The following is a 69,192-nucleotide window of genomic DNA, read 5'->3' on the forward strand; positions in this document are numbered from 1 at the left end:
GCCTCCCGTGGCTTGAACAGTCAAGGGCAGCCGGGCCGTGACCGGGGCCCGAGGCCCCGCGGTCTGAGTGCAGCTGGCAGGGTCGGGGCGGGCCGCTCGGCGGGCTGCGTAGGGCCCGCGCTCCGCTTTCTCTGGAGTGTTTATGGAAGGCTTTGTGTTATGATAAAGTCGAGGGGACTCAGCCTGCATGTGACCTACAAGGAAGCCAACGCATCCACTTCCTTGGGCCCCAGCGCGCGGAGACGGCAGCCTGCACCGGCCCCTCCCCCACAGCCCCCCCTGAAATCCGAGCAGTCATCCCATCACCAACTTAGGGCTCCCGGTGGCAGAGGACAGTGTCCATGTCGCTCCCAGGGAATTCGGGGTCTTTAAAGAAACAACGTGGCTCGGGCAGCGGCCGCGCGTGAGAAAGCTGATACCGGGGGCCACTGTGGTAACCGGCGGGTTCTGGCTCGTTCCCACCGCAGACTACAAGCGATGTGCCCGGCTCCTCACCCGGCTGGCCGTGAGCCCCGTGTGCATGGACGGATAAGGTAAGCGAAGCGCCGCGCGCCCACCCCCCGGCGGGGACGCGAACACGCTCGGGGGGGCTTCAGCGACACGCATTGCTGGGCTAGGGCAGCCCGGCTCCAAGCGAGGCTGACGTGACACACACACGTCCCCAGGCGCCGCCGCGGGGGGCGGGACGGTGCAGGGCGGAGTCCGCACCCCGGGCCGCCGCGGGGACGTGGGCGAGCGCCCGGATGCACGCGCGCCATCGCCCCGCCTACTGGGCCCGCCTCCGCCGACGCTTGGGCAGGAGCCCAGGGCGGACACAGCCGGGCAGGTTTCATGGACGCATCTGGCAAATTCCTGAGCAGGATCCTATCCTTGTGCCAATGAGCCTGTGAAGAATTGGAGCAGCGACCCTCGTTGCGTTTCAATGGAAGTAACTCTTACGTAGCCTGTGAGGAGGAAATGATAAATGCACGTTAAGAATTTATGAACCAAACTTCTCACTGGGCCCTTGAGGGCTGATGTGTGACACGCAGCAGCAGCGACCAGGCCGCGGGCAGGCCAGCCTTCATTTTCCTGACACACGCGCTGCCATCTCTCCGTGTTACACGTACTGTGTCCTGGGAGCGGGCTCGGTGCCCACAGGAAGACATGCTCTGGCCCTCGATGGCCACCCCAGGGCGCCCCCAGCTCTCCAGGGCCCTCGTGGTGAGGGGCCTGCCGTGCTTGTCCAGCAGCTCCACTCGCTTGTCTCAGGGAGTGAGGACCCTCCTGGGGGCCTGCGCGCCGCGTGGAGGTCAGGACAGGCCGCAGAGTGGGCGCGGGGCGGTGGTTCTGAGGTCTACCCGCCCGCTGAGAAGCCCGGGCACAGACAAGGACCCGGTTCCGTGGAGGCTTCCAGAAGCACAGTCTGGTCGTGTCGACAGGAAGCCCGGTCTTCACGGCCTAGGGGGCAACCAGCGGGCTCTGCCCCAGGGCCGGCCTCTCTCTGGAGGCACAGAAGGTCCTTTCTCAAGCGCCAGACGTTCCTTGTGCATCTCCTGGGGGGCATGCCTGGGGGACGAGGGCGTGAGTTTTTAAGCCTTTGTACAGCACCGCTGTCTCCAGGTCCTCGGAAAACAGCTTCCGCTCTCCTCACGGGAGGGGCGGTGTGCCCTGTGCAGCCCGGGCCTGGGGCCGCCACCCCCTTGGCCTGGTGCACCGCGGCCGGGGAGAGCAGCGGCCCGCGCCCCCGAGGGCCCGCCCCACCCACGCGCGGGTAGATGCCGCAGGAGGCACTGCTGTGGCGTCAGGCCGGCCGGCGGGACTTTGCCAAGCGCAGCACACGCTCTGTGGAAGCCGCAGGACACGGCACCCACGCCTGCCGAGTGGACGTGGCCTTGGGACCAGCACTGGCGGCCCCGAGCCGGCCGTCGCTCCCTGGGGCGCCGGCCAGGGTCGAGCCGCACGCAGCGGTCCCGGCGGAGGGTCTGCCCTGGGGCCGCCAGGCCCGTCCCACATGCCATGGCCCTAACTGTTGGCTTTGGCCGAGGAACCGGTCCAGTTTAAAAGTTACATCTGCTAACTGCGACTTCACATGTTTAAAAGGTTCATGTCTGCTAACTGGAGAAGTTCCCAGCTGCAGTGGCAAACTCTCCCTGGCCAGTCACGCGGCCCCGGGGGCTGCAGCAGGGCAGCGGCCAGGTCGGGGTGGTCCCCACGCCCCTGGAGCGCAGCCGGGTGCGGCCCCGCCTGTCTCAGTCGCTTCCCACGTTTGGGGACACGCGCGGGTTCCATGTCCAGAGGGACTGTGTCCCGTGGCTCCCACACAAGCTCTGAACCGCTGGCAGGGCAGCCGGTGACAGACCATGTGCTTCCTTCCAGCCGTGAGCGACCCACAGGGGAACCTGCGAAGTGCCTTGGAGACCGACAGGGACGCAGAACCCGCGCCTTCGTGAACACGTCCCGGGAGCAGAGATTTATTTTTGCAGCCTTCGTGACTCCTGGCGTTTTCTGGGCCGTTGGCACGGCCTGCGGACAAGCGCTCAGCCGGGCCGCAGGCGGGACAGCCACCCTCCGTCTCAGAAACCAGCCCGTGCGGGGCCGGTGCGACGCCCTGGCCTGGCCGCGCGGGCTCCCGACTGGGCGGAGTCCCAGGACTTTTCTTTAGAAATATAAGCAGATTTGAAACTCTATTTTCATATCACATATGGTATGATTTGATATTTTTATTACTTTTACAATTAGGTTCCCAGAGTATTAGTTGGAACTGCATGAAAAAATTTTTAAAGATACACTTCAGCTGTGTTTTAGAGACAGTGGGGTGTCAGTTGCGAACGCATCGAGGCTGATCTCACCTGTCCCTCGTCATAAATGTGAACTCGTATCAGTATACTGTGCAATGTGTAAATACTGTAACTAAAGCAAGTAATAAAGTGTTTGTTATAACAACCTTAAAGTGACTGCGACCTCCTAACGAGCCCGCCACCGGGGGCTGACGGCTCGCGGGTCTAGGCGGACGCGGGACGGGCAGGACGACCGAGGACGCAAAAGGCTTAAACGAACGCGACGCGAAGCCGGGCCTCCTCACGACCGACGACGACATCGTTCGTTCTTAACGGAACGGTCACTAAATAGCGATGACGTAGCTTCCTGAGACCGACGCAGGAGCGAACCTGTCCACTGTTTGCGTCTGTATGTCCTTCCCGTGTGACTTTTAACCATGGGAACCACGGGGACTCACGGGAACCTCCCGACCTCTCAGCAGCCCCCCGTTTTAGAGGTGGGTCTGCTGTGCGCGGGCCTGACTGTGTCCAAGACGAGAGAGGCCGGCCAAGTGCCTCTGTCCCTGACCCCCGGGCTGGGCACGGCCACGGTGGCAAAGCGGAGGCTGGGACCGAGGGCCCGCACCCAACTGTGTGTGTAAGCACTAAAATGTACGCATGTGGACCCATAAACATAAAGGAGCCGAGGAGAAGAACACATTTGTTTGCTTTGGGCCCATTAAGCAACTCCTTGAAGATTGGGGTGGGGCAAGGTGTGAAGGGCTCTTACTGAGCCCTGTGTTCCGACTGGTCAGTTGCTGAACTTCCTCTCTCCAGTCTACTTTTAAGGGATGTCATCAAACCCTCAGTCTCTTTACCCATCAAGCTTCCTGGGTGCCCCCCAAGGCGCTTCCCCGTGTGGCTGCGGAGGGGGCGCTGCCTCTGGGCCCCTGGAGCCTGCTCAACCCCCGGGCGCACGGGGGTTCAGGGCCCTCACTGCCCTGCGGACAGACGGCCCGGACGCCGATAGGGAGCCCCCTCCGTGCCCCCCCGGCCCGGGGCGGTGGGCCCACACGCGGGACGGAGACCACCCGTGACTCTGTGGCGGAGACAGCAGCTTCGACGGGGTGAAGGCGAAGGAAACCGTCACCCACAGGACTGACACGCGGGCCAGCCCCAGCAGACCGCACGCCACTCAGGGAGCTGGGCAGGAACGCTGTCCACTGGGGGGGCTTCGAACCCCCCCCTTAAATAGACGTAAGCGGAACTTCCACCATTTTCCTTCCCGGCACCGGAGATAAACGTGCACGTGGCCCGCCACCCTCTGAAAGGCAGAAAACCAAGGTGCCCTGTTCTACTTCTTCACTCGTCAATAAAAAAGCAGGCAGACAGCAGACGGACATCTTAGTTGTTTTCTTATAATTTCCCCAGTTTATTTTGAAAATTCTTTTTCTGAGACATAACTGCATGAGTTTTAGATTAGTTATCTGAAAGCACACAGACATTACCTGCATTTGCCTATAAATTAAACACTGATTAAATAATACTTCTATCAATATTTATCATTCGATCATAAAAACTTCCCCCAACTTTGTAATTATCTGGGTCATATACGCATCCGAGAGCAGACACGTCCCTCCCACCAGCCTGCGCTCAGGCAGCACGCGCCCCCCGGACCTCACGGTGGCACACGCGGGGCCAACAGGCTGCCTGCCGCATGCGGGCGGCCGGCCGGACACGAGGCAGCTGCGCGGGGCTCCACAGATCTCCCCGCCCTCCATGCGCCCGGCTGCGCGCCCGGGCACGGACAGTGGGCACGGGCGCTCCTGCGTCCGCACACTCCGGGAGCAGGCAAGTGTCACCAGGAGGGTGGCCCGCGCGCGCCCCTCGCCCCCAGGCCCCGGCAATCCCGTCTCTGGCCGGCCCACGGCCGTGGCTGTGACGGGACCGAGGCAGCAGGTTCCGCTGGACCAAGAACACCTCGCGTGCCCCAAAGCTGTCTGAGTCAAAATGTTTATTTATGCTTTTGCCAAACACACCGCTGATTTCCATCTACAATGGCTGGTTTGGGGGACACACAGCAGGCGGACGGAGTGCGGCGCGCGGCGGCTAGCAGGCCCGCTCCAGGAAGGCCTGGCAGCACCGCAGGCACTGCTGGTACACGGTCTCAAAGTCGGACTCGTTCCCCTGAGAGGAGGGAGGAGAAAGAACAGCCTGCGAAACGGAAGTGCCCGCGAGCCCCTCCAGGCGTCGCCCCCCGGCCGGCCTCCCACGGGGCGGTCCCCGCTGTGTCCCGCTCGGGGACGCGAGGCGGTACTTACGTAGTAGGGGTCCTCGATGATGAGCTGTTTCTGAGGGTCATAGCTCCCGAGCAGTTCGATTTTGGCTTTGCTGTTTTTAACTTGATTACTCTTCCTGGTCAAATCTCTGTAAAATTGGAACATGAACTGAGCTTTGGGGTCCCTGGCTGGCGGTGACACGGGTCTCTGCCAGGGTTTTGTGAAACGTCCCCATGCGGACGCGGCAGACCCGTCTGGCCTCAGGCAGCGGTTTGTCAGTCGTGACAGCCGCACGTGCCACCGACTGTTTCACACAAAATAGGCACCTGGAAGTCAGAAGAGTCACGTGTTCTCCACGACCCACACGCTGAGACAACCAACCACACCCCCTGTTTCGGAGCGCAAACAGAGACGGCGGACGGGAGCACAAGAGGCCGCGCGAGCCCCGTTCCGAGGGCTCCGGCCCCTGAGGGGTTGGGTCCCCGTGTCCCCACCGGGGCCTCAGCCTGCACCCCAGCTGGGGACAGCCCTCTCTCAACACCTTCCTGCCCACTGTCACGCTGCCACCGGAGGAAGGCCGGGCTCCGCTCGGCTCCTTCTTAACACATCCCAGCTGAGCACGGGGCAGGCCTGGGGCTGCTGGGGAGGGGGTGAGGCGGGGTGCACTGCAGCCCACAGGACGCGCCCCCAAGCGACCGGGGCTCCAGCAGGAGAGCCAGGCCGCAGCCGCGGGGCCGAGCGGGACGGCACAGAGCAGGCGGGGCCCGCGCGCGCCTGGGCACCCGGGGCCGCCACCACCATAGCGCGGCCGCCACTTCTGGCGGACGCCCTCGCCCCCGGCTGGTCTTGGTTTTTCATTTCACTTGATTACGGCAACGAACGATCCAAACGGAGTAGACAGTTTTCTGTCAGTACTAGTTTTGGGCGGGGGGGGGGGGGGGGGGCCATAGGAAAAGGAGACATAAGATGAAGAACAAGAAACCACCACCCAGTCCGAGTCGCTCCAGCTGCAGCGCAGGCGCCGCCTGCAGGAAGCCGCCCCCCGGCCCCGAGGCTCTTCAGCTCCCGGTGCCCTCGCCAAGCGCGGGGCTGGACAGGTGCGCCCGGGAGACAATGAATTCTAGGTCTCTCCCCGCGTTCCTTGCTGTTCTAAGCGCACCGGTTCTGTGCGCTGCGGCCCTCGCTATCTACCGAAACGGTGAGATCACAAAGAAGCCCCTGGCACCGCCGCCTGCTTGGCCGGCCGCTGGGCGGAGCGCCGAGCAGAAGCTCCCTCCGCGCGGGCGGTTACCTCAGGTTGCTCTCGTCCATGCACAGCATGTAGTCGAACGTGGCGAAGTCTTCTTTGGTCACCTGGAATCAAGCAAGAAGTCAAAAACCAGCATTGACATTCATACCAATCAAGCCAAGAGAATATACAGCAGTTAAAAGAGGAAAAAGGAAGAAAGGCTATTTTAGAACCTGTTGCTCAAAAATTAAATTCAGGGTACTTTAAAATGAAAAGAGAGTTAACCTATTTCCTAAAATTGCATTGCAAAGGAATTTTTATAAAATCCCTGGAGTAAACATAGAATAGTATAATATGTAGACTCAAGTTTATACTTTATCTTCCATTTCTTAGGAACAATGTAAAATTCAGTAAACATGCTAAAATGTCACACACAAGTGAAAATGAAAACACAATGACCCAAAACCTACGGGACACAGAGAAAGCAACCCTACGAGGAAAAGTCACAGCATTACAGGCCTCCCTCAGGGATGAGAAAAATCCCAAACGCCACTCTGACCCCGCTGCCGAGGGAGCGAGAAAGAACAAAGCCCAGCGTGAGTGGAAGGAAGGAAAGACTAAAAACCAGGGCAGAATCAAGCGAAATAGAGCAAAGATCAATAAAACTAAGAGGCAGCTCTTTGAAAAGAAAAACAAAATTGATAAACCTTTAGCCAAACTGATCAAGAATAAGAGAGAGGACCCAAATATATACAGTCAGAAACGAAAGAGAAGTAACAACTGTATGGAAACCACCTGGAAGACCTGGTCGAGATGGATACATCCCTGGAAACACACCACCTTCCAGAACTGAGTCAGGAAAAAGCAGAAAATCCGGACAGACGGACGACTAGCAACCGGACCGAAGCAGCAGAGACACCCAACACACAGGCCCTGGACCCGATGGCCTCCCAGGCGGGTTTTACCAAACGTTCTGAGAAGAACGTTCATCCTTCTGAACCTGTTCCTCGAATAATTCAAGAGAAGGGAAAGCCATCAACTCATTTAACAAGGTCAGCATCACCCTAATTCCAAAACTAGACAGAAAGATTACAAAAAAGAAAATTACAGGCCAATATCTCTTGGCCTGTATGTTTGCCATGAACATCCATGCAAAAATCCTCAACAAAATATTAGCAAACCAAATCTGGCAATAATTAGTAAGAGCACACACCACAATCAAGCAGGATTCATTCCTGGGACACAAGGCTGGTACCGTATCTGCAAATCAGTCAACGAGGGTCCCCACATAAACACAACAAAGGACAAAAATCACACACCAATGGACGCAGACAAGCCATCTGCCGCTCCCAGCGCCCACGCACGGCAAGAGCCCTCAGGAAAGTGGGGCAACACACAGGACAAACCCACAGCCAACACCGCGCTCCGAGGGCAACAGCGGCCGGCGTTCGCCGTCACGATCCAGAGCGAGGCAGGGAGGCCCGCTCTCGCCTCCCTTACCCGACACCGCACGGCAGGCACGGCCTCGGCCGCCCGGCCCGAGACGGCAGAAAAGGCGCCCCGAGTGGGAAGGGAGTAAAGCTGTCATTATTTGCAGGTTCCATGATACCGTACATAGAGAACCTCAACGACTCCGCCGAAAAAACAACTAGAACTGATCACTGAATTCAAGAAAGTAGCAGGATACAAAATTAATGCTCAGGAATTGGTTGTACTTTTACATATCAATAACAAACTACCAGAAAGACAAATTGAGGGAACAACCCCATTTAAAATGCATACATGATGTGTGTGTGTGTGTGTGTGTGTGTGTGAGAGAGAGAGAGAGAGAGAGAGAGAGAGAGAATGAGAATAAACTTAACCAAGGGGTGAAAGGCCTGTGCTTGGAAAACACAGGCACTGCTGAAAGCGGCTGAAGACACAGCTACATGAAAACGTACACCGTGTTCATGGACTAGGAGAACTAACATTGTTAAAAATCCATCTACAGATTCAATCCCTATCAAAATACCACTGGCATTTTTCACAGAACTGGACAAATAATCCTAATTCTAAAATCAATATGGAACACACAAGATTCCAAAGAGCCACGGCAATCCTGAGGAAGCACAGCGCTGAAGGAATCTCGCTACCCGACATCAAACTAGACGTGAGCCCGCAGTAACCAAAACAGACTGGTCCTGGCGTAAGAAAGACACACCAATCAACAGCACAGAACAGAGAGCCCAGAAACGCACCCTCGCCTGCGGGGCCAGTCAGTGTCTGACGAGCAAGCACGGGAAGACCCTCCGTAAATGGCGCCGGGACATCAGGAGCCAGACACACGCAAAACGGCGGGAACAGGCCACCTTCTCGTTCCATCCACAAGAACGCGCTCAGACGGACCGAAGACGTAAACGTCAGGCAGGCGAAATCACGAAAGTCCTACAAGCAGCGGAGGCTGGAGCTCCTGGGTATCGTCTCAGCAGCGTTTTTTTGGGTTTGTCTCCCAGGGCGAAGACAACAACATACAAAGTAAACGGACGGGACAACCTCCAAGAGAAGCTTTCGCGCCACAAGGGAAACCACCAACTGAACGGGAAGATGCCGGCACCGGACACATCCAGTAAGGTCGATATCCAAGGCACAGAAGGAACACACAGCCCAACATCGAAGCAACACACAGTCCCGCAAAACCCCGCGTGAGGCGCGCGGCCTCCCTGGACACAACCCCGTGTGCTGCGGGGCGTGTGTCCGATGGTGCCGCACGCCAAACATCTCAGCCGCCGCGCCCCCAGCTGGACCCTGGAACAGGGACCGCGGCGCAGCTGTGAGGCGACGCGACCTGGCCGGGACGCAAGGGACCCCACACGGCAGGGCTGGGAAGGAGCGGCAGGGGTGCGGTGGGGCGGGCGGCCCCCCCCACGGCGGCCCCTGGAGGGGAGCTGTGTGCCGGCCACGCCGCCGAAGGTCCCACGCCCACACCGCCTGTCTGTGCACACGTCAGAGACGTTTACTGAGCAGGGGAAGGAATGTGGAATAAAGTAAACATCTCCCCAGAACGACCCGGATGTGAGATTTTCACTCACTGGAGAGCACCGACTGCGCTCATCACAAAGAACACAGCACCCTGAGTGCATGCTAGTTACTAAACCCAAGTGGGAAGCACTGGGAAAAGGAACATTTTGAGAAACAGAGTGCAACAGTTACCACACGCAGTGTGGCAACGATCAAACAGAAAACCTGCAGATGTCGGCAAGGTTCTGAAATTAAAGATCTGATGTGCTATTGCTTTATAAAACATACTGTACTAGTACTTTGAAGCTTAAAAAAAATTGAGAAATTATTCTTAAAAGCAACAGGAAAAGAAAAAGACATAAAACCAGATTACATGGAAATACTACTTCTGAAACTGGTAATGACCAGTGTTCTTAAAAAAAAAAGTTTCTAGCTTTGATGTTTCATGGCATGTGTATTTAAAATACGTTCTTTGTATCCATTTCTAGTACATAATAATATATGAAAAACCATCGCGCTTGGTGAAAAACAGAAAATAAGAAAACATGACTTCTCAGAATTCTAAAGAACTCAAAATACTGATACATCTACATTCTTTAAAAAATAGAGGGAGAACTGGCAAGGTGCCAGAAGCCTGCCCAGATGAGAAAGGACAACCGACACAATGTTCAGTCTTCTGTCCGAGGGAGACTGGGCTGAAAAGGGTCTGGCCTCCAGCAGGCGGCTGACGTAGCAAGTTGTCAATAGGCAGAGTTGAGAACAGTCAGAAACTAGAAGTTCCCAGACCTCAGGAAAGTTATCGCAGCGAAAAATAATGTCCCACTGATTTCTGAGACATCGTTAATGTATCAGAAGTGCTTCTAAGATAGTTTTGTTTTGTGAATTTTCTGGTTCACACTCTGATGTTTTTATGAAAATAAAGTGATGATCAAATCCCAGCTCCACAATTTGAAGATGGTAACTTCCAAGAAGTCATGTAATTTCTCTCCAGAACTCAGTTTCTTGATCTGCAAAATGGGTTTACCAGCCACTCCCTTCCCTAGCGGCATGAAGTGAAAATGACGGTGCTGGCTGGCAAAGCGATTGGAAAGCTTTTCAAGATCGAGTGTAACAAAGAACAAAGTTCTGATTCAAGCACTAACGCCAAACCACGTCTCCATCCACACGGACCGTCGAGTAACAGGCCCGACGACTGGTTTTCAGAAGCCCCCTCAGGCCTGTCTGATGCCAACCCACAGCCCTGCAAGGCCACGGAGCCTGGACGCTCCCTTAAGCTGGTACAAAAGGAAGTTAGAGTTTAGCCAGATTTTTAAAAAATGCAACAAAGTTGCATAAAAGAATCCCAGTCCCTGCAGAACAGGGCACGAGGCCTTCTAATCAGGGCCCGGCCCGCTGCCTTCAGGAAGGGTCCCCGCAGCTACCGCAGGCCACAGAGCCCGCTCTCCCCGCGGGGCCCCGGGCCACGCTGCTCGGACACGTGCCCCCCGGCCCCTGCCCCCCGGCCTGTCCTTGGAGAGTCGGGCCCTGCAGCCCAGGACGGCGCCCGCCAACCCCAGGTGGCGATCTGAACTGGTTAAAACTGGAACCAAGGCCCTGCGGTGCGCTGGCTTTCCCTCAGGGGGGCGGCAGCCACGGCGCGCCCTCCTGGTCTCCACGGCCCTGCTGGCCGAGCTCCCGCGGGAACGGCCGCGCTCCTGACGCCCGGCGGCAGCCCTCGGGTGCCGCGGTCTGGCCGCCACGGGGGCTCAGGCGCCTCCACACCGGGCAGCTGCGAGGAGGGGCCTGCGGCTCAGGGGGCCCCGCCCCCCGACTCCGGCGTGACACGCCGCGCGAGCACAGGGGTCAGGAGGGCGATGCCGAGACGCCGCAGCCCGCGGGACCGGAGGCGAGGCCGAAGGGGCAGCCGCGGCGCTCAGGCCCGCCGCGCGCCCACGCGCCCACGGCGCGGCCCCCTCGCGAAGGGGCACTGCGCCGCGGAAGTGACGCGAGGGGTGTTCTACCTGTCTGGCCCTGTGGGCCGTCGCAATGCCGTGATTCCTTAAGCAGCTCACAGCTCTGGGGTCTGGCGACCGGCCCACGTTCCAGCCAGAAACAGCACCACTGTCAATCACCCACTGCAACACAGAACACACGTGAGCGCCTCGCGGTCACGCACGGTACCTGGCGGGCAATGTGACTCATGGGGACACCATGCTTCTTCATGCAGCTCTGCCCCCGGTAGTCGGGAGGGTTTCCTATCTCGTATGTGGAGGTCGCCGCACTGTCTATCCTCCACTGCAGGAGAGAAAGAAACAGGGTTTTCGCCACTTCCTGACACGAAGGTATCCGGACGGGGTTCTGCGACAGCGAAAGGCACTCACCTTATCTGAGGCGTTTTGCTCGCTGACGAGTTTCCTGAAAACCGCCTCTGCGATGGGCGACCGGCAGATGTTGCCTGGAAGGAAGAGCACAGCACGGGGTGGGCACCAGGGGTGCGGGGCACAGGGCCCGCGCCGCCCCCCCCCCCGCCCGCCGGTGCCATGCGCCTGAGGACGCCCCCCCCCCCGCCCCGGAAGCGGCCGCCCAGCCCGCGGGAGGGCCTGCGCGGGGCGGCTGGCCGAGGCCACGGCCCACGCTCTGACTCAAGCGATAAAGACAATGGTGACCACGTCACGGGTGTTCAGGCTGCTATCGGTGACCCCAACGTAGGCCCCGAAATCAATGACCTGGGTTGGAGCCAGACCATTTTTTTTTTAAACCTCACCTGAGGACGTTTTTTTCATTGCTTTGAGAGAGGAAGGGAAAGAACCATCAGCGTGAGAGCAGCCCCGGCTGGTTGTCTCCCACACGTGCCTGGACCTGGGGAGTGTCCGCGGCCTGACCAGGGATGGAACCCACAGCCCTTCCATTACAGGATGACACTGCAACCGACTGAGCCACACCGGCCAGGGCTGCAACCAGCCAATGTTTTTATTATTTTGTAAAGAGATTTTACTTATTTATGTTTAGAGAAAGGGGAAGCGGGGAAGACCGAGAGGGAGAGAAACATCAGTGTGTGGTTGCCTCTTGAGCACCCCCTACTGGGGACCTGGCCTGCAACCCAGGCATGTGCTTCAGACTGGGACTCAAACCGGCCACCCTTTGGTTCACAAGCCGGCACTCAATCCACTGAGCCGCACCAGCCAGGGCCCGTAACCAACCAATTTTAAAATGAAATACAATAACATTAAAAACAACGTATTTTCAAGTATACTGCATGTGATGAAGACTACTACTATTTCATAAAAAGCACACCAACGTATTTAGGCCGAAGAGTAGTCAGCACAAACTCTTCCCGCACAGTCTGCCTGAAGTCCTGGCTCAGATGCTGTGGCCCAGGAGACGGCCTCCATCCCCGGCGCGGCCTCCAGACCACCACGCAGGGACCCCCAGGGCCGCCCTCACCTCAGAGCAGCTGGCTACAAGTTCGTGTGTCCCACAGGCCCAGCAGACTCACAGCATCGGGAGAATGCTGTACTTATGACTGCAGTTTTATCGTAACAAAACAACACAACGCAGAGCCAGCCAGGGCAAGAGAGTAGACAACAGAGCCTGGAAGAGCCCCCAACAGAGGGTGCTCTGCTGCCTGGGGACATGCCACCCTCCTGCACAAGCAATGACACTCAGAGCTCAGGATGCTCCCAGGGGCCCTGAGGCTGGGGGAGGGGCTTGGTCTCCCTAAGTGGGCCTGACTGGCTAGATGAGGAGCCTGGGCCGGACTCCGCCCGTGGCGCCCCAGGGCTGGGTGGCACCGGCCCTCGCAGGCCGGGCCCTCCCAGGAGAACAAGACACTCCTCCTGGAGCGCAGACAACAGCCAGACCTTTCGTCAGCTGGGGCCGAACTCCTCACTACACTGGAGAAAGAGGGACAAAAGACAGAAAATCTCTCAATTATCTCTACAGTGTGCTCAGCAATGTACTTAAGGGAGATAGGGAGTTAGCTATAACAAAGACAGGAAAATAAATGCCGACAAATAGGAGCACATAACAATATTCTAAAAAGCACAAACAACATAACAAAACCATTGGTTATCAGGAAACAAGGGAGGAGGAGGAGGGTGGATCTTCAGAGGATGAAGTAGACCTTCACAAGCGCAGGCTCAGAAAGGGCCCGAGTCAGGGCGGCCAGGAGGGAGCCCATGAGGCTGCCCAGGGCACAGAGGGGACACCTGCGAGCTGACGGCCTGGGGCGCGGGGACCGGGAACTGCCGCCCGGGCGAGAGCTCCTCCCGGAGCCATGGTGGGAGAGACCCAAGGACTGAGGGAGCAACAAGATTACTCCATGGACACGCCACGCACACCCAGTACTTCTGAGCCGAGCGCCGCACCAGGGCACGAAGAGAGACAGCTGTTTAAGACACAAGCCCTTCGCAGAGTCAGGAAACACCCGCGGGGCAGGGAGCTTCAGACGAGCTCGGGACCGAAGGGGGAGGCTGAGTTCCTACAGCGCTGACCCAAGAGGGCACCCAGACCAGGTCAGAACGCGGTGACAGAGGCGAAGAGATGGAAGAGACGCTGTTCGAACAGGCGGCACCAGATGACAGCCTTTCCTGACGTTACAGTCTTCTGGTTCACTATAAACACGCAGAATTAGCCTCTTCTACAGTGTTGTGAAGCATAGCTAACTGCTCCCCGACTTTGCCACGATTGTGTTCCATTTCTACATGAAAACAGGAATTAACCTCAAGTGCCCTCTAGAAGCTAGTTTGTGCTGTGAACTTTTTCCTTTTCACATCTTAATTTTTTATTAATTTTTAAAACAGGTGTCATGATCCCCACTCTTTTAATGATCAAAAGGCTCCCTGTGGATGTGTCATTATTTTACTTATCATCATAGACCCTGGGAGTACTTTTAACAGCAATCACTTTTCGAAATTAAGATAACAGCTATTATTTTGGCACTCTAGAATAATAGATGCTTAATATCTCAGCATCTAAAAATATAATAAAAAGACTCATGCCTTTACAAATATTTATGGTTAACTGTAAAACAACTGCTAAGTTTTCCCCCAAAACAAAAACATGGATGATTTACTGCCTAAAGTTAAGACAAATTAATCCACATTTTCTACAGATGGTTATATTTACAGCAAGAAGGTATGTGTATAGGTGCAGGTGGAAAAAAAAAATGAGGGCCAGAAAGATTAGAAGGCCCATTGCCTAAAAGATCAGCAGATAAAGGCTGCGGTAAGATTATCTCACAAAAACATAAACACTTACAATCTTGGGAAAATAAAGAGCACAGGTCAGTGAAAAACATTCAACACCGTATCCCCTAGTCTGAAAAAGGTCCACACAAACGCTCTGAAGCATCACAGGGCTCCCTCTGTCCTGCAGGCACCAGGGGCCGGCATCCCAGCCCCTCGCCACCGAGCACCCTCACCCCCAATCCGCTGGGGCCCCGCCCGGCTCGGCTAATCTCCACGCAGCAGCCGTGGGAATCTGCGGCCTCAGCCAACCTGTCCTCCTTCGACCCTGAGACAAGGGTCCAAGAACGTGGCCCGCGGATCACCACCTCTGCGTACAGCCCACAGAGCTAATGCTAGGTTTCACATTTTTGAATAAACAAGGAAAGAAAAACCCCCCTCAAAAACAGAATATTATTTTGCGACATGAAAAAGTTATATAGCATTCAAATTCCGGTGTCCATAAATAAAGATCTGCCGTGACAGCCAAGCTTAACCTTTCTGTGCTAGGGCCTGCAAAGCACAAAATGCTTATTCCCTGGCCTTTTACGGGAAGTTCGCAGACCTCTGGCCCCGAGCGCCCGCGGGGACCTGGAATGAACGCCCCTCCCCCCGCGCACTGAGAGCGGGACCTCCGGGAGCACTGAGAAAAGTCGCCCCAGCTATCTTCCAGCGCTCAGGTCCTGGCGAAGGCTGCTTACGCAGAGACCTGGAGAATTCGGCCTCCCGGTTTGGCTTTTACAACCCCAATATCCAAAACCCTCGCGGCCCATCTGCCTTTAGCTCAGATTCACACAAGCGCCGGGGCACCTGAACGCGCCGGCAAAGCTGTCACGGGGTTGAGGACACAGGAGACCTCTCGGCAGCTTCAGGTCCCCAACGCAGGGCTGGAGAGATTCCCGCAGCTGCGCTGGAAAGGCCCCCAGCCCGTAGCGCTGCGCGCGGAGGGGGCCGCCGCGCCCAGCGGACCGCGTCAGGGCGCGGCGTAGGGTGGGATCCCGAGCATCCCAGCCCACCCTCGGGGCCGCGTTCCCACTGAGCGGCGCAGCCCGGGACGCACGGGGCCCACCCCAACCCCCTGGGAAATCAGTGCGGGGCTAGATCAGCGCGACTCACCCAAACACACGAACAGCACAGACTTCGACACCGGCTCGGCCATCTTCCCACGGAAACACGGAGGCGCCCACTGACCGCGTCGGAGCGTCTCTGGCGCAGCACATGCGCACTCTGAGCGGCCCGCCCCGCGCGCCTGAGCAGTCCGACTTTAGGGCCGGCCCGGGGCAGTAGGCGGGCCTCGCGCCTGCGCAGTCAGGCACAAGCGGCGCGCGGGAGGCGGGGCCGAGAGTCGCGTGGAGAGTGGGGGCGGGGCCTGGGGAAGGGGCGGGGCGGGGCGGGGCGAGGGCGGAGCCGGTAGCCCCTGCGGTTAGCGAGGCGGGAGGGACTCGGGGACCCGGCGGCGTAGGCGGGGTCGTGAGTCACCTGGGAGGCGGGCGCGAGTGGGAGAAGCCCTGGCGTGGGGCGGGCTTAGGTCCGGGCTCTGCGGAGCGATCACCTGAGGGCGGGGGAGGGCGCCTCCGCGAGTCCGGAGCAAAAGGTGGGAGCGAAAGGGCTCCAGAGCCTTACCGGGGGGGCGGGGTCCTGAGGGGGTCGGGCGGACGGCCCCCCTCACCTGGGCCTTGAGGTCGGAACCTGAGGCCGGCGGTCAGGGTCGAGCGGAGTCTGCCGCACGCGGCCGCGGGCTCCTCCCTGACCTGAGACCCCGCTCCGCCCGGGGGCCGCGGTCGGAACCTCAGCGCACAGCCGTCCGCTCGGCGACGGGAACTGTTAGCCAGGACAGTGTCGATTCCGAAAAGGCGGGATGCGCTAGACCCACCTCGGGACGCAGTCGAGCACAGGATTCCGCAACTGCCACTGCGGGTCGAGCTACTGCCGCCCGCTGCTACCTGCTCAGGTGCGCGCCTGGGGGCGGCTCCTGCGCCGGGGGCGGAGCCGGGTGGAGCGCCCTTCCTCTTCCTGGCAGCGCGTCCGCGGCTCGAGCGAGGGGCGCCGGCGCGGGCCGGGCTGGGGGCACAAGTGAGTACGGGCGTCGCGCTGGGCCGTCGCGACCTCCTCCTTCCCCTTCGAAAGGGTTTTGCCGGAAGGGCCAGTGGTGGGGGAGACGACCTTTCCCGGGCGTTCCGCCCTGCGCATCGGTTGACGCCGTTCGACCGCGAACTGTCACAAGTTCGGGGTGACATCGCCCCGGGGCCCGGCACAGAGCACCTTGGATTCGGGCCTAATCCCAGGTGTTCCAATTCACAGAAGAGTTCTTCCTAAACTTTTCATTTTAATGATTGCTATTTGTTATTTCTAAGTATCTAATATGTGAAAAGCCACAGGTCAGTGTCTTTTTCTTTCCAGTTTGCGTGATGGTTTGGTTTGGGCGTGTGCGCGAGTCGTGGGGCCGCAAGACGCGGCGAGGGCCCCGCCCTCACGAACGCGCGGCGGTCTGAGCCCGGAGGGCCGTCCGGGCGGGCGGTGCTTCCTTGTAGGAGCTCGTACGAAACTGCTCCACCGGTTCGCGCCGATAAGGACAGGGGAGTCACCTACTGGAAGGAAACCGTTTCCACTCCATTTCATCCAGTATTTCACGGTCCCCACTGCTGCTGCCACGGTTGGAAAGGAGGACGCGGACGAGACGGACGTGGGGCCCTACTCGCAGGGAGTCCCCTTCGCGGGGCCCACGTGCTGTCCTCGCGGGCTTCCTGCCGGGATGTCGGTCGGGAACCGTCCGCAGGACTTTGGGGTGCGCCGGCCCGAGTGCCTGGTCTGGGGGCGCCTGCGGGGCGACGGGGTCGAGGTTAAAACGATCAGAACAAGTTAGAGCTGCACCGTGTTTATCGTGTTTCAGGAGGGTTTATTAATGTCCTATTTAAACAAAGTTTCTGTAGAATGTGTAAATACTACCCTTGATCTTTTGTGAGACTGAAAACATAACTTTTTTAAAGGTTTTGTTTATTTTTAGAGAGGGGGAAGAGAGGGAGAAAGGGAGAGAAACATCCATGTGTGGTTGCATCTCTTGCGCCCCCTACTGGGGGCCTGGCCTGCAACCCAGGCGTGTGCCCGGGCTGGGAATCGAACCGGAGACCCTTTGGTTAGCAGGCTACCGCTCAATCCCCTGAGCCACACCAGCCAGGGCTGAAAAAAATAATTTGAAATAAGTCTTTGCTTATCAAGATCCATTCAATGCTTTTGCCCCATTTAGGAAATTATTCTCAGGAGATTTCTCACTCTTTAGAAATAAGGCTGAGGTGTGTGTGTTGGGGGGGGTGGTTCCAAAGGAAAGGCAGTCGATGCAGGTCAAAGGGGACGTGTGCTGTGTGCCCGGCTGGCGGGTGGTGGTCACCGAAGGCGCACCACGCCTCGCCTCATTTGCAGCTGCATGGCGATAGGACAGAAGCACACTGAGCTTTTTGTTTTCTTTGGGAGGAGCCCATTTTTCACACCAGCGGACCTCACAGCATGGCACGTGGACTCGTGCTCCCAGCCAGGATCCTGTGGGCTTGGGTTTGGGGAGGTGAAGGTTCCACTGGAAGCTCTGTTTCTCATCACTCCTGACTCCGCCCCCATCTGCACCTGGGAACCGGAAAAGCAGCCCTGGTCACATGAATGTTTGGATTCAAACGGTCAGTTTTGTTTAAAGTTTGAGTCATAAATTTGGATTAGGAAAGTTAATGATCTGACCAGAGAGACCGGTTTTGATTTCTAGCACTGACAACTCTGTCTCTTCACTCAAAGGAGGAGTTAAACCAAGGCCACTGAAAGTTAAGAACTGGTTTCCGAAACAATGGCTATAGTTACCAGACGTGGGTTCATGGATGATGTTCCAGTTACAGGTTTCCTGTCCATGGTTCTCAGCTAGAGGGCACTTTTAAAAGCTGTTTTAAAGATTTCATAGGTGAAGTTTCTTTTGTTTTGGCTAAATTTAATCAATTCATTCTAAATATTTCTTAGTACCTTTTTAGTTCTTTTGATTTGGGTTGGGATTTTATCAATTTAGTGAGATAACCTCTATTTCATATAAATTATAAGGTTTAATAATTTGATTAATACCTAATTGATGGAATTTTGGAAAACTGTTTCTAAGCTTCTAAACTTTTCCTAGAGGTTCCCCCCTCTCATAGCTGAGCCTGTTGAGAAAGACAATGACGCCTATTGATGAAGGAAGTGTGGGGGCCCTGAGCTCCCCTTGCTTCCACTCCAGACCCTGGGGGGAGGTGGGCTGGGAACTCGGCAGCCTCCGCACCACCCCCCACGGCGATTTACTTCATTTGGATTACGATGCCCCTGTTTGCCCCAGAGCCCCAGAGCCCCAGCCCGAGCTTAGCGTCTGTCCTCAGTATGTGACTCATTTCCACACCCTGAGCCCGTTTCAAGCTTTGGAGGTTTCCAAGGTAAAAGTTTTCTCCCCAGTATTTTATAAACTTTTCTTAATGAAAAAAAAAGAGATAACCTTAGTATGAGATTTCGCAAATATTGTAACTGCTTCGTAAAGAAAACTTCGCATCTAAGTTTCTGAGCTTGAGGTTTGGCAGCTCTCTTCCTGCGAGGAGGAAACGCCATTGTTTATAGAGGATTTGCTTTGGAATTCAAGAGCCTTAGGCCTTTTATGATTCTCAGATGCCTCACATGATTTAGAGCTTAAGGGGTCTGTCTCCCTGCCCTGGTCGAGTCAGGCCAGGCCGAGCAGGCTCTGAGCTTTGTGGACGAGGAGGACGGGGGCAAGCCCTGGTTGGGTGCCGAGAATCGGGATTGTGGCTTCGCGCTAAGTTGCGATTGGCTGGCTCTGACAGAAAGCCACTGTCTGTAACTCTGACCAGGCAGTATGATCTTGTCAGAAATTCAGGAGCATCTGTGCTGTTCAGACACATCAGTCGAGCTCTCCCGCGCGCGGTGCGGCCGGACTCGACGGCGCCCTCTCCGTAGCCGGCCCTGCCAGCACCCGGCGGCAGCGACGCAGCGCCGTGCTGGTCGGGCTCCGGCCCGCGGGTCTCCTGGCTGCCCAAGTCCCCAGGGGCTTACGGCCGAGCAGGGCCCTCCCCGCAGTGGGGTGTTTGCAGCAGCAGCAGCTCCCAGCTGTGGGATTTGCTTGTGTGGCGGCTTAATTCTGCTTGGGTGTGGGGATCAAGGCAGAACGTCTTGGGAGGCTGGTAAGATCCGCGCACCATCTGCTGTGCTTCGGTGGCACATGACAGAAACTCTGATCCAAATCGGCATCACAGAAGAGGACGTCTCCGGCCCGCGTGGCGGCCGGTTCCGAGCTGCTGTGGCTCCCGCGGGCCAGCAGAGCCCAGGTTTCCTGTCCATGGCTCTGTCGCGGCTCAGAGCGCGCGTCTGCCTCAGGCTCCGCTCTGGGGTGGCAGCCTGTGGCGAGGGCCCAGGAAAGGGGGCCCCGGGCGGTTCCCACACCAGCCAAAACAGGGCCTTGCTGGTTCAGGGTCAGTAGCAACCCTGGAGAACTGGCTGAAATACTTGGTGGCCCCCTGCGGCTGCCACGTCGCGGGGACCCGGGAGGAATGTTGGGACCCCCTGCGTCACGCGCTCGAGGGGCGGCGTCCAGGAGAGAGGCAGGCTGGCGCTGATGCTGAAACAAAAGACAGATGTTCAGCAGAAGAAACAGGTTTCCCTAGTTGCTAGCTCCGTTCGACAGGAAGTGCCGAGCACCCAGCTCTGCGAGCAGGCACCACGGAGGCGCGAAAATCGGTAAAGTCTCCCGGCCCTTCGGGATTGTAGTTTAGGGGTGGGAGGGGGGGTAATACAAAGGAAGTAGGAAGAAAAGACAGAGGTACAGGTAAGAGTCTCAAATCACAAACCCAAGTGCTAGTAACAGAAAAGTTGTGTTCTGAGCCCCCATCTGCAGTTGAGTTTGGGCCTTGCTTCCTCCCTGGACGCAGTCATGTTTCTGGCGCGGCTGAGAAGAGACTGGGGCTGCTCGTTGCCCACTCGGATTTACTTGTGGTCCTCAGGCACCGCCGACCCCGAGGACGCTGCTAGTCCTTGCTGCGTTCACAAGGTCTGGCTGTGCAGCTCTGGCTCAACACAGCCCTTCCCTGCCAGCCTAGCAGTGGCCGCCTGGGCCTGGCAGCCGGGGGACTTGGCGGGCCGCGCGAGGGCCCGGGGACACTCGGCTGCTGGCACCGTCGCTGGAGGTCCGTGCCGCGAGCGTGTGTTTCGGGATGCTGTCTTCCCCGTGAGCTGGACTTGAGTTTTGCTCGGGCCGTCTGGTCTGGACCTCAGAAGCCGGAAGTGCCCAGCCGCCGGCACGGCCACGTCCCGCAGGGGGACCTGCGCTGAGACGCAGCAGGGAGACACGAGGCGACTGTGCTGTGCACGCGGGTTTTATTGATGCAGATTTAACCCACGTCCACACGGACCTGATCACAGTACTGCTCACTCGGAAACAATCAGTGACAACCTCACACGAGAGGACTGGGGACACAGCTGAGTCCCAGAGCCTCGGTCTGCAGGCCGGGAGGCAGTGCTGTGGGCAGGGGAGCCGGCGTCTCCAGAGCCGGGCAGCGGGGGGACGAAGCCCTCGGTCCGCAGGCCGACGGCAGTGGTGCAGTGGCCGGGGATGGGCTCGGCAAGGGCAGCCCCTTGGCGCATGGGGTCTGCGGTCTCCGTGTGGCTCTGGAGTCCACCCCAATTCTGGGCACCTGATTGAGCCAGGAAATTTCGTGGCTCAGGGCCAAGGGCCCCCAGCGCCCTATCGGCCGGCGCGCCCTCCCTGCAGGCACGTCTGGGGCCCTTATCTTGGGTGTGCCGCCCTGGCAGGCTTTTGGCAGGCGCCTGGTGCGACTTCGGTAGCTTCCCTCTCGAGCAGACGTGCCGAGTGCCACGGCTGCCCAGCAGCCATCGTGGGTGACGTGAGGGAGACCCCCTGTGCTGTGTACCTCATCCCGCCTTGACGGGACCAGCGCGTGTTCCTGGCCCCGCTCTGCATGGCTCGTCGGTTTTGTTTTGCCCTCTGTTCTGGGGAGGGCACCACCAGCCCTGACCTTGCTTCCCACCGACCCCTCCTGGGGCCTGGGAAGTGCCGCCAACCGAGAGGCAGGACCGCCTGCCGTCGGCGAGTTCTCGTGCCAATCCGCCCGACCTCCCGGGTGAACGAGCCTTTTCTAGTTCTCATGGGGGTTCGACCTTTGACTCCCAAAAGCCACACACATACTTTATTTATTTCACAAGCATTTATTGGGCAGCTGCTATGTGCCATTAAGGCACTGCTGGAGATGTTACAGTTAACACGGCAGGCCCGTGCCAACCTCCGCGTGAAGGGCGTGGGGAGCAGGTGCTCCAGTTGGCCCCGCTGTGGAGCGGGCACCCCAGGGGACGCGACCTGCCCCTGGAGGAACTGGGGCAGCAGGCGGGGGAGGAGGCGGGGCACCACGCGTCCTGTGTGGGTGTGTTTAATGTGGGACGCTTGCCTGGTCCTTGGGTTGAGCCGGCGTTACTGTCAGCAGTCTGGAATGCAGGGGAAGGCGAAAGAGAGGGTGAACACAGAAGACGACCAGGCGTAAGTGGCGCCGAGAGCCACCGGCCTGCGGCAGGAGCGCGAGGCAGGAGAGCCCCGGGGAGGACCAGGGGCCTCGACCGAGACGGAGGGCAGGCGGCCACCGCCTCTCCCCTCTGCGGGGCAGCCCAGGTCCGGTCAGCAGCCTTGGAAAACTGTGGCTGCCGCGAGCCCCCTGGCCACGCCCATCAGACAGGGCAGGCTTGTCCCTGCCCTCGGGCACTGCGTGGTTCCGCCCGGCTGCCGCGGGGCGGGGGGGTTCCTGCCCTCGGGCACTGCGTGGTTCCGCCCGGCTGCCGCGTGGCGGGTGGGGGGTCCCGGCAGCAGGTGGCTGTCTTGCCCCGGCCCAGGCCCGGGCTCAGCTATGGGAGGGGCTGCGTCCCAGGCTTCACGCAGAAACAGCATTTGAAATGCGTCCTGAGGAACGTTTCTAGAGGTCAGGGGTTGGCTCTCTTTTTCCTTAAAGGGCTTGACACAACATGTATTGGGCTTAAACATCCACATATTTTGTATTAATGAAAACTGACATGTCACTGAGAACGTTTCTTTGTAATACGAGTCGGCTGGTGAGAAGACTAACCGTCTTTACGGGAGAACATTTCGCTGCCCCAGGTTCAAGGTGTTCCTTGTCATCGGAGGAGGTCACAGATGGCCGGCTGTGGCTGCTGCTCTAGGATGTGATGTTACCTATTTCATCTTTAAAAATGTGTTTTCACACAAAGTATCACTGCTTTAATTTTTCAACCATTAACCATCTAAAAATGGTGCTAACCTCCCAAGCCCTGGCCCCGGCAGTGGCTGGTTTGGCTGCAGGTGGCCCCGCCCGCCGCCCGCTCCCGAGGCGCCTCTGCGCGGGCTCCGGCCGGCCCACGGGTCCCTCCACTGTCACGTCCCTTCACGGCAGGCTCGCCGCAGGGGCCTGGCGGGAGGGACCCCGCCGCCCCGTGTTTTTTAACATACAGCGGTGGGCAAGGGTAGGTTTTCAGTGGTTCATGTGGAAAATAATAGAAGGATAAACTCTGTTTCACACGCTCGCACGTGTAAACCCACTTTTGCGCTCCCTGCACATGTGTGCATGAATCTTATGTTGTAACTTTTGTCACGAAGGTGGTGTTTTTAATGAAATGCTGTAGATTATTCAATAAATTGTGTTATAAATACATTTAGAAGGCATTAGGATCTTACTTCACATCCTAGACCAATATAAGATTGAGGCAGGTCACATATTTCATGTAAAATAAAAGCTCTGGAAGAAAATATAGAATAATAGCTGTATAATTTTTAAACTCAGGCCTTTAGTCACAAGAACATGGGAGATGATTATGACAGGAAGCCCAGAGAGATGCTACCCAATTATGATGGTATAACTAAGATTATACACAAAAAGGGTATGACACCAGAAAAATCAGCCGAGAACATGAACAGAAAATATGCAAAAAACAGGAAAAGTGAAAAAAAGAAAACCCCTAGCATTCAGGTGAGTTCGGCCGCGCCCTGGGCACAGGCCGCGCCGGCCGCAGGGGCAGCGGGGCCCCTCCGTGTGCCCAGTGGCTCTAAACTTCAGGAGCGCCTTCAGAAGGCGATCTGGTGATGGCATAAAAACCTCAGAAATATTCATACACCGAACTCCTACGTTCCTGCCTCAAGGCAGTTACCATCCCACAGCGGCACCTGCAAAAGCCGGCCAGGACGCAGCCGCAGGGAGTGGTCTGGCCGCGCCCGCGCCCACGCCCACGCCCACGCGGAGGCTCTGTCCCGCCAGTGTCTGTCAGTTTACACTCCCTCCTTTATTTCTGCGATGCGCTTGTGCTGTAATTTCTGATCACTTAAAAATATAGAAAAATTGATGTCCTACTTGGACCTTTTACACTATTAATTGGATGACTAATTCCCCGATAATTTCTGGTTCCTTTATGGTTTGATTTCGGGCATTTTAAAATGTCCATAAATTTGGAGTTTATCCTTATGTAACATGAAGCTGTGAATGAATCTTTATTTTTGCTTTTCCCAAAAGGCCACTATTTACTCTCTAACAGAGCTTCATCACATTGATTTGAAGAGCGATGTCTCTCGTTGTCGAATTATCTTATACGGTGTATTTGGCCGGCGTGTGGATTTTCCGCTCTGCAATGCCGGCTCTCCGGCGGGGTCTGCACCTGCAGCGGCTGGGGCTCCAGGATGCGGCCCCCGGCGGAGCCGGCCCCTCGTCATTCTCCCACGTATTTTCCCTACTTTTTCTTGCTTGTTTGTTTTTTCTGTATGCACTTGAGGGTTAATTACTTTAGCTAAAACTTTGTAAGATGGAGAAGATGACTCTGACCTCATTAAGACGGAGAAAGAGCAGCATCAGAAAATTCACGACAAATGGCAAACAGAAGCGAGGATCTGTGACGCACACTGTAGAAAAAGTGTTAATTCCTTTTATATAGAAATTAACGCGGAACAGAGAAATGCCCTGTACACAGACAGGAACGATGAGGAAGGCGCAGAGTTGGAAAGTCCATCCGCACGACTTTCAGGAGAAGGAAGAGCAAGTGCTGAGGACCCGGGGGTGCCCGTCACTGCGAAGCGCCAGGCCCTGGGAGCGACGTGGGCGCGGCCGCCCTGTGGCGGAGCCGACGGGACGACCGAGGGCGTCAGAGGGACAAAGGCTCCGGAGACCTGTGCAGGGACCCCTGAGTCCTCGGCTGGGCAGACGGCGCTGCTGGGGGCAGGGGGCTTTGAAGGCAGGTGGCCGCGAGGGGCACAGCACTGGGCCGACCGGGCCAGGGGGACGGAGCGGGCGACGCCGGGGAGCGGCCCCCCTGCGCTGCACAGCAAGCCCGAGCTCAGGCCGGCTCAGCGCCCGCTGAGCTCACAGCTTCTAGCAACTGCCCACCTAACAAGGCAGGGGTAGAAACAGGGAAATGTATGCCATAGCCAGGAGAAAACTCAGAAACAGACCCAGGAAGAACAGAGGTCATGCGGTTATCAGACAGGGACCCAGTGCCTTGTGCAGGGTGCTCCAGGACTTAAAGGACGTCCTCACCCTAATCACGAAAGTGGGAGGAACGAAAAACCGCCACCGGACTTCCAGAGCCAGAGTCGCAGTCTTTCCAGGGAAACGTTGGCCTGATGGCCTGACCGGCGGGCTCTGCAGTCAGCCTCCCGAGGTCTCTGGACCCACGTGGTTACCATGGAGGGGGCGTGCCAACTCTTGGGGCCTGGCCGCTGTGTTACTAGGGGAGAGGGCTTTGTCCTGGGGATTACATTGCCTCGGGCTTGGGAAGGACCAGGAGCCTTTTCAAAATAAGGAGTCAACTAAGGGAGCTTTCTTGGGGTGGGTCCACCCCTGACCAGCTAACCCCTTGACAGGTCTGTGGGGTCACCCTCCGGGCTCACCTCCCCCTTTGCTGGTTTGTCCCCCCCCGCCCCCCCCCTCGCCGCCCCAGGCCTGTGGGACGCACCTGCGGCTCCCCAGGGAGAGAATGAAGCTGTAACTTCCGGGGAAGGCAGCGGGCTCACGCCCCTGATGACCTCAAGCAGACAGCGCTGTTTAATCTCGTCTCATTCCCTCTGCTTCCGTCCCTCACTAGTGACCGGCTGCCTGCGCTCTCACCCTGTCCTGGGACAGCAGAGGCCCTGCCCCCCTCAGGCTTCGAAGCTGGGGGGGTCCCGTGAGCCTTGGTGGGAGCTTATGGTCCCAAGTGAAGGGACCAAAATCCTGCCCTTCCTCCTGAAGCTGCCCTGTCGGAGAAACTGATTTCAAGCTATTTATCAAGAAACAAGAGACTCAGAAAAAACTTTGGCCCTCCCCCACCCCCTTTCTTGCCCAGGAGACTAGAGGAAGCTTCCAGAAGGAGGCAGCCCTAACCTAACTTGAAGCGTGGACAGCAGGAGGGCTTCCAGCAGTGGCTGTCTGCCGGCCCCGGGCCCCGTCCCGCTGGGCCCCCCGGCGGGCATTTCCCTGTCAGTCCCCGGCCTCGCTGCTGAAACGCAAAACCCCAGCACCCCTGTCTTTCTCCAAAAACATCTTGCATTCCCCACGTTGCCTCTGTGGTTTGGAATTTCGATGGCAGTCTCAGGCCCTTGGGAATTCCCCGTGCGCCTGTGTTCAGCCTGGATTTTCCCCTCTGGATTCACTCTGCTCAGTCGGTTATCGGCCTGGCCTGCGGGGCGGGGGATGGGGGGGCGGAGGGGAGGGAGTCAGAAGGTGGGTGGAGAAGAGCGAGTATGTCCGAGCTGCCAAACGACTGCCAAGGGCGACTGAAGGCTGCCGTGACCTGGCGGGACCCCTCCCTTCCCGGGTCTCCCAGGGTTTTACTAACAAGGAAAATCAGCAAAGTTCAAACAGCACAGTTGACAGAAGTAGCCAACTATATTAAGTTTTATGTTCTTTATTATAGTCAGTTGTAAAATACACCTTTTTAAAATTCTTAATATTTTAATGTATTGAGGTGAGTTAAGAATTACAGGGAGAACGTACGTAAGTGGGAGGTTGGACTGGATTTTAAGATCCTTTAGAATCCCATGATTTTGTAACTTCTGAGTTGTTTAAGGTTTCCCCAACCTCTGAGTGGCTTTAATTTACCAGGAATATAGAGACGAAACAAGTAATAGTTGAGAATTTCCAGTCCTTTTTTTTTTTTTTTGGTCTGGTATGACACCATTTGTTAATGCTTAATTGTGTATGAAAAATGAAATTACAATAAATCTCTAACTTCTACTTCAAATTTTCTCATTAAAATCTTTCTTTTTTCATGTTTTAGTGAATAACCCTATACCTTCCAATTTGAAATCAGAAGCAAAAAAAGCTGCTAAAATCCTAAGAGAATTCACGGAAATAACTTCCAGAAATGGACCTGATAAGATCATTCCCGGTAGGTAAATAGGGTTCGCACTGTTCTTTTCCAAATTTGCTTTGTTTTCTGACAGGTTTTGCCTTCCTGGACTTGGGCTGTCAGTCCCCCGAGAGCAGCCAGCGCCCAGACAGCCCTCGTCCGTGGGGGACCTTCCTGCCGCGTCCCACAGCCGCCCCCCGAGGCGCCCTGCCCCAGCACTGTGCCCCCCCCACCTGTCCTTGCCTTCCCTTCCTGAGGACTTTGCAAGCTCATCTTGCAAACTCATTAGCTAATCTCAGAAATAAATGTTAACCTTCCTGTTTTCTCCTTCTAGCCATGTACAGCTCAGACTGGTTCAGGGGAACATTAATCCGCAATTCTCAACACAGCTGCACCTCAGTGTCCCTGGGCCGTAAAAATCACCACCCCCAAACCCGCTGAGTCAGACCCGCCCCCAAACCCGTGTGGTCGGGGTGCAGATTCCCAACGCCTTTGTCGCGTGCTCCTGACGCAGGCAGGCCTGGGGCGGGGCGCCTGGCCCGAGGGGAGCCTTGGGAGCCGCCGGCTCCTTCTGTTCTGTGGCCCAGGATATGCACCTCGCGCTCGATGCCGCTGGGACCACCCCGGGCTGGGCCGCCGGCCGGACCCCTCTGAGCCGCCGCAGGGCCTGCCGCTGACCTGCAGCCGGGGAGCTGCCTCGCCTTCTCAGGCAGCATTTTCTGAAGTCACGCAGCTGAACGTTAAATGTCTAAAAATTTCAAAATTTGTTATGATGTTAATGACATTAATGATTGTTTTGGTTCAGCCACCTCAAGAAAACAGGGCCCCAGAAACACTTGCTCCCCCAGCGCAGTGGAGCCCCCGGGAAGTGCAGGTGCCGGGGTGCCCTCGGGTGCCAGGGCCCTCGGGGTGCTCTGGGCTGCGGGCGGAATCCGCTCCTTCCCGCGCCCCCGGGGACTCGTGTGCGCACACGGGCGTGAGCGGGCTCCTGCAGGGCTTGAGGTCCAGCCAGAGTCTTTGGGTGGCACTATTCTACAGTGGGAAGCATGTTCATTGTAAAAGACGAGCTTCAGCTCCGTCTGTGTTTGTGAACAGCGGCGCCCACCACCCACGAAAGCCTTGAGTGAGGCCGCAGTGAGAGCTGAGAGGGAAGATTCCGCCATCGCCGTCGCGGTGGGAAAGCGCACCTCCCTGAGCCGGGCACAGGTCTCCACCGCGTCACCACGCATTTCTAACACGTTAAATGCAACACTGAGGTGCCCCTTGGTCGGCTGCCCCTAGGAAGCCAGCTTCACTTACAAACAGTGCCCCTGAGGGGGCGCGCCTTAGAAATTTAGTGTCTTTCCGGTCACACAAAACCTCGTGTGTGTGTTGGAGTGCAGTCTGGTCTGACGTCCTTGACAGAAGATGTAGGTGCAGTGATGCTTAATTATGTTAGAAATAAAATTGGGGCTCTAAAATGGTTTCCAATGTTTAGGGCTTCAGTGTTATTTGAAATGTGTAGTACCGCGTACATAAACCCACAGAACAGTGAGGCGCTGTGTTTAGTGTGTATATATTAATAACCCCCATTTTATGCATGTACGTCCCTGAAATCTGAATAAACCACCATTTTATAAGTTGAATTGTATTTTTAGTGCATTTGAATACTATGACAGATTGCCTTATAATGTTAAAAATGTCTTAAAGTGGCATTTTCTGCTTCCCAGTCTGGATTTTCGTATTAATAAAAGGTGAGCACCGTAGCTTAAGGCCACAGTGCCACACGCTGTGTGTTGGTCGTTTGAAACTTTTTCCTTAATCTCGATTTCTTTGAAAATACTTAGTATTTAAATTATTAATTATATCCCAAATTAATTGAGGCCCCCAAGTTGTCTGTCCTACTAGGGAAATCAGTAAAACCTCCCCAAGATGCCGCTCCCTTATACTGGCAGTTGTGGGATTTGGGGTGCTTGGGGCGCCGCATTTGCAAAGACGCGGGAAAGTCGAGGCGGTCGCACGGCCCAGGGCCTGTGACCCCGGAATCGGCGCAGCGCGCACCTGCAAGACCTGCTGACCCGGCCTTGTCTCCGACCTCGCAGCCCACGTGATCGCCAAAGCCAAGGGCCTCGCCATCCTGTCGGTGATAAAGGCCGGCTTCCTGGTGACCGCGCGCGGCGGCAGCGGCATCGTGCTGGCGCGCCTTCCCGACGGAAGTAAGTGGCCTTCCCTCCCCCGGGGGGCGGGGGGGGGCAGGGTCCACGCCCCTCGGGGAGCCCCGCACGCTTCCCACACCCCGAACCGTCGCCGGGGCCCCGCCGCCCCGGCCCGAAACGGCGGACGCGCGCAGGCCTGGCCCTGCCGGGTGCGTCTGTGCGCCCCTTTCACGGCCGAGGTTAAACGCGGCCGAGTCTGCTTCTGCCGTTACGTGGCCGTTCTTACCCCCGACGCGGCGGCGGGCCGGTGGGGAAACGCGAGCCGCCTGTGCGCCCTCCCACGCTCCTGCGGGGGTCGCTTCGGCGAGCACCCCGAGCGGAGTCACGCAGGGATGGATCTCATGGGGCTCCGCTTTCCACGGCGAAATCAAAGTACATGTATGGCCTCGAATCCCGAGAACCCGCGGGCACAGCAACGTTCGCGGCTGCGACGCGGGGCCGCACTTGAGCGCTGCCCGGTCAGTCGCGAAAGTGGCCGGTGTTTGCGTCAAGAGCAACAGCGAGGTTACCCAGCCTGTGGGACGCTTGCCGGCAATGGCACGTCCAGGTGTCTCTGGAGCACGGCCTTTGGCCTCAGGGCTGGGCCCGTGCCTCCTGCCAGGGGTCCCCTCGGGAGGGATGGCGTCCCCGAAGCCTGGGCTCTGCTCTCAGGGCTTGGTTCTCGGCTGAGAAACCAAACGAAGGGCGGTCCTCTCTTCGAGCACCGCCCACGCGGTGCGGGCCGACTGCCCGGGGTAGGCGCAGGCCAGAGGGAGTCCCGGGCGGCCGGCGCCAGTGAGGACGCCTCGCCGGGGGTGTCCCCTCGGCCAGGACAGGCCGCCTGAACAGGTGCAGGAGCCACCAGCCTCTGGGGCTTCCTCCCGGGCCCAGCCTTCCTCCCGGGGCAAATACCTGCATTTCTCACCCAACAGCCGCTACTTTGGGTCACTTAAAAGCTGCCCACATGAGGTGCAGAAAAGTCCCAGCTCTCTGCTGGGTGGGGGACAGGAACAGTCCCCAGCACAGGAAATGGGAAATAACTTGGGTGTTATAGACACTGATTTCTGGAGCCAAACTCCTCTGACCCCAGACGGGTTAGTCCTGGACGCACCCAAACAGTGTTTTGTATCCGGAACGCACGGCCAGGACCCTCGGGTGAGAGGCCAACAGGCACTGATGAAGTCGCTGCAGCTGGACAGGCCCCTCCTCCCCCCGTGAAGTTACTGGTTTTCTAGGCTTGTTTAGCCTGTTTCCAGATCAGAAAACACAAGCCTGTGGTAGTGCCCGATGTTCCACCCCGTGGCAAACGGAACACACCTAGTTTCCAACTGTCAGGAAATTTATCTTCCTAGGAAGGTCTTCATCTCGACTTTGCAGCCTGTTTCTTGTGGGTGTCAGAGCTGTGTCGCCCTCAGAAACACAAAACAGAAACAAGGGGTGTCGTGTTACCCTTCCAAGCCTCTGCTCTCACATCCGTAATAAAATTCTAACCAAAGACTAGAATTACTGCTCCGGCGTTTGGCATAACAATGTAAAGTGTTGATGGTTGAAGTTATCAAATGCTATCTCTATTTAGCTGGTGAGAATTCAATATTTGGTGTTAGGCACCTTTATTGAGAAAGCGTAGACAACATGGATTTGTGAGTCTAAGAGACTCATACTGAGTATCGAATACCTTTCAAATTCTTTAATTTAAAAAGTATATATAAAGAACATTTAAAAGCATAGAGGAAAATGTCACATTTTTATTATTTTAAAAGGAAGCACTATTCGGTCCCAGTTTAGCCTTTTCCCTCCGACACCTGCGTGGTGGACCCCACGGAGAGTAACGTGCGTTTGCTTCCCCTAGAATGGTCCGCACCTTCCGCCATCGGGATCGCGGGGCTCGGCGGAGGATTTGAAGTGGGAGTCGAGGTCAGTGGCTGCCATCACACACGTGCTCGTGTTTTCTCTGAAAGCAACCGAAACCGAACACGTGAAAGGGAGAGGCTTCCCCTGCTCTCGTTCACCGCCCGTGGTGATGGCTCCCTTTGTTCTCTCGGGGGCTTGCTGCCCGACGCCATCGAACGCCACCGCTCTTTCCTTTTCTTTCGTTAGAGGAGAATTTTTTCATTCATTGGGCTTCCATCGTTAGCCCATCTGTGGAGCAGACGTGGCTCAACTCGGGCACATTTTCGGCCGTCGGCGGCTCGTCTCTCCCCACCGTGGGCTGGGTTACTGAGGGGGCGCACGTGGCCGAACGGCGCATCGGCATTTCTGGCAAAATCCAGCTTTGTTACATCTGATACTCAAATTCCTTCAAATCCCACGGGACGGGCTAGAGACCGCCCTCGAGCGCGCACCCGGCAGGCTCCGAGGCGGCTGGGTTCAAACGCAGGTCTCCGGCGCTGCCCCCCCGCCCCCGCCTCGCCCTGCCGCTCGCTCCATGGGTGGCATCACTTTTCGGTGCTCACCTTGGGTGCCGCCACGGCCGGCCTGCGTCTGGGAAACAAACGCTTTCCCCGCGCCAACGTGCCTCGAGCATCCTCATTCTCAGTGCTTGTCGCTTTTCCTTAGAGACTGAAGTCGGGGGCAGGCACTCAGTGTGTCTCCCTGGTGTCCTGAGCCTCCGTGACGCAGGGCACTGTGCAGCTGACAGGTCCCAGGCCCGTGGCTGTGCTGGGGATGCCAGCGTGGACGGGGCCCTGGGAGCTGGAGCCCCCTGGGTCTGTGACCCGCGGGCCCCTGCTCCTGTCCTGCGCTCTTTGGCTTGGCTTTGGGGAGTGTTGAGTTGCAGGGAGTGCTTTTGGGGTTTTCCACCCACCCCTGTTTGATCTGTCCCGGTTCTAGGACAGTTTGCTTAACCCACTAACCCTCTCGCCCACCAGGGTGCACGGTTGTGGAGGGGCCGAACGCGGGCAATGCAGGAAACCCGCCGAGCGACAGCAAAGCTCAGAGGGGTTTGCCGTTCGCTCTTACCTGCGGGAACACTAGTTCCTTACAGCCTCACACCAAAACAAAACAGGACTCTTTCATGTTCTTTCTCTGTCTACACTGACGTGCTCGCCACAGCGTATGCAGTATATTTGAGTTTTAATCTGCATAGATTTGAAATAACATTTAAACATAATTTTTAAATAAATGGGTTTCTGCATTTTAGATATCGGACCTGGTTATAATTCTGAATTACGGCAGAGCAGTAGAAGCTTTTGCAAAAGGCGGTAACCTGACCCTTGGAGGGAACTTCACTGTGGCCGTCGGGCCCTTGGGAAGGTGAGTTCTGTGACATACATTCGATCGGCTGTGAAATAGACAAGCTATTAAAACTATATAGTGCTTTAAAAAAACTATGCATTGCCGTGGGTTAAGAAGAAACGAGTTCAAATTAAACAACGTAATGGTTTCTATACTCACAGGAGGTTTGAGGTTGCTTACCAATAAGAAATTTACAAAGTATAGCCAGTGTTACAAAGTGAGAAAATTCACACACACAGCAAGAAACTAAATATTTCTGAAACGCAAGCCATGTGTCTACTGGAATTGCACACAATTCACATTAAGCTTTGAAGGAGCCCAAGCGAGTCAAGTTGAATTGACTGGGCAAGGGCAGCATTTATCAGGAGGGACAGGGCTTATTTTCAAACTGAATTATGAAAAATCGGAGTGGAAGGCCTTTACTGGAGTGTCGTCTAAAACACCATGGGTTTTCCTTCTCTGTTAATGAAGTACTGCGTGCGTTCACTGAGCAATTTAGAAATATTTTAAACCCAGACTGTTCATAGAAGTTGCACGGTAAAACCACCTAAAAAGATTTCTAAGTTCCCTGGAAGTACCTGGTGTGAAGGGAACCCACCGCCTGGTACCCTGCAGACGCAGTTCCCCGTTTCGGGAAAGGACAGAGGGAGAGATGCAAGCCCTCTGTGCGTCCCCCACAACGCAGCCCGAGGGCGCACGGTCCCCAGGCCCGCCTCACATCCGCTGGGAGAGGCGGGAAGCGGAAGGTGGAGACTGTCGAAGGGAGTGCGGACGCGTCGGCCTTTTGGGTCAGAAGGCCAGCGCCCTCCAACAGCTGTCGTTAGGAGCAGAGCCTCTCACGGCCAGACCTTCTGTTTTGCAGGAATTTAGAAGGAAACGTCGCCTTACGAAGCTCTGCCGCTGTCTTTACATACTGCAAATCCAGAGGGCTCTTCGCTGGCATAAGTTTAGAGGGCAGCTACTTGATCGAAAGGAAAGAAACTAATCGAAAGTAAGTGCAAGCCAAATAAATTTCACTGATTTAAAGAAAGTGTTATGAGGAAATAATACTTCCTAACTTCATATGGTAGTTCTCACGAGTTTACAGGGTACCTTTGTATATTCTTTTCTTAAATCAACATGTGGCTCTGGGTGTATATTTATTCATTTACAAATTCAATGTGACTCTGTATGTACCTATAGAAAGTTTAGAAAGCACAAAAAGTTAAATGGAGTGGGAAACATTTTACCCCTTTAAGATTATTCACATTCTGCATTGTTGCTTTCCAGCATCTTCTAAGCACAGTTACCTTTTGTGTTGCCATACATGATTGTATCGTAAGATTCCACCCTAAATCCTGTCTCCCTACTTAACGTTATAAAAATCAAAAGTGTAAGTCAACTGCTACATAGTGTTCCGTTAATGGGATGTGTCACGTTACACGTGCCAGTCACAGCTCGGGGGTCCGAGTGCTTGCTCCCCATCCTGAGAGGCTTCCTGTCATTACACTCTCTCTTCCATAAACTAGAGACCACTTTTGACTTAAAAAAAACAAAAAACAAAAAAACCCCCCAGATTTGGACATATCAGGCCAAGAGGAGCTTCCACTTTAAACTGGCATGTGGCCGATTTCCCCAAAGCGGCCCCTTCGCGTTTCCTGGAAGACGTGTCTGTTGCCCAGAACAAGGTCCACCACTGCGAAGGAGGCCCTCCAGCCGGCAGCCGCGCTCGCCCCGAACAGAGGAAAGCCCGCAGCACCCACCGTGCCCGTCCAGGCAGGGAGGCAGGAGCCCACGGGGACCCGGCACGGAAACTGGGAGGTCCCAGGCAGTGGGAAGCACAGGTGTGCGGAGCCAGCTCCTCGTCGTCGAAAGTCAGGGAGGCGCCTTTGCTTCTGGTTTTATAAGTCTGAGAAACACCAGTTAGGGATGTTTTTAGGAAGTTCTGATTTTAGCCTTTGGAAGACTTTCCAAACTAAAATAAATATACTTAATATACCTAATCAATTGCAGGGCTTCCAAACATGCAAGGCAAATCTTACAGGATTTCAAAGCAAATACACATTTAAAGAAATTACAGAGTTGTACGTGGTGGCATAAAGCCTAAGGTTAAGGTTATTAAGAAAGTTAAAAAATAAAACTTATAAAAATGTATGTGCTTGTAGGTGGATTTGCAAAGTGTAGACATATATGTACAGTGGAACCTCAGTTCTGAAACTTAATTTGTTCCGGAAAACTGCTCGGGAAGCAATTCGAAAACCAAATCTCCTTGTTTGTCACCCGAGATGCGTGGCTGATCGTAAGGGATCAGCCCAAAAAGCTGGCCGGGGAGAGAATCGTGACCCAAAGTTTTGTTAGAAAACAGAGACTTTTTTCCGTGAACAACTTGGTCGAGAACCAAATTGTTCGAGAAGCAAGTCGTTCCAGAACTGAGGTTTGACTGCATATGTGTGATTGTACGTGCAGGCATTTGTGTGTATACGTGGTGTGCTCTTGATTTTTTGTGTGTATCAGACTGTTAATGACGGTTGCCTCTAGAGATGAGCTTGGAGGGTGAATTTCGGGGTTGAACCTGGGTTATGGCTTGTAGTTAGTGTTTGAAAAGTAGTTTACGAATAAATACACACACAGGGTTTAACTCCAGGAAAGTTCTATGTCTATGAAAGAGAGGTGCTCAGTTTGATTTTTCTGCTTAGATTTTACTGTCAAGATATTCGGGCGTACGACATCTTGTTCGGAGACACCCCGCGGCCTGCCCAAGCGCAGGAGCTGTACGAGGTCCTCGACTCCTTCACGGAGAAGTACGAGAACGAGGGGCAGCGGCTCAACGCGAGGAGAGCGGCGCGGGAGCAGCGGCGGCCTTCGGTGGGCGGCGGTCCTCTCCGCGCGGCGCCGGGGCGCCCCGGCTGTGGCTGGCTGGCCGGCCGGCCCTGAGCACGGCCTCCTCACGCCTGCAGCCCCCCGCGACCTCGGGCGCGTCACGGTCCCGTGAAAATGCCCCAGGCTTGACCGGCGTGGGCACAGGTTCCCGGGAGAACCGCAGTCTGCTTCCCGCGACCGCCTTCTCCCGGGTGCAGCCGTGGGGCGGCCCGGAGCCGCGGGTCCGAGGCCTGCCGTGCTGGGTCCGCTAGAGCCGCAGCTCGCGCCCAGTCGCTCGGTCCTGTCACTCGGAGCGAACACCGGCGCGCGGAGGCGGACTGTCGCTGCCTCTGCAGCCACGGGGTCACCGCCCCTGCGGGCGTTGTCCGAGGCGCGGGCGGGGGCTCCTGCGGGCAGGCGGCAGCCACGCAGCGCCACTCCACTCCGCGTGGCCCGGGCGGGGCCTGTGAGCGCGAGGAGCTTCACGCGCAGGTGCTGGGATGGAATCCGCCCGGCGCAGTCGTTAGGGAAAAATAGCCTGTGTGCTATTTCCTAAGTCAAAAGAGGGTTTTAAGTAAGTTGTGCGCATTTTTTGTTCTCCCAGGCTCAGGATCTGCCTCCCAAACCGTCCTCGCGACCGCAGCCGTGCGCTGAAGGCCAGCTCACCTTCGGCTCCCAGAGTAAATATTTTTCTTGTAATTCTAATACAGTTATAATTAAACAGTTATTAACTATTATTGTTAAGAAATGGAGCTACATTGTTAAGCTTTGCTGTCAACTGAAAGAACGTGTGGGCGCTAGAGAAAAACAAGGGCTCAGCTCTTCACCGCTGAGACGTTCTCGCCGCTGCTTGTTGGGGCTTCGGGTGCGTTAGATGCTTCTCCAGCTGACAGAGAGGTTTGGCTTTTAAGGTTCTCTCATTAGAAAGTTCTTCCAAAGTTTGTTATCCTACCGATTTAAAATGGGAACAAAACAACCCTGTTTTCCTCATGCCCGCGTGGATGTGTCACACACCCTTGGGAGCGCAGGGTTTCCTGACCCGGTGTTTAATCAGCCTGACTGTGCACAGCACCGTGTTCTGGCCTTCACTCCTCTTTGCATGACGCGTGTCTGTGACGGTCACTGTCCGTGTGCGGAGGGCGCCCGGGGAGGGCCGTTCATTCCAGCAGCGAGCTCGCCGTTGATGCCCAGCTCAGGAGGCGCGGGCCGCGGGCGGGGACGGAGCCAAGGGCCCCGGAAGGGAGTCTGGTGTCGGGGGAGAGCCGGGCGTGGACCTGCCTCGGGGGGAGGCCTCTCCTGCGTCCCCGGCTCTGCGCCCTCCCGGCTCCCGGGTCCCGACCCCTAGGCCGCTGGCCGTGCCCTGCGCGCACCTGAGCCCCCGCCCAGGAGAGAACGCAGGCCGCCGCGGGGTGGGCGCCGGTGGCTCCAGGGCAGCGACCCCGGCTGTGCTTCCCCGAGCCGCTCCGGCCCGGCCCTCTCGGCCTTCCACGCGGCCCCGATAGTTCCCTCTTTTTCACTTGAATAAGAAAAACGAAGCCCATCATCCTGAAGCACACTGTGCTGCCTTGTCACCCAAAACGTGAGGGCGGGGACCCAGTGTGAAGTGTGGGCGTCGCTGTGGGTGGGGAACGGCTCTGATGGGTAGCAAATGCTTTTGTTAATCAGGTGATTTCCATTGTATGTTGTCATCATTATACATTATTTTAAACATGACACAGCTATCACCAAAACAAGCTGTAACAGTAATATTATATTATTTTTTAAGTAATACTTGATTGTTGTTGTTTTGATAATGCGTAACTGTGATTCTTTAACTCTTATCTCCAAAGGAACACAAAATCTGTCACACTGCTCTAGAATATCTTCTGGCTCTACCTAATGTTTATAAGAACCAGCTTTCTTAGCACCTAAATCTTTACAGAAAGAATATGATGTTTAACCTGTGTCCTTGAAGAAAAAGGAAAGTCATTCCATGAACATCAACTAATTTTAAAAGTCTCATTTATATATTGAGATGCACTTCAAATAAGTTTTACTTTTATGTTTAGTAAGTTAACATTTATAGTACATTTAAGATTTTGATTGATTGTGTACAAATAACAATTACAACTTTATGAGAAATTATTTCATGGAAACTTGCATTTACTTAAAATGAAATTTAAAAAATAAGTGTATGTACACATCTTTGTTGTGGAAACTGTTACATAAAAAATATAATATTCGGAGCATTTGAGATCTTGCTCCTGGCATATGTCGTCATTTTGGCTCAAATAAAATCTTAGAAAATATAACATTAACATATTAATATAAAATCTTTGGAACAGATGGAATGGAAACATAGTTTGAAGGTTAAAAATGAATATTACATACTTTCTGACTATTGAAAAAAAAAGCTTGTTGCTTTTCTTTAATGATTGAGGGCGGGTTTCAGATCTCTAAGATATTTAGTGTCTTTTATCCAAAAAAGAGATATGGTTATTTCATTTAAATAATTGATAATGACATATGCTAAAAAGTACACCCTGTACAACTTCTGAGTTGTGTGAAACATTTTTAGGTGTTGATTAAGAAACACACAAATGGATACTTGCTGTTTAAAATTTATTTTAGGAGCTAAGCAAGCCAGGATGCTCGAAAATCGCCGGCGGGGGTGGCGGAGCCGCAAGCTCTTCGCCCTCAGGGCTGGGCTCACCGTGGGGAGGCGCGTCCGTCTGGCCGGCCCTCGGCCATCGGCCCTTGGCCCTCGCTGCGGGCCCGCAGGCGTGTGCGCCGTCCGCCTTGCATTCAGCCATTTTCTGGATTTTTTCAGGCCTTCCTTCTTGGTAAAACCAGATAAAATAATGAAATTCCTGTCACTTCTAGTACTTTAAAGTACTTGCTCAGGGGGTCGGTGTCCTCGGGCGCCGTATCTACTGTAAACGAATAAAAGCCCTGAAAGTTCCCTGATTTTCTCTCTTCCAGGCAACAGACGCGAATATAAGCTCTACCCTGAACTTCCCGGCCATCACGAGAGAGTCGGTAGGTAAACACCTCTGTTCCCGTCTCACCAGCACAGGCCGTGCCGGGCCGGCCCTGGGGTGCCCCCGGGACTTGCGGGGTGCCTGCGGTGCCGCCGGGCCACCACGGGACTGAGAAGTGCTTCCTCTGGGAAGCAGTGCCACGCCTTTCTCCTCGTCCTCGCTGAACCGCAGGCGTCGAGGGCGGCGCGGAGGCCGGAGCGGACAGGCGGCGCGGGGGGCCCTGAGCCCGGGGCCAGCGTGCGGGGCCGCGGCCTGTCCGGTCAGCGGCAGCGTTGGGACAGCCGGTCTGCGGGACGCGGCTCTGGCCGCCGTGAGTGCGGCTGCATTGTGCTGATTTTCTCTGGGTTTCGGCCCCATGAATATTTTTAACATTGTTAAGGAAATTTTTATTTTTCAAGTTCAGGTATTTTTGCTGCTCTGGGCAACAACCTCATAAAACTTATTAGGACTTCCTACAATAAAGACATTGAAGGACTTCCTCCAATCAGCCTTGCTTTAATACTCTTTAGAAAATGTTCTTTCAAAGAGACCGTGAGCTAGAGACGTGAGTGGGACACAGATGGAGGGCGAAGGCTGAATGTTGCTCAACAGCCTGTTCGCTCCCCACACGGCCGCAGCCACGGGCCGCAGAACCGCACGCTCGGGATCAAACTGGCGGAGAGTCGTGTGTCATGTACATGGAACGTCAAGGCGACGACATGCCCATTTTTTAAATCAATACAAATATCTCAAAAATGTCTCTTAAGCAGAGTCCCCTGACCAGGAGCCACCTCCTCCTGCCGGGCCCCGGCTTCCGACCCTTTGCCCGGGGGTCCCTGCCCAAGGGGCCCGAGGTCCAGCGTAGAGCCGTCCCCGGCCCCGCTCAGGGTCTGGTGCCGGGCGGGGAGGCCGCGGCCTCAATCTCGCTGACAAAGCTCTGCAGGATCGAAAAGAGTGTGCTTTGCTCTTGGCGATTCACCAAAACACTGAGCTTGTCCCTTGGGGGAGAAAGAGGGTGACGTTCAGTGTCTATACCGAGGTGGCACATCTGGAGGCTTCAGCAGTAAAGACTGCTGGGGTTAGACCTAGGCTGGGGTGTCCTGAGTTTAAGGGGCTCTCCAGCCTGACAAGGTCAAAGATGAGCTGAATTGCTGGGGAGGGGGGCGGGGCGGGGGCGGGGGTGGGAGCAGGCGCTCAGCAGGGACACGGAGCGGGAGGGGCCGTGGGGTGACGGGGGCTGGAGCTCCGCTCGGGTTCTCTATGGGCTGTACCCCGGTGCCTAACACCGTTAAGAAACACCTCTGAGGGCACAGGGCGCGCCCGCCGAATGGCAGCAGACGGCCTGACAGGCTCCCGCCCGCGGCTTTGTGAGCTGTTCCCGGGCAGCAGGCGTTCCGCTGTACAAACCGCAGGGGCTGGGGTGATAGAAGTGGGGGTTTATTTTAGTCCTTTCTCCAAAGATAAGGGATTTTGAAGAAAAGTAAGAGGGACAATTTAAAGCGTTTTTTTAAAAAATGCAAGTTACTTTACATTGCTGTGATTTGTAAAAAGCAGTATTGAAACCAGTTAAACCCCTACCCAGACTCAGCGCGTCTGTACTTAGTGCACTTAAGGAGCACCCAACAGCATGATTCATGTGCAGTCTCGTGGAGCAAGAAAGCAAACACAGAAGGTGTCTGCTTATATTTCTACGATGCTGTACAGTTTATCCTATTTAATGCCTTGTACTCATGTTAACTACTCCATCCTCAAAGTATTTTTCCTGATATAATACGTTAAATTCTATGCATTGTGCTGAAGTTTTTGTGAAACTTACAGATGTGCTTCTTGATGTCATCATTTCAATATCGTCGCTGCCGAAAGCGCCGATTAGGCCCAGAAGTGGGAGCCGCCGCCCCGCACGGGGCGGGGGAGGTGCTGGTGGAACAGCACTAGGCTCTTGGCTGCTGGGGAAGGCCCCGCACTCGTGGCCGCAGAGCCACACAGGCGTGGGTGCCAGCCCCTCCGTGGCAGCTGGCGGCTATGGAGCCACCATGACTCCGTGTTAAAACAAGAAAAAGGCAAATAATATTGTCATTTAGGTTATTCGCAAGTTAAACAGTAATAACCACAAGTATTTGCTAAATACATTGCTGAGTGTACAGTAACATGCAGTTCGACTTGTGTGGGTTTAGTAGATGTATTACCAAACATTTGCTCTTTGCCAAGAAGAAAAGCATACATTTAATAATGTGATGAAGGTCACGCAGACCTCCCGGCCTCCCGGGCACCAGACCCCCCTCAAGTGGTCCTTCATACCTCGCCTCACAGGCTCCCCTTTTTCCGCTAAAAGTGCGAATAACGTAAACATTTCTTCTTCTTTTAGGTGGTTCAAGTCAGCCTGTAGAAGTGACAGCACTGTATTCTTTTGAAGGACAGCAGCCGGGAGACTTGAGTTTTCAAGTGGGAGACAGAATCACAGTCACCTCGAAAACAGATTCGCATTTTGACTGGTGGGAGGGGAAGCTTCGCGGTCAGACGGGCATTTTTCCAGCCAACTATGTGACCATGAATTGAAGCTCATGTTACTTCTCCTTTGAGAATTACAGAAAAGTATTTCCACACTGACAGCGAAGCAATATTTAGTGCAAGTTTAAAAATTCGGCAAGAATAAGAAACAAAGGGCATCCAAATTGGAAAGGATGAACATGTATCCTTTATGTAAAGGAGTTTGTTCTTTCATCTCTAAATAAATGATTAACTCACGTATCTTTAAATGCTTTGTACTAATTTTATCACATATGCTCTTTAATAGTTAAGATCCTCAATTTATATGGTCAGTTCTTTTGTGTTTTTCAAACGTCACTAAACATTGATTTGGTGAAATATATATAGGTGACTTTATTTTAATTTAAGAATCTCGAGGGCAGAAACATGAATACTGGTATGTTTGTTTCAATTTCCAAACAAGAAAAAAAGAAATCAGCTTACAGAGGTAGTAGAAGTAATTAGAGTTGTAGGTATTAACCAGAATACAAATCCTTAAAAATTATCTTTATACTTTTAAAAATTGTGTATAGACATTTATGGTAGAAATGTCCTATTACAAAGAAATTCAACCACTATGCATTAAAAAAGATATTATCTATAAGTTTTTTCTTTATAAGGTTATATTTGTTCATTTCAAGCACTAGGATCAACTTATGTTGACATGGTTTATTTGTCCCTAAATAAATGCTTTTTAAATGGTAATTAATGTCTTGGTTTTGTTTTCCTTATTTTTTGTAAAGTAAGCCTAAGTCCTGTGGTGGTTCTGCAGGTTAAAACCCACCTCCACGCCTGGGCGGCCTGACTTTTTTAAAGCTTTACTAATGTGTCATTGACGAACCAAAACGTAAACTGTTCAAAGGGCGCAGCGTGACAGTTGGGTGTGCACACACGTCGCGAGAGGGTTCCCACCAAGTAGACGCGGCCGGAGTCCCTCGTGTTTCCCTTTTTTTTTTTTGGTGAGAACACTCAGGTTCTACTCTCTTGGCCAACCTCAGCGACACAACGCGATATTATCAGCCAGAGTCACATGCCACCCGCTGGGTCAGCGGGACACTGTTGTAGCCGAAAGGCATCGCCCTTTGACCAGCGTCTCCAAACGTCCCCCACCGCTTGGCCCCTGGCAACCACCCCTCGCTCTGCGGCTGTGAGCTCACCTTCCGTATTTCCTTGTGGGTGAGATCCTACAGCGCTTGTCTTTCCCTGGCTGACTTGTTTCACTTAGCGTAATGCCCTCCGAGTCTGTCCTAAATTCCAGGATTTCCTTTAGTAAGACGAAAAATACTTCATATGTAACTGAATTCTCCATCCATCCATCCATCCGCTGATGAATTCTTAGGATTTTCTATATATAATGTAATCTGCCAACAGAGAATACCTCACTTCCTCCTTTCCAATTTGGATGCCTTTTATTTCTTACTCTTGCCCAACGTCTCTGGCCAGGCCCCCCAGCGCTACGTTGAACAGAAGTGGCAAGAACTGGCCTCCTTGTTCCCAATCTTAGGGAAAAGCACATTATTTAATCCCCACATATTTGTGAATTGTCCAGGGTTTTTCTTGTAAATGATTTTTACTTTCATGCCATAGTAGCCAGAAACAGTGCGGGATAGAATGCCAATGTCCTTAAATTTATTAAGACTTGCTTGGTCTGGCCTAATGTAGGATCGATCTGTCCTGGAGAACGTTCCGTGTGCGCCCCGGAGGCCCCACCCGTCCGGCCCTGGGCTGCTGTCCCAGCCGCCAGCTCGGAAGCTCAGCTACGCGTTCTTCTAATTCCCTTACAGACACGCACCTGTTAACTCTTTATAATGCAACTCTTAAGACAAGGACAGAGGAGAGACTGAAGAGCCAGGTTATCATCACCCGGCAAAAAAATAAGACGTACACAGTACGGCCTCCTTTTCAAACTCTTCTTCTCTTTTCAAACTCTCCTTTTTACTCAAAGGTGATCAGCATCCTGAATTTGATATTTATTAGTTCTTTCTAATTCTATATGAATTTATGATACACATGTATTTTTCTAAGAAGTATGTGGTATTGTTTTGCATGCTCATAAAGTTCACAAAATTTAAACTTTTAAAAGCCAATTCATTTGCAGTAAAATTGTTATAAGCAAACTGACATATACATTCAGGAAATTAAAAGAGAAGGTGAAGAATTTGAGCAGAAGGTTGACACTACAGGAGAGAACTAAATGGAAAATTTGAAATTGAAAAATATACCAAGAAAGCAATGCATGGATCTAACAGTCACGGAACACAGCCCAACGTGAACCACTGAGTGGGAGGTAGACGAGGAACGCCAATCCGGCCTGGTCCCTGAAGGGTCGCGAGCACTGGAAACACCGGGAGGGCCAGTGTCCCCGCCGTCGCTCCCGGGCGCAGGATCGCTCGGGGCGCAGGTGCTGCGGGCGCGGCGCGCTGTCTGCGGACTCCTGCGCACAGGCTTCCCTGGCTGCGGTTTCCATCTTTACCGGTGACCTCCAGCATCGACCCGATCTTCTCCAGAACAAAGAGGACAATAGTCCTGAGCGACGTGTGTTAAATCCACTGTTAACTAAGGGAGGGTCTGCGTCCGTAGGCGTTCGGTTGCGCGGAGCAAAGGCAGGGGTGCGAGCCTTGCGAAGCCCGCGCCCGCCCTGCGCCGCTGACCCGCGGCCCAGGCCTCCCGGCGGCTGCCCTGGGCAGGGTCTCTGTCGTCCATTTCTCCGCTGAAACGGTAACATAAAAGCAAAAGGCCCTCAGAACTTTGCTTCTTTGCTAACGTTCTCTCCCCCGTAACAGAGCCTTTTGTTCTCGGCGTTTTCCCATCCGGCTCCCGTTCTCGTTCTGCGCAGGTCGCTTTTCACTTTGCTTAGAACAAATATTCCTCTATGGCACTTATTTCACTTTTTACTCTGTTTGGAGCATCTTAATGTGCTGCTTCATAATTCGCATTGTATCTGGAATATTGCGCAATAGTTTAAAAGGTGACTAGGCCCGATTTTCTTCCACGCACGGATATTATTGCTGCAATTCATACTGCGATGAGTGCCTTTATTAGTTCCGCTCTCTCTTTAGACTGTTTTCTTCAGATTCATTTCCATAAGCCCATATATTTAAAGATGTAACACCGGAGATAGTGTTTTTTACAAATGTATTTACAGTTGAAGGGCTGGAAGTAGCAGGACTGGAGCCGTCCTCCTGCGTGCGCGGGAGAAACCAGGCGCGCGCCTGTGCTCCTGCCTCCTGCTCAGGCCTCTTTCCCAACCGCCCCGGGAAACGCCTGCGCCAACGGACAGCCCTTCGCCTTCGGCCGCGCAAAGCCTCCCGTCCGCGCTCAGCGGCTCCGCCCACCCAGCCCCTCCCTCACGGCTCAAACCCCGGGCGCCCCCTGGGCCGCAGCGGCGCCCGCGGGGAGCCTCGCAAAGGGCAAACCAGGGAAAGCAGCCGCTGGCGGGGTCCCCGCCGTGGCCGCCCCGACAGAAACAACCGCGCGGCCCGTCTCGGGGCGGGGACCCTTCGCGCTCGGCGCGCACCTCCCGCCCTGAACCGGGTTCCCCACGGCCGCCGCCCGCGCTCAGGCCTCGTTTCGCTCCTCCTGTGGCCAAAGGGGCGATGCGAGAGCGGGTCCCGGGCGCCCATCTCCGCCGCCCCCCAGCCCCGCGTCCCGGCTCCTGCGGGAGGGACCGTTCCCCCCCACCCCAACCCGCAGGGTCCCCAGGACGGACCAAAAGCTCCGGGCTGGCGTCCGAGACCCTGCTCGGGGCTGAAGCCGCACCCGGTAGGGGCTCGAGGCAGGTTTGAGACCAGTGGCCTCTGCGCTCGGTTCTCCCCGACCGGCCCGCGCCCCGCGGCGGGGAAACCTGCGGCGTCGCCTCCCCAAATAACAGAGGGCCCCGCCCCAAAACAGCCCTCTTTCGCATGCGCGTGTTCTTATAAAACCCTCCGGTTTCCCACAACCCCTGGGGCGCCCTTCTAGGGGGCGCTTCTGATAACGCCAGATGTTCGCATTTCCTCGGTTAAATACTGTTTCCATGGGGGGTCGATCTTCTCCTTCGGCCAATCAGGACGCGCCGGCTCTCGCCGGTTAGACGTCCGCGGCTCACCTGCTCCTTTTAAAATGTTTGCAGTGTTTGCTTTGACGTCCCAGGCACCGCGCGCGCCTCTGCGGGAGGGCGGCCCGTCGCCTGGGGCGCCGGGCGGCGGAAACTCGGGCGGTGCGCCGCCGGCGGGCCGAGCCCTGGCCTGGAGCCGGCGCGGTCGGTCGCAGAGCGGGCCCTGGACGGCGCGGAGCGGGCTCCTCCCTGAGCCCTTCGAGTGCCTCCAGCGGCGCCGAAGCAGGTGGACTCCCAGGGGCCGGGGGACGCGGGGAGGAGCCTGAGGTCTGCGACCCCTGCAGATGCAGTTAAGGGGCTGCTCCTCGCTCCAAGGCGCAGTGAAGGAAGGGCCCAAGGTCAGGGGCCTGAGGAGGAGAGTCCGAACCAGGTTTTCGGTGACAAGCGCGTCGGACGGGCGGAAGCCGAGCCGTTCAGCTGGTGGGCCTCACTGACGGGACAAAGGATGGGCATTTGGAGCGTCTGCTCTGGCCTTGCCGCGGGTTAGCAGGGGCACCCGCGGGGCCCGGCTCCGTCTGTCCGGAAGGCCGTTTTTGCCGGCAGCTCCGCCTGGAAACACAAAAGGAGGACCCTGCCCGGGATCCCGGGACTGGCGCAGAGTTTGGCAGCTTTTATCCAGGATGGATTTCCTCCTGAGCTCAACTTTCATGGCGTTCTCTATGCTACGATTTTGTAGAATTCTCATTTCAGACCCTTGCCAACCACAGAGCATCATCCCAGAATGGGGGCGCCGAGCCGGTGGGGGTTTGAGCTCCACAGGGTCAGGTGTAGCTCACGGTGGGGGGAGGGCCCCTGTCTTCGGGGGAAGGTACTTCGTCCTGGGGTCTGGGCTGAAAACGTGGAAGCCCCAGCAAAACCACGGGGACCCCCTGGGAAACCAATGCTTAAGGATTGTAATCGCGTCATTTCTAGGATTCTGTGGCTTGTGCCTGTATGCATGCATCCTAAGTTCAGTCTTGCTAACTAAATATTTATAGCATTTAAAAAGCCTTATATTTAACAAAGCCTTCAAAAGTTGAAGGTTAAACACCTGGGCCACGGGGACCTCGCCTGCAGCAGGTGCCGGGGGCGGCCCTGGGCAGGGCCCTGGGCTTCCGAGCCGCCCAGGCCACGCGTCCCCAGGCATCACGCAGCCAGAGGGGCACTGGTGCTTCCACCGAGTGCAGCACGTTGTGCTCTGACGACTTAGAGCAGGACTCCCGGGGACAGGCCTCCGACACGTTCCCCTCTGCTGCGCGCGCTGGCGGGACGTTGCCCAGGCAGCAGGTTTCAGGGCTGCAGTGACGCAGCCACCGCCACCCTCCAAGGCCCTGACCTTGCTTCTGAGTGTCCGGCCGTGACCTCACGGGAAGGCCTCTTTCTCAGGATCTGTGTATTGTAATTACAGTCTCCTTGGGGGAGGCAAGGAGAAGGGCCAGCTGTCTGGCCAAGGTGGAGCACAAGTGGAGCAAGAGCAGCCGGCGGGTCAAGCCCTGGTTGTGGTTTTGGTTGTTTTGTTTTTGAACCTTTGGGAAAATTAATTTCTACCTGAATTAGTTTTTAAGCTGTTATTATTATTAAGAAACTAAGACATAATATAAAATTTTGGACAAAGAACTCTCGCTACACAATCTCAACACTCGAACATGCAAAGCGATTTTCACCTTTGCTTTCCCTTCCAGTCTCTAAATGTACACGCATTCTACTCAGCTTTCATCGTATGGCCCATGAGACTGTGTGTCCTGGATGTTCTCCGAATAATGTGTGGTGAACACTCGCTACTTCGTTGCCATCATCATTTTATGGCTGAGTAACGTTTCAGAGCGTGTCCATACCGGCGAGTAAGCTAACGCCGTAACACTGGGACAAATACAGTCCTCTCTAGGCATTAAAAAAGTTATATGTTATTGCTTCCCTGACCAACAGTACTTGTTTTTCGCTTTATGCTGCACATGCTTTGAATTCACTGAACGTAGTAGAATGCGCTCAGCTTATCTCCTGTCTGAACCCCTAGCTTCTAGTCAGCCGTGCGCGGCCCCTCTGCCGCGCTCAGAAAATGGAAACAGATGTTGGGCTCCCTCCCTGTCCTCCTCTGTCCTCCAGACAGGTCCCCTGCATTCCCGCAGCTGAAAGTTTATTTTAAACTTTATTTTTATCATGTTCTTTGTTTCTTTTAGATTATGTGCATGTAATCATGAAAATAAACTCAGACCCAGGGTGCCTTTCGCATGGCCGGGGCCTCCCACAACGGCTCGGTGGCTGTGCCGAAGGCGGCGTCTGTCCCGAGCTCATTCTGTGGGAATGGAGCGGTAGGGCTATTTTAGAAAAAGTAGGGGGGCAAAACCCCAAATCACCCAGTAAAAATCACCCCGTCCGCCTGTTCCGAGCTCTTCGAACGCGCACCCACAGGTACGCGTGTGTTTTTCTGCCTTGCCTCGGCTGCCAACTCCTGGGCAAGAGCGTGGCTGCGGCCCTCGCCTCAGTCCCGGGGGGCTGCCGCTGCCCTGGCCCATGGCCTGGGCCAGACGTGAGGACAGAAAGGTGAGCAGGCGCCACACCTGTCCGTGAGGAGTGCAGTGTGGTGGGGGGACAAACCGGACTTCCCGCGGCCGGCCTGTGTCGTGGCGCGAGCAGCGCCTGGCTCCCCGGGCCCAGGGCGGGGGCGTGGGGGAGCGCGGCCTGGCAGGCTGCTGTCGCAGAGCCGCGCTGCCCAGGGGCGAGGCACCTGATGTGCCGGACCTGGAGCAGCGCCGACCTGAGCTGCGCGGGTTCACTTCTGTACAGGTTTTATTCAATAAGGAGGTCCAAAAAATGGAGCTTTGTAGCCATTTGAAAACTCACAAATTGCATAGACTAGAAGGATGGGGAAAAAATTGAGAAAACCTATGTTACTATCATGAAGGTATAAAATATGTGTAGATACGGGTCTGTTTTATTATTTACTACCCTGAAATATACACAAATCTATTATAAAAAGTTAAACTTTAGCCCTGGCTGGTGTAGTTCAGTGGATGGAGCGCCAGCTTGCGAACCAAAGGGTCGCCGGTTCCGTTCCCGGTCGGGGCACAGGCCTGGGTTGCGGGCCAGGCCCCCAGTAGAGGGCGCGCAAGAGGCAGCCACACTTGGATGTTTCGCTCCCTTTCTCCCTCCCTTCCCGTCTCCAAAACTAAATAAAATCTTTAAAAAATTGGAAAGTTAAACTTTATTAAAACGATGTACAAAAACACAGATTGTACGTGACGCCGTTCAGGGTGAAGAAATGTAAACGAACACAAAGACGCAAACTTAGAATCAGCAGCAGCACGTACAGTAGCGCAGTCAGACCTTCCCCGGCGCCTCCGGGGCTTCCAAGCGCGGGCGGTGGGACGTCTGCCTGACCTGGTCCCCTCCCTCCCCCTCTGCCCGAGACAGCAAGACCCCCCACCCCCGCTCGGCTTGCAGGGGACAAAGACGGAGGCCTTTATGACACTCCGCCTCCAGTGGGTGCAGCGGAAAGAGTCGCCGTGTGGCACCGTTGGCCGATCCACCCGCTGTGCGCGCGCGTGTGAAAACCTGACAACTGCGCGGCAGCGGCTGAAGGAGACCAGCCGCGCCCTCGGCGCCTGAGGCCTCAGCCCCCCGAGAACTGCGTCGTGCGCCGCGCCCCTTTCCCAGCGGAGGGACTGCGCGCGCACTCGCGTCACAGGCTCTTGGATGGGACACTGTTTCCCGCGTGCCCTAAACGCCTGCGATGGTGCCCCCGAGGGCACGTGGATTCCGCGAGGCCGCCACGGGGTCGTCCCGTTGCCGCTGCTTTGTCGTCAGCGCGTGAACCGTCTCTCCTGTAAACGACATGGTTTCTTCCTCGCGCGATCTTCTCACTTTTGATGTCCAGCGTTGGGAATACATGTGACAGGTGACATGGCACTCCCGTGGGCGCGTTCTCCGCGCTTAGGGTCTTCCTAGGGGCACCCTCCTGGAGCGACCCGCCGTGGGAAGCAGCGGGGTTAGACCAGGGAAGGGCTGTGCCGGTGCCTGGTCAGCTGCGCGGCGGGAGGCACACGGACCACTTTTGATTTAAAGTAAGGTATGAACATTTTACATGTTAAAGGAAAACCATTACTCCCCCTTTCTAAGTAAGATAATTATATAAGATGTAAATTTGTTTTTTATTGTTGTTTTAAGCTAAACTCTTTCATCAGTTTCTTCTTAGTGAAGTACAAGCTGTATCCATTAATCTGGGACCAATAGGGACGCCTGAGTCGTGGGCGGGAGCCAGGCCACCAGACACTCCGCCGGCCCCGCAGGATTTCCCGGGATGTGAGCCTTGGGGAACAGCAACGCCCGCTGTTCACGGGTGGAGCCGGGTGGAGCCGGGTGGAGCCCGGCGATGGCCGCAGCGCGCTGGGACCGAGGGGCAGGGCGTCCAGCTCGGCTTCGTCCCGACCGGGAGAAGGGACAAAGCCCTCAGGACCGATTTCCTCCTGTTCCAAGTCCATGTCAAGGTCTGCAGTTTTCCCAGACATGTCACTGAACACACGTGCCAACAGCCTAGGACCCTGCGGGAATCCCCAGTGACCCCGCTCCACTCAGCGAGAGGCCCGCGGCACCGGGTCTCCTTCCTCAGTTTCCCCCCATCCTTTGCTGACGCAGTCCCACCGCAGGTACTTGGGCCTAAAGACAGACAGCTTTGTTTCCACTGCCACGATAATAAAAACACAATTATGAAATAATGTAAATGTGCATATAAAAACACACCGAAAAGCCAAACACAACAGCAGCTCCGCCAGGCACAGCCGCTCAGCCATGACCCCTCAGGGCGCCAAGTGGGGAAGCTCAGTCCCCAGAGACACAGTCAGGCCGGGCTCAGAACCAGGCAAACCTTCTTTAAACCTGGGCACAGAAGTCAACTGCACTTGTGTTTTCTTTATTCTGAAATAACTTTAGACTTACAGATAATGTGCAAAAATAGCACCAAGGTTTCCCACGCCCCTCTCGCCCTGCCCTAACGCCCCTCCTGCTCTGCGATCTTCGTGCCAGGACCCCACGTGCTCGCTGGGCCGCACAGGCTCCCTCTGGGCCGCAGGCGCTTCCCTTGGTCCCCTCGGCAACCCTCCCAGGGAAGCTTCCCGGGGCCCTGGGGCAGGTCCCACTCGCCCCTCGTGGTCCCGCCTTCCCGGCCTCGCCAGCACCTCGCGGGCCCTCGGCTCTCGGTGGGCGTCCGGGGGGCTCTGTGCCCGCCGCCCCTCAGCGTCTCGTGGCGACGCCGGCCACTGGCTGAAGTGCCGCCCCTGGGCTCCCCCGTTTTAAGGTTGCTGTTCTCTCCTGCGTAATCAATAAGTATCTGGGGGAGATTCTCTCCTCTCTCTCTGTCTCCTTCGACCGCTCGTTTCACATGCGTGAGTGGATCTGGTCTGCAAGAGCTGCGGCTGTGGTGCTCTGGTAACCATTTTGTGTTTTCCTGATCTGTTTATATTGAGTCACTGTACTTCCGGGAGGAAGAGCGGCTCTTCTCCCCAACTTATTGATTTTTTCCGTTATTTTTATCAGTATGACGTTTATGTTACTTTATGGGTTATAATAGGATTTTTACGACTAATTTCTTGCTCGCGTGGCTCCGGCTTCGGGCGCGGGGAGCCCTTCCAGGAGGACCCTTCCCACGCTTCACTGCCGCTTGGAGCCCCCCGGCTCCCGGCACCGCATTCTCTAGGCCCGCCTCGCGTTTTCCCTGCCCCGACCTGGAACCAACCGATTCTCCAAGGATCCTTGGTTCCTTCTCGCTGGCATGTCAATGGTGTTTAGAAACCAGATCTGGGCCAGGTGACCTCCCGTGACTGGGTATCTTTGCTTCTGGGCCCTCTTGGCAGCTGGAGCTAGAAATGTGTGTTTGTCAACTAAGCTGCCCACACGCTTTCTGCAGCTTCCACCTGTGTACATATTTTTATGAGACTGACACGCTGCCTACTGCGCTAAGAGGGCACGTTCACCTGTGTACATATTTTTAAAAACATGATGCCTCTGATTTAATAAAAAACAGGGTTTCTTGCAGTCATGCCCCCCCACTGTGTAACTTCTTCCCCTGACCGGAGAGTCGGGGTCTTCGTTACCGGAGGTGTGCTTCCTGCCTGTCCTTCGATACTGTTTAAAACAAGGTTTCATCACACGGTGGTTCTCCAAAGGCTGCCGGGACCTCGCGGGGAAAACCGCCCCGGGGGAGCGGTGGCACCATGGCGCCTGGGGGTTTATTTGGGCTGCGGAGGTGTTTCCAAAAACGCTGTGGCAGGGACCTGGATTTCAGACGGGCACACAGCCTGCCTCACCCCAGGCCCGCCCGTGGCCCGCGCCCCCCCGTGGCCCACCAGGAGCGCCTGCGTGGTTTACTCCCCAGCGCTGCTCAAGGTCCGCCAGTCCTCCATCACACGCAGCTTCACACTCACGGGTGCGGGGAGGCCGTGCCAGGCTGCCCAGCTGCCTCAGGTCCCAGAGGAGGGTGTCTTTTGTGAGGGCCCCGGGGGAGCTTGTCAAGGCCCAGCCCCTTCCCAGGTTCCCCTTGCAGAGGCCTGGCTCCTTGTCCAGGGGTTTCTGAGGTGTGGCCGCCGCAGCGCGGCGTCTGGGGTGCAGCTGGGTGGCTGCAGTGGCTCATGAACACTCTCAGACCCGCTGCTTTCTAATATATTTTTTTAAACCAAGGTTTACTAAATAAGTGCATCTGAGCTTGTTGTGTGCCTGTAGTTAATTTTTGGAGGTCGGAAATCATCATTTTTCACAATTTTGTCAAGCTTTTGCATTGCTTTTTGGAGAATCTGCTGAGCTTCTTACCATCACAATCTTTTTTCTTTCCTTGGCCTAAAATAGATACTTCACTGCAGATTGACTGTGAGTTAAGAGTCTGGAAATTCTTAAATCCCCATGTTTGCTTTTTGAACTATTCCTTTGCCACTTGTATTTATTCAACTTGGGGAGCAGGCGAAATGTCGACATACTTACCCTCGTTGAATTGTGCCTGTTAGGTGGTCTTTGCTCTGCTGTGTGAAGACATCTAGATGTTGAAGGTCATTTTTACATATTTGTAACCCTTGCCAAAGTTGCTTAATCTGAGACCGTGACCATCAAAACCTCCCTAGTGAAGCCCCCAGTGCTCAGGGAAATGTTGAGTAGGAAGAGTGCTGGGGAGGCCAATTATTATTCTAATTTTCCACCTCATTCGCCTCCGGCCTTGCATTTGTCAGATGGTGCTTATTTTGCAAGCCCCCAAATTTAACTTCAGTGAAATCATTACAGCAGGCAGGTAGGTAGCTGTTAACAAAGGGAGGCCTGAACCGGATTACGGGGAAGCGGCAGTTTGCAGCCGCCCTGGGGAGGGAGAACCTCCAGGGCGAATTCCTCTGTGAGGCTCCAGCGAAGGGGAGGAGACCAGCTAGGAAAGAGAGGGGCACAAACCCCGGGAAAGCCGGGAGGGCGGTGGCACCGTTTGGGGCCAGCTCACCCCGGCCAGGCGGCTGCGTTGGTTGTAGCTGCAGTCCTGTATACGGGAGGCAGCCAACCGATGTTTCTCTCCTATGTAGATGTCTCTCTCTCTCTCAAATCAATAAACATGTCCTCGGGTGAGCGTTTAAAAAAAGGATTTTAAAAAAGTATTGTTTGTTTGTTTGTTTTTAAGACTTTGTGTTTCCAACACTAAGTCGGATGTCATATTCTTAACGACCATATTGACTGGAACACAGTAAAAAATTGGGGGTATTTCCAAAGCCACACTGAGCCAGCGTGAAGGTACAGGCGGGGCAGAGCTGGAAGGGAGTGGGAGCCAGGGGGGGGGGGGGCGGGGGGCGGGGGGGTCAGTGGGGGGAGGAACGCGGGGGTGGGGGGGAGGGGGGGAAAGGCCCGGCCCCGGGAAGCAGCCCTTTGTCCCTGATCCTACTTGTCTCCGTTGGCTTCTTCTAATTTTTTAATCAGTTTTGGCAGAGACTTGTAAATTTTGTTAGTCTTTTCCAAAAAAGCAACTTTTGGACTTGCTCTTCCTCTTCATGGGTTTTATTTCCTTTAAACTAAGTATATTTAGTATATCAAACATGTATGTTCTCTTTTCTGCGGTTTCAGATTTACTTAATTCTTCTCCTAACTTATTTCACTGTATGCTTAGGTTATCAATTATGAGACTTTCTTGCATTTTAACATAAAAATTTAAGATGTACATTTATCTCTAAATGCAACTCTCGCTGCAGCCACCATACTTTATATGTAATGTTTTCATCATCAAGTTCAAAATACTTTTAAATATATATTTTGGTTTACCGTTTTCTGTATGAGTTATTTCTTAATTCCAAACATATAGATTTTTAATAATTTTTCTGTTCTTTTTTCCATTTGCTAAATTCTACCTTGGCTTTAATATGCTTTGGGAGTGAGAAATGTATGATACCAGCCTTTTGGTATTTTTGTAAACTACTTTGTGGGCCAGTATGTGGTCACTATTTAAAATTTTGTGTCATTAAAAATGAGGTACATTCTGAAATCGCTGTATACTATGTTACTAAATGATGACTGGGTTAAGCTGTACATTTTTTAAAAATTTATTTATTTTTAGAAAGAGAGGAAGGGAAAAAGAGAGGGAGAGAAACATCTATGTGTGGTTGCCTCTTGTGCACCCCCTGGTGGGGACCTGCCCACGACCCAGACCTGCGCCCTGACTGGGAACTGAACCGGCCACCCTGTGGCTCGCAGGCCGGTGCTCAATCCACTGAGCCGCACGAGCTGGAGCTCAAGCTTTTAACTTATATAATTTTAACCTTTTAAGCCGTATTTAATTTTATTCCTCATTTACCAATTCCTGAAATAGCATTATTAAAAATACACTAAGTTGCCCCAACCCATGTGGCCCAGTTGGTTGGGCGTCGTCCTGCAAAGCAAAACGATGCCAGTTTGATTCCCAGCCCGGGGTGCGGGTTCGGCCTCTGGTCAGAGCCCATTTGAGGGGCGTCACTCAATGTTTCTCTCTCACATCGCTGTTTCTCTCTCTCTCTTTCTCCCCCTACCCCTCTCTAAAAATAAAGATGAATTCTTTAAAAAAATAAAGGAAATAAAAATTCTACTAAGTCTATTAAATATTCTACTTAGTCTATAAAACACCTACTAAGACTAAGTCTAAAGAACATTCCAAGCGGTGGAGCTTTGCAGCAGCTGTGTCAGGAGGCACAGCTGTGCTGGGGGCAGGGGAGCAGGGGAGCAGGGCTGGGGGAGGGGCAGAGGGGGCCCCCCCAGGGTGTTTCAGGCCTTCGAAGGGTTCTGAGTCTCCTCTGCATGAGAGCTAACCATTGAGGTTCTGCGCACAGAGGTTTTGTCATAGGATTCACCCTTTTTCCAGAGGATTTCCCGGGCTAGTGTTGAAAATAGACTTTAAGGAAGAAAGAGGCACGAGGGCGGTAACTGGTGGAACCTGAGCCTCTCGCCCCCCCCCAGGAGTGCAGGCTGCAAAGGGGACCCAGGGCCACCGCGAAAGAGGGGACCGGATGTCTCCAGGCTTGTTGTCCATGAGACACACCCGCCAGCGAAGGCGGTGGGACAAGGGGCCACAGGCCTGGGACCGCACACCCGAAACCCGGCTTTGGACCTGCCGCCGGCCAGCCAGCAGCGCGCATCCAGCAGGCACTTTGGGGTGTGGTTTGGAGCTGGATGGCTTACAATGTAAATTTTGGAGTCGCTAGAGTGTCTGTGACACGTAAAGCCACGAGCCTGGATGGAATCGGCCAGGGCGTGAAACCAGGAAGAGCAAGGAAGCGACCTCACGCTGGTTTCGGGGCGGCGGGGGCGGCCGAGGGGCGGCCAGGCCTGCGGTGGCGAGGCGGCCACAGGCCGTGTGCTCCTGGCCTGCCGGGTGTCGCCGGCTGGGACTTCAGACTTCTCTGCCACGAGGTCACAAGCGGCCTCCACAGGTTTCTGTTCTGTGTGGTCAGCTGAGGCTCAAAAACGCGAAATGAACAATTCCAGGAACACACGGCACCTCGGCCCAACCTCGTGAGCCTCCTGAGGAGCAGGACGGAATCCCGGGCCCGCCCTCCCCGCCCACCCAGGACGGCGGCCACGGAGGCCCGTGCCTGCGTTCAAGTGACCTCCGTGTTATCCGTCTTTTGTATTTTAAAGATTTAAAATATTTTGTTTGCTTATTTGTGTACATTCCATTTATTACATGTCCTTCCAGAGAGGAATGAAGTCTATGAAAAAATTTGTGGTTTTTCTGTAAATACGCAAAGGGCGTGTCCTACAACTGAGTCACGTGGGTTCCCAGCAGCCTCTCTGCCCCGCGGTCCGTCAGGCTGCAGGCACGCTGAGCCCCGTGTGTTCAGGGACAAGCGCGCTGCCCCGTGAGGGCGAGGAGCCCGACAGAACGCTCCCAGGGGCGCGGCCCCTGGGCCCCCGGGCGCCCACTCCGGATGCCGAGACGCTGTCTCCGGGCGGAGCTGGGCCTGCCTGTTCGTCCGCGTGTTCTCTTCTTCCAAGCGCCAGTATGGGACCCTGAGCCAGGCGTGCGGGCTGAGGAGCAAGAGGCCACCCTGGCATCTGAACCGTTCTTGGCGCTGCGGGGACGGTGTGGCAGGCTCACCGACAGTTCCACGGCAGGGCGGCGTGTGCACAGGTGACGGCATCTCCGGAGGCTCGGGACCCCGGGCGACGTCGACGTGCGGCCCTTCAGGGCCTGACCCTGCAGGCCCCGGGGCCGCCCCTGCGTCCAGCCCAGCTGCCTGGAGTCCATCCGGGGAGTCGGAGCGTCGCCTGTGCCCTCGCCCCGCCGCGGGCGCCTAAGGGAGCCACGCATGCGTCAGCGGAAGGGGACTGGGCCCCGAGCGGGCCTGCCTCGGGCCCGCGGGTGGCGTGTGTTCCCGACGTGGGGCAGGAAGGATCTCACGCGCCCAGGTGGTGTTGGGAAGACGCGTGTTAAAGGTGGGGACAGCGAGACTCGGAGGGGCCTGGGACCGGAGCTTGACAGCACAGAGCTCAGGCGGCTCCTGGGAGCCGCTGCGGGGAAGACGGGAGCCCAGGCGCGCTGGAGAGCCAGAGACAAGGGGCCTCGGGGGCAGGGGCACGGGCTGCACTGCCTGCTGCCCCCTGGCCGCAGCCTCTGGGGGCCCCTCGGGGTTCAGGAGATGCAGCCTGTGCGGGAAGGGGAGGGGGCGGGGTCCCAGGGGCTGGGCTCCGTGGAGCGGTCCTCGGCTCCCAGGTGTGGGCTCCCTGGGTGCTGGGCTCCCGTCCCTCGGAGCCGTGGCAGGGGCTCTCAGTCATCCCAGCAGGTCCTGGCTGCGGGCCACGGGCTTTGCTGCTTCTCTGGGCCTGCGGCTGAATACAAGTGAGGCCTAGACGTTGGCCTGGCCAGCACACTGCATCCGCCGGGGAGGAGGCCGCCCTGGGGCGAGGTTGGCACCAGTGTCACCCGTTGCTAGGCACCCGGGGTCTCCGCTGCGGCGACCTTCAGTGTCGGGCTGTAAGCTGCTCGTCCGGCCGTCTGCCTCAGTTTCCCCGTTCCACCTGCCGAGGCGTTTCCCAGCCTCTTACTGCCCTGCCTCACACTGACTCGCCTCCCTGGGTCAAACCCTGTTCTGGGCGTTTCCCAGCAGCACATTCCGTCCACGCGTCGGCCCTGAGAGGTAGATACTGTTATTTTCCCTGTAACGGGAAGGGAACTGAAGCTCAGAGGAGAGTCCAAACTCGGGGGCCCGGTGCCTGCCGGTCCTCCCCTGGACACGCGGAGCCCGAGCCGCCGACAAGCCCGGCCGCGGGGAGGACAGGCTGCCCCCTGACCGGGACCTGTAGCCAGACAGCCTTTTGGCCACTTAGTTGCAATAGAAACCTCTGAGGCCTTGGTTGGATCCAAATGCTGGAGTGAAACGTGTGTGCGTGTTTCTGTAACACACCGCAGCCGGGAATTGTGACGCAGGAAGGCAGGCGGCGCCGGGCACAGCCCTGGGCGCCGGGCCCCGGGCTGGAGGGACTGGTCCCCCAGCCACTCAGGGCCGGGAATGCAGCCCCTGGAAGGACCCGGGCGTCGTGGAGAATTCTGTTTACAGGACGCTAAGCCCTAGGTGACCTTAGATTCCAAATAAAAGTCCCACGGGCAACGTGTGTGAGAGGTTTGTTTTAAAGGAAAATAAATTATATGACAGTTTTATTATATGCATTACAAACTAGGCTGGTGAACATTTTACTTAACATTTAAAAATCTTTAATTAAGACCTTTGAGGACATAAAGCTTACATAACAAAACCTACCAAAAATCTGTAAAATCTAAACACATTTCTAGGAGGAAGGATGGAGCCGCGTCCATTAGGCAGCTTGGCTCATGGGCCGCGCCGGGAGGCGCGAAGGGTCCCAGCTCCCAGGAGCCTCCACGGCGCGCCGCGCGGCCGGCACCGCCTGGCGTTCGGCAAGTGGCATCTGTTTCCATACGGTGTCGATCAAGGCGAGGCCGTGGCGTCTCAAAGTAACGAGCGCCCAGGGCCGCACAAGCCGAGCGCTGGAGCCCCGCGTGTCCCGCCCCCTGTCCGGGGTCCCGCATCGCAAACCCTTTCCCGGGAAGGAGCACAGGCGCCGGCGCCGGTGGAGCTCGCACAGTTCACCAGGTTTGGGTGGAACGGCAAAGCCGCCGCGTGCTCTCCTCTGCCTGAGCGCCCGGGCGAGGGAAGTGCTTGTCGGTGTCACGTCTGAAGGTGACAAGACCAGCCCAGCACGTCCTGGGGGCGGGCCTGTGCCCTGAAATCGGCTGCTTTTTTCCAGATCCCGGAGGCTGGTGCGCCCGTGGAACGGGAGTTTGGAGGGACTCAGCGACCAGGCTGGATTGTCCGCGCACAGGTGAGCGACTTCCCAGAGCGGTGGCGTGACTCCATGGTGTTGCTGCAGGAGAAGCCAGGTCCCTTCCCCCGGGAACCAGGGCCGACTTCAGCAGGGGGTCCCCTCCCTGTGGGAGGCGCCGACCTCGGCTGCGGCCCCTCGGCCAACTCGCGGGGGACACTGGGGCAGGCGGGGAGGGTGCGAGTGTGCCCACCGTGCACGTGGGGACGAGCGGGCAGGCGCTTAGGCGCCGCCCCCCCTGTCATGGAGCATCTGTCCTTGGGGCAGAGGGGTCCCCGTGGGGCGGGACAGGGAGTCCGCGCGGACTCGGGTGGGGCGGCGCCGGCCCGCGGGGGTGCCTCCTGTCTGCACAGAACAGCGGCTTCGGACTTTCCTGGCGGCAGCTTGGCCGTCCTTGTGGCGGTGATGTTGCAGCAAGGTGCTCGCTCTGTGAGGCTGCGACTCCGGGTTTCAGCAACACCTCCCACCCCCCACGGACAGTTGCAAACTGGTGGGACCAGGACGTCCCCGGCATTTCTTCCAGGCGCCGTCTCCCCGCAGCCTCCTGTCCTAAGGGCCGAGCGAGGAGGTGAGGGGAAGCGGGTCCGGCGGGTCGCACAGGTGTCCCTGGTTCTAGAGGGAGCCGGCCGGCGGGGCCGGGGCCAGGGCCAGCTCCAGGTGAGGACAGAGGGCACCGCGCCGACTGTCGCCCTGCTAGCGGCCCGGCCACCGGGCGGCCTGCTTGCCCTTTGTGTGGGTGGCCCATGCGCATGCATGTGTGCCCGCCTGCAGACACAGCTGTGTGCATGTTTGAGCATGTGCGCACACCTGTGCACCCATGCGTCTGCATGTGTACGTGAGTGTGTGTGTGGTGCATTGGCTTAGCCTCCAAAAGTCTAGCGAGAGCCTTCCACACGTTCATGGGTGTGTGAACGCAGTTTGGCTTCTTCGGACGGACGCGCGTGCGGCCGTCCGGGTCGCCCCTTCCGAGTGCCGGTTCAATGGCGTTGCGTCTGGAACACGTCGAGCTTCCCCTTCTGGATCGGCGCCGAGCACGTTTCCCGGGTCCGTTCGGGAGCCTGCTGCCCGCAGGGCGTTCTCTGAGTACACGGGTTCACGGCCGCGTGTCCGTGTGCGCGGGCTCGCTTCTCTACCCGCCTGCTCCGACTCGCGTCCGCCCCGGGGTCTCCTCTTGGCCCGTGTCTCGGGGTGACAGCAGTCGGGGCGTGGAGCCGGTCAGCCTGGACGCGGGCCCAGCAGCCCCTTCCTTCCCTGGCCCGGGATTTCCCCACAGTTACAACTCAGCTTGTTTGTAAACGTTAAAGCTCCGATCTTGCTATTATTATACAATTATAAAACCCTCCACTTCTTGTTTCTCCCTTGGTTGCTGACCTAGATATTGGAATAACTGTCCTTTCTATTTTAAAAAAATTATGTTGAATATGTGAAATTGCTGGTATTTGACAGTTTTTACCTACGAGAATGGCAATTTCATATGGTTTAGCCCACTGACTGCAAGTACTTCGTGGGGACACTTTGGTGGTCGAAGCCATAAACGGAATCTTAGGTAACAGTGAAAATGCAGTTGGTGCCCCGTTTCGTGAGGGGCCGGCTCCGCAGGAGGAGCCCGGCTGCGGCGCACGCGCCCCTTCTCCCCGGGGGCGGCTCCCCTCAGACGCCTGCTGACCCTTCCTTTCTCGGCCACATGTGGTAGTGTCACCTACCAAAGGCGGACGGGGTCGTGTTGTCATTTGCGAGGCTTCTGCAGGGGCTTTTGGCGGGTACGTTGACAGAGATCGGTCACTATGCTGAAGGTTCCGCAAACCCGAGAAGGCGGTGTCTTTGCCAAGACTTTCCCTCCCCTGTGGGGGGCAGAGGCGGGGGCCTCCGGAGGGGCTGAGGCCACGGACAGTTCGCCCCCTGCTCCCAGGCGGCCGCTGTCCCTCCTGCGCCCCTCGCCCCTCGCGGGCCCTGGGCGGCTCCACGGGCGGCCCTTCGTCTCCTTCGTCTGCTGTGCTGGTCACCTGTCCCCTTTCACCTTCCCCCAATTGTCCCCTCTCTGTGACTGCGTGTTCTGTGATCACAGTGATCCCTCAGAGGGAAGACAGCCCAGGGGAGTCTGTGCTCCACGCTCTTACACTTGGAAGGCTTTTCCTTCTAACTAACAGCCAAGCTTGAGGAAAAGGTTAAAAACATTCAGCAGCTCCACCTGTTGGGACAATGCGAACACTGTAAAGCCCCAGCTTATTGGGTTTTCTGAAAATGGTGATGAAGGAATAATTACTGAGCCTCTGCTCTGTTTTAAATGTATGGTGCCAGGTTTGTGTGGCCGCAGTCACACTCCAAAAGTGCAGCTGAAATTTTGATCCTTTTTTGGTCTGATACTCACCACATTGCTCCTACTGAACGTCCTGCTGGGACAGGGGACGGGAGGGAAGCAGGATCCGGGCAGTGACGTCACCGTTGCCCTGTCTCAGAGGCGCAAACTGAGGTTCAGAAAAATTTCTAAGGGGCCAGATTGGAACTAGAGCCTCGACTGTATATTTAATAATGGGATGTTCCTTCGGTCCCTCCACGTGGCGCTCCAGCTCCTGCGTGAGTCTCCAGGCGGAGGCTGGGCGGTTGTGCGTGTCAGGTCCACGCCGAGGACACTGTTTCTCGTACCTCCTATTGTCACGTGATGTGCGAGTGGATTTGGCAGGGTTCCGTGTGGCGCTTGGAAAACGGGGACTCCCCGTGATTCTCCGGGGTCCCCACAAAGCACTCTGCTTCCTGGCTCCTCCCCCACAGCTCGGGGCCCCCGGTCCCGAGTTATTTCTCTAATAATTCAATCTATAACATTAGGCATTAAACATTTTTTAAAAAAGTAACAATATTGAAACTAACAGTAAATAAAAAACTTATGCCCCTCATGTGTGTGATACAATTTAGCATCAATGAAATAATGAAATAGTCGAATTCAATCCAAATATCCCCGCAGACCGTGGAATAGGGTCCCCCACCCGCACACGCATGTCTGCTGCGGCGCGGCGTGCGGACCGGCTCCGTCTCGGCCACAGCGCCCTGGCAGCCCCGGACCATTTTTCTGGGTCCGTCGAGTCGCCTTTTCCAGAACGTCACAAGTTGGGGTCGAGCGGTGGCTCGACTGGGCTCCTTCACCTTGTCACGGGCGTTTGAGGTCCCCCCATGCCCTTCGGTGGCTGGTGGTTTGTTTTATCGCTGAGTAACGCTCTGTCGGATGGGTGTCCACACTGCGTTGGTCCGTTCATCTGCTGAACGACATCGTGGTTGCCTTCAGTTTTTGAAAATTATGAATGAAGCTTCTATAAACATTTGAGTGAAGGTACTGGTGTGAATATAACTTTTTAACTCCTCTGGCTGAATTCGAGCACAGTTGCTAGATCTCACGACAAGATCGTGTTTGCTCTATAAAAAAGCGTCAAAGTGTCTTCCAAAGCGGCTGCGCCGGCTGTGTCCCCACCAGGGATGGGGAAGGTTCGCTGCTCTGCGTTCTCGCCGGCACGTGGCGCCCCCGTTCTGGACTTCGGCCGTTCTGATAGGTGTGCAGTGATGCAAAATTGCTGTTTTAATCTGCACTTCTCTGGAAGACATATGATGTTGAGTATCTTTTCAAGTGTTTGTCTGTCATCAGTGTATCTCTGTGTATCTTTGGTAAAGTGTCTGTTCAGGTCTTTTGCCCATTTTTAATTGGGTTGTTCATTTTCTTATTGTCATTTTAAGAGTTCTTTGTATATTTTGGATACAAATCCTGTATCATTTGTGTTTTGCAAATATTTTCTCCCAGTCTCAGGCTTTTCTTTTTATTTTTTAAATAGTATTTCCAGAACAGAAGTGTTTCATTCTAATTTTCAATTTATGTAAATCATAAAATCTTAAACTCAGGAAAATATTCCTGGGTTAGAGCTCTGACTCTTAATTCTAAAACGCGTAGGCTCTCATCCAGCAAAACGTGTTTTCTGGGCACCAAGAACCGCAGGAACTCCCACGTGGGGCCCCTGAGTCGTGGCCACGGGCGGGGTCAGCAGCAGCGTGATGCGGTCGCACACGTCACGCGGCTGTTCTTTCGTCTGTAAACGAAGAGCGACGATCTGCAGCTGGAACCTGATCCAGGACCTGCCGGAGGCTGTCCCGGGAGAGCCGTCTTTGCGGCCCAGCCTCCTCGGGCAAGTCCAGAGGGAGGCCACGGCCTGAGCAGCTCAGGGCCTCGTCTTCAGGAGGGTCTCTTCCCGTGGCGCTGGAGCTGGGCCCCCCGACCTGCACCCGTGTGTTTGACGTGTACCCACCGGGGCCACAGAGACACGTCCACACGCCTTTCCTATGTGCCTGTGCTTCAAGCCCTGTGACAGCCACATGTCCCCACAAGGAAAATGACATTATTTTATGCTTCTGAAAAGTCCAAAATTCAACTATATTATTAAGCATTCATTCCCAGTGAAAATGTGTTAAAATCAGATTTAAACCATGGAACTAAAAGTCTAGTTTGTTGATGTGTAGCTGTTTTCAAATTTGACTGTAATATTCAACACCACCGGTCATATTTGGGGGATGATACCCTAAACATGGATAATTATTACTTTGGAATGTATGAAAAGTGAAACAGAAAGGTTCATCACCCTTTCTGGATATCCCAGTACACAGAGGGTTCTCGAGGCAGCAGAGTCTGGGAGGGCACCGTCTCTTCCAAGTTTTCTCTGTACTTATCATGGGAGAAAGTTTACTATCCTTGCACAAGTCAAATTTTGATTCCCCTGAGTGGCCAAAGGCTGGCAACAGCATCGGGGAGAACAGCAGCCCCTGCCCGCGAGGCCGCGGGGTTCGAGGCCCGGGGCAGCCGGAGCCTGAGCAGGACAGCGATTCCCTTGGACCCAAAGGCTTTCCCGCCCTCGTGGGGCAGTAGCTCACGTGCTGTTACTGGTGTGATTCAAAGGAAGTTCAAGTTCTTCTGTTCGGCAGTTTGGTGACTTTTAGGACGTGGGTTCCAGTAGAGATGGGTAAAAAGCTGCTGAAAACCGACAGAAACGACGTGAAAACTCACGGGAGTGGAACAAGGGCAGCCGGGCCCTTTCACCGCAGCCACCCCCGGCCCCAGGGGACGGGGACGCGGCCCCAGAGACCCCAGGGGACGCGTGGGTGGGGCCGCTGGGAAGAGTGTGAAGAAGAAACCGCTTGCAAACGGGGACCCGGGTGGGGGAGCCAGCGGGGCCGCATTCTGGGGACAGCAACCCCCGAGCGCCGCGCCGAGCAAGCCAGAGAGTGGGCGCCCGCTCGCGGCCGCCGGGTCCCCTGCCCGGTCTCCCGCGTCACTGCCGGTGAGTTCAGGTCGGGACGCCTTCCGCAGCCTCGGGGCCCAGAGCCGGACAGATGACAGCTGTGCAGGGCAAGGCGGGTGGCGGCCCAGCCTTTTCCAAGTACAGCGGCGCTGCCCTGTGGGTCCTCCCTGGCCCGCCCGAAAGGTGCCCCAGGGCCTCCTGCGACAGCCGAGGCCCGGGATCCAGCAGAATGTCACACGGTAAGTCCTGCCAGCTCTGCCGTTGCTGGGGGCTCGTGTCCTGCCCACACCAGCAGAGCGACCCCTGCTGCCCCAGGGCCCCTGCTTCTGCAGCCGGCCCCTCCCTGGGATCCCAAAGCCCCCACGAGCTGCACACCCGGCCTGGGCACCTGAGGTGTGCACCTGTGCACCTGACCTGCACACCTGACCTGCGTACACCTGTGCACCTGACCTGCACACCTGACGTGCGTACCTGCGCACTGGCTGCTGCTCTGAGGTCATGAGTTTCCCCCGCAAGCCCCAGGGGCACCCTCATGAGTCTCACACGTCTTCGTTGTTGAGATGCAATGTCACCTTCGAGGGCCTGTAGCTACTCCACATGCCGCTGGCCACAATTTAAATCATTATTTATTGGTTTGGTTGATTTCAGTCTGAATTTCCCCATTAGCAGGCCCTCTCTGTTCCCACTGACGACAGCAGTGAGCAGGAAACGGCGGTTCCTCAACGGATAAATTAAAGAAAGAAACACAAATGACAGAGCAAGTACCTTTTTGTGGCTTTTGTCTTTCAATTAATGTTGTAAAGAAATAAAACATAAAATAATCTTTAACAATTATTAGCTAAGTACACATGAGCGTACAACATTTTTCTCTGTCAAGCCCACGCGGACTTGGGCCACGTCTGCGGCCGTTCCCCCAAACTGGCGAGTCGCTGCAAGGCAGCGAGGGTTTGTGAGTTTTTCTTTGTTCGTATTTGATTGAACTTATTCGATGGTTTGCAATAATATGCAAATTTCCATTTAAAAAAAAAGTTTTTTACCAAGTTCCACCTCTGGTTTGGCAGAGAAAGCTCTGAACAGTCTAAGCATCTTGTAAAAACCTAAAATTCTGAACATATTACAGGAAACAATACAAAAGCTCTGAAAAATAAAAGATGCCGACAGATTTTTAGAGAGTAGCAAACGTGGAAGAGGGTGTCCTCCCAGGGCAGGTTTCCCATTTCTGTGGCTTTCAGCTGCTAAAATGTCATGAAAACTCTCTCTGTCGTTCTGGCCTGAGACAGGGCCCGGTGGCAGCAGACGCCGGAGAGAGAGGTGGCAGGGAGGGGCGGGGCCGTCGGCAGGCCCTGTGGGGGGGCCAGACCCACCCTGCCATCTGCCGGAGGGGGGACGGGGGCCTCTGCACCGTAGGAAAGGACTGAAGAGAAAAGGGGCGTCTGCAGAGGGCAACCGTGACTGCATTTTAACTAAAAGAGGGACTGGAAAATAAAATCAAGGGTTGTTTTAATCTTAGAGACCGGAATATACCTGTAATGGCTGCTGGAGTTGGAGAAAGAGAGAACAAAAATAATAGAGGTAATAATTAATTATGTAAGAAGTAAATAAAAAATTTTCCGGAAGAAGTAGGTTCAAAACTGGTGTGTCTTATTAACTAGTCTGAGTAATGAACAAAAAGAAAGTAACACCAGGTATGTTATCATTGACTATAATAATATCTGAAAATAAGATGACCTTACAAATGTTCAGGAAAGATCATATACATAAATGTAGAACATTCCTCAAATGGCATAAAAATCTCCGTATCAACATCAGCATCCACACGGGTTGCCTCCTGCACACGCCCCGGACGGGGATCGAACCTGCAGCCTCGGCGTGTGCTCCCCTGGGGGTCGAGCTGCAACCTTTCGGTGCAAAGGACGACGTTCCGACCGGGGAGCCACCGGCCACGGCCAGGAGTCACTCCCTGTTCCTAAGGGGAAGTCACTGTCAACCTGCGTGAACTGTACACCGCCCGCCCCCCCCCCACCACATCAAACTACTAATCAAGGTGGAAGAAAGAATAAAACCAGTTTTAAATGCCTCAGGGCTCCCTTAACAGGTGACTGGGAATTGTATTTAGGCAAAACGGGACGTGAGCCCAGAACAGGAGGACAAGGCCCAGCCAACTGTTGACCCAGGACAGGGGAGCGGGTCCCAGGGAGCACAAGGCCACGTCGTCCGGAAGCTGGTGGCTGCCGCTGGGAGGTTTCAAAGGCAGAAGATGGACCTACACACTTGGAGGGGGTAGCTTTGCGCATTCGCAAATGTTCACACAGGGCCAGTAATACATCCACGGAGCATTTGTGAAAGGAAATGGTAGTTTAAAGGAAAGTAAGCAAACGAAAATTAAGGCATTAATTAAGGACAACAAAAAGTGCCTTGGGGAAGGGGATGTAATCACAGCGAATGTAGCTCAGCAGTCACAGCATCAGCACTGATTGCTGGCGCCATAAAACTGCAAGTTAACAGTATTGAAAAGACAGAAAGGGAAAGGGGCAGATGCCTCTGGAGCAGAACACGCAGGCATTAAGGGCCAGTGCTGACACGTTAAGAGCGAGCCTCGGAGCAGGCGCGGGGCTTGTCCGGCCCGGCGCCCAGGTCGGCACCGCGCCCTCTCCCGGGGGCAGTGCGGCGTCTGGCCACAAGAGGGCATCGCGAGCCCAGAGACGCGAGCAAACTCGTGGTATCTGATCAGCGGTGTATTTCGTTACATCAGCTGATTTAAGTGGCTTACATTCTAAACTGGGAGCTCTCCAAACAGTGATTTACCCGGAAAAACAGCCTGCTTACCAGAAGGAAACGACCTTGAGCAGAAGCCATAGCAGCGCTCTGGGCCCCCAGGAACCTCTGGCTGGATATTAATTAACCAGAGAAATCTTTGGGGCGTGGTTCACCGTTCCAACTGTCCAGATCCTGGGGAAGATAAGGACTCCCGGCGGGTTGGAAGTGTTTACAGGATTTCCCTCCGCCCTTCAAATCCCACAGAAACAAAGAGGCTTCCCCACGGATTCCAGCAGAGGAGGCTGATCCAGTCAAGTGAGAACCGGGCAAGCCAGCCAGACGCGCTCCCCGTGGCAGCGTTCGGTTCTGCTGCCGCGGACCCCGCGGCCAGCCGCGCCCCTACCTGCTGCGGCAGGAGTTTCAGGGCGTCCGTTTCCACACGGTCCTGGGGAACAACGGCCAAGGGCGGGGCTTCCGTGACTCACACGGGATGTTTTGCGCGGCGATTTTGGGACAAACTGCACACCTTCCTGTCATTTCCTCAGTTGTTAGCCCTTAGGGCAAGTGTGGTCAGGCTCCAAGGTTTCCGGTGCATTCGTCTGTGTGAATAAGGTTGTTGGTGGCATGAAAGACCCGCCCGAGCGTACGGCAGTGGGGGGATGGGGTGGCCGCTTCCTGCAACCCAGCTTTCCTCTGACCGCCCCACGTTCGCGCCCGGGAGGGCGTGCGTTGCTGCAACGGCCGGAAGTCCTGGGCTCCCGTGCCCCCGGCTCACACCCCAGCCCTGTTTGCAGCCCGGCCTTCAAATTCTCTCCCTCTGGGTATTCATTCTCCCTCATGCAGTTAAGAAATCGGGGGGGGGGGGGGGCGGACATTGCGGTGACTCTCAGAGATCAGCCGCTCCCCAAGTGACACTTTGGTTCCACTGACATTCCCCAAACGCACAGGGACGACTGACCACAGAGGCTTTGCAATGTCTACCCGGCCTGTGCACAGGAGGCTGCTGCCGCTAGACACCCTGCGCCACCAGGCCAGCTGTGCTCGGGCCGCGGCCTGCCTGTCCGTGTGCCTGCCTGTCCGTCTGTCCTGACACCCTTCCGGCAGGGGCCTTTGGAGCCCCGCTGCCAGGTGCTGACCACTCCCGGCCCCGGAGGGTTGCTCGTCCTCCTCTGGCTGCTGGCTCGGCTCCCCGGTGGCTCGTTGGGGAGAGGCACGCAGGGACGGCGACGTGCCGGCCGCAGTCCGTCATCGTGGGGTTCGGGGCTTAGCTCTCCCAAAGCTGACATCAGCGTGAGTGTCAGAACTCACAGCTGTCATGCACACTGCTGAATTAGCCCCGGTCCCAGAGGCTTCACAAGGGGACCTCCAGGTCACGTGTTGTTTGTGTCCCTGACCCTGACGAACGTGGAGTCAGACAGGGCGTCCCAAGGCCGCCTCCCGACAGCTGCTGCGCGGCCTTGGGAGAAGCCTGCCCATCTCTGAGGCCTTGGTCCCCCCACAGCCCAGTGGGGACCAGGACACTCAGGTCTTAGTGTCTGTGAAGCGTATGCAAGGCAGGAGAGGGAAGAGCGCCAAGCACAGTATTTGACATTATCTGATTTTCAGCTAATGGCCGCTATTCGTGTAACCGAATAAACGAACAGAAGTTAGATTCACCACTTCCACCAAATCAGGGTTATGAGGGTCTCTTGCCAGCCCAATTTAAAGTTAAATATTACTGATGACTCAGCCTCCAGATCTCTTTTTACAATTTCTGTTGCAAAGTAGTGTTGTAAGTGTGGGAACCTACCGCACAAACCCACACGCAGAGGGAAGGCAGCTCTCAAGGACTTTGGCTCAGCAGGAGTTGTAAGCATCGAGCTAACAAGCTGCCCTGCTCTGTGGGCTTCCCTTCTGCACCCCCGTCTACCTACTGTGGGCAGAAAGGGGATAACCGTGTGCCAGGGAATCCACCGGCCGCAGTTGCTGAGCCAGACTGCTGTGCTGTGAGTAGAAAACGGTGCTTTTGTTTAAGGAAGATTTATCCTGAGATGATAGGGAAGCCCCTGCTTTGGACTTATTTTCAGCAAGAAAGAGGACGTAAGGAGCTCAGTAACACCAGAAATAGAGCTCAGACGACCAGTATACATCCTGCTCCAGTTCTGCCCGTATTGAGGGGAGGAACGCTGTGCAGTCAGAAAGCCACGAAGGGATCAAAGCGTGTTGATTCAACGCCACCCAGAAGGCCGGGCGTACGGAGGCGCCTTGTGCTTCGGAACGGCCTCGCAGCCCCTCTGACACACGGCTGGACCCGGCGAACCGACGCTTTCCACGAGTTTTGCTGGGCTGTCGTTTGCTCACGGTCTGGCTCCCAGGCCTGAGGCACCTCAAGGACACGGTGTGAGCAGGCGTCTCTGTCTCTCATCTCTGCTTCCTGAGGGATGGTCTGTTCCTAGAGCAACAAAAAGAAACAAAGTAACTTCCGTTAGATGCCCTGGCTCCCAGCTGGTTTGAATCGGGCATTTTAAAATTAATAAGAGGATCTTCCCCATTCTAGAAATCCAGAACTGCGCACAAAAGTTGAAATTTTTAAATGTTCATGGATGAACTTGTTTTTTGTCATGATGAACAACTGCCAACGACATGTTGCTTCTCAGCGACCAGCACTTTCCCAGGCAACCCTGTTCTCCGTCTTGCAGGAACCCGAGGTCCAGGCCGCTCAGCTGAGTCTTCATCGGGGCCTCCCCCTGCTTCCGGGCTGCCGGGTCGCGTGGCGTCCGATTCCAGTCCTGGCGCCAGAGAGCACTGAAAGGGCCAGAACCCTCTCTGCCGGGAACTGTCAAGGTTGACGCCTGCTGAAGCACACATTTCTGCTCAAAACAAAATAAGGGAGTTGAGACAGGAGCCGGGCCTCTCTCTCTCAACACGCTGCAAGCGCGGACATTGCCCAACAGGGCGGGCGTGGCAGGGCGCTCTCAAAGGCCCAGTCCGGTGACTCATTCTGATGTCACACTTCATTCCGTAAGACAATTGCCTGTTCCCCTAAGAGGCGTCACGCTGTGTTTTTTCTGACCCCTTACGCTGCTCCCCGGGGCCTGTGGGCAAGCCCTTCCTGATCACGTGCCCAGACCAGCCTTTGACTGGCGCTGGGTCCTCGGTGGGTGCGTGGCCTGTGAACAGCAAGGCCCTGCCCTGCAGCAACGTCGTGTCCAGGTTCGTTTATCAGAAGTGGCTGCAGCAAGTCCCCCGGGCTCAGCCGCCAGGACAGCTGCGTGGAGGAGTCCATTACACTTGCGACGTCTTCCTTTAAATTCGTCTCTTCTCGTTTTAATGAGTTTGGGACACCACGCCTTTGTACAAATTTGCATCCTCAACGTCATTGCTAGTGTACACGTTTTATGCCTCTTCACGTTCCTGCAGCGCAGTTTGTCTCAGCGCCGAGATGCCCAGGTGTTTTTGGAAGTAAAAACATTGTGCAGTTGCACTCAAGAGGCTGCGAACCTTAAGAAATGTACTTGTTAACTTTAACAAAATTCTCAGACTATGCCATGGAGGCTGATAGTCTCAGGCCTCACAACTTTGCAGCTGCTCCTCTGAGGTCAATATTTGCAGATTGACCCGCTAAAGAAATGAGACCCAAAGTGGAGTCACTCTCGCTAAGTCCCACCATGAATAATCACTAATTAACTGCAGTTTCAGCCTCTCCCAG

At 55.5% G+C, this 69,192-nt stretch overlaps 3 protein-coding genes across 4 annotated transcripts in view; 2 read left to right on the top strand and 1 right to left on the bottom strand.

The window, feature by feature from the left end:
• The window catches only part of ALKAL2 (ALK and LTK ligand 2), a 3,778-nt gene extending 3,246 nt beyond the window's left edge, over positions 1-532 (top strand). The window contains exon 4 of the mRNA XM_054566729.1: positions 468-532. Coding sequence (XP_054422704.1) covers positions 468-532 — 65 coding nt within the window. The remainder of the gene's footprint in view (positions 1-467) is intronic.
• Positions 533-4,616: 4,084 nt separating this feature from the next.
• ACP1 (acid phosphatase 1) lies at positions 4,617-15,678 on the bottom strand. Of its 2 annotated transcripts, none has more exons than XM_054570057.1 (6): positions 15,563-15,666; positions 11,603-11,676; positions 11,243-11,356; positions 6,309-6,370; positions 5,060-5,165; positions 4,617-4,925 (listed from the first exon to the last, which is right to left on the bottom strand). In XM_054570057.1, the coding sequence occupies exons 1-6, from the start codon at positions 15,603-15,605 to the stop codon at positions 4,848-4,850; spliced, it is 477 nt and encodes a 158-aa protein (XP_054426032.1). In that variant the 5' UTR covers positions 15,606-15,666; the 3' UTR covers positions 4,617-4,847. The 2 variants fall into 2 exon arrangements, with proteins under 2 accessions (XP_054426032.1, XP_054426042.1); XM_054570067.1 differs by lacking the exon at positions 11,243-11,356 and adding an exon at positions 11,403-11,516 and having other exon boundaries at positions 4,632-4,925; positions 15,563-15,678.
• Positions 15,679-16,447: 769 nt separating this feature from the next.
• SH3YL1 (SH3 and SYLF domain containing 1) lies at positions 16,448-41,159 on the top strand. Its single transcript, XM_054566739.1, has 10 exons — positions 16,448-16,519; positions 26,744-26,854; positions 28,897-29,010; positions 30,839-30,903; positions 32,129-32,241; positions 33,086-33,214; positions 34,899-35,067; positions 35,666-35,741; positions 38,023-38,079; positions 40,426-41,159. Coding segments are annotated over exons 1-10 (1,026 nt in total). The 5' UTR covers positions 16,448-16,518; the 3' UTR covers positions 40,617-41,159.
• The last annotated feature ends 28,033 nt before the right edge of the window (positions 41,160-69,192 follow it).

Source organism: Pteronotus mesoamericanus, unplaced genomic scaffold, assembly GCF_021234165.1.
Source record: "Pteronotus mesoamericanus isolate MK-2021 breed Mesoamerican mustached bat unplaced genomic scaffold, CSHL_Meso_final contig_101, whole genome shotgun sequence".
NCBI classification, from domain to species: domain Eukaryota; kingdom Metazoa; phylum Chordata; class Mammalia; order Chiroptera; family Mormoopidae; genus Pteronotus; species Pteronotus mesoamericanus.

Coding starts and splice junctions, on each gene's coding strand:
- ACP1 (XM_054570057.1), bottom strand. CDS start 15,605: ATGGCCGAGCCGGTGTCGAAGTCTGTGCTGTTCGTGTGTTTGG. Junction 6,371..11,242: donor CGGCCCACAGGGCCAGACAG/GTAGAACACCCC, acceptor GCTTGATTCCAG/GTGACCAAAGAAGACTTCGC. Junction 4,926..5,059: donor TCATCGAGGACCCCTACTAC/GTAAGTACCGCC, acceptor CCCTCCTCTCAG/GGGAACGAGTCCGACTTTGA.
- SH3YL1 (XM_054566739.1), top strand. Junction 35,068..35,665: donor GGGAGCAGCGGCGGCCTTCG/GTGGGCGGCGGT, acceptor TTGTTCTCCCAG/GCTCAGGATCTGCCTCCCAA. Junction 35,742..38,022: donor GCTCACCTTCGGCTCCCAGA/GTAAATATTTTT, acceptor TCTCTCTTCCAG/GCAACAGACGCGAATATAAG.